Source organism: Odontesthes bonariensis, chromosome 11, assembly GCF_027942865.1.
Source record: "Odontesthes bonariensis isolate fOdoBon6 chromosome 11, fOdoBon6.hap1, whole genome shotgun sequence".
In the NCBI taxonomy this organism is placed as follows: domain Eukaryota; kingdom Metazoa; phylum Chordata; class Actinopteri; order Atheriniformes; family Atherinopsidae; genus Odontesthes; species Odontesthes bonariensis.
Window position 1 is genome coordinate 33969946 of NC_134516.1, and position 72089 is coordinate 34042034.

General features: G+C 44.9%; 1 long non-coding RNA gene and 6 other non-coding genes across 7 annotated transcripts; 2 read left to right on the forward strand and 5 right to left on the reverse strand.

Annotated features, from left to right (window-relative positions):
• The first annotated feature begins 29129 nt into the window (after positions 1-29129).
• trnat-agu (transfer RNA threonine (anticodon AGU)) lies at positions 29130-29203 on the forward strand. Its single transcript has one exon. It is a non-coding gene; the product is annotated as a tRNA-Thr (tRNA).
• Positions 29204-34080: 4877 nt separating this feature from the next.
• On the forward strand, positions 34081-35407 carry LOC142391442 (uncharacterized). The gene is made up of 3 exons (XR_012770567.1): positions 34081-34291; positions 34802-34948; positions 35163-35407. It is a non-coding gene; the product is annotated as an uncharacterized LOC142391442 (long non-coding RNA).
• A 3490-nt stretch (positions 35408-38897) lies between these two features.
• On the reverse strand, positions 38898-38971 carry trnai-aau (transfer RNA isoleucine (anticodon AAU)). Its single transcript has one exon. It is a non-coding gene; the product is annotated as a tRNA-Ile (tRNA).
• A 4308-nt stretch (positions 38972-43279) lies between these two features.
• trnat-ugu (transfer RNA threonine (anticodon UGU)) lies at positions 43280-43353 on the reverse strand. The gene has a single exon. It is a non-coding gene; the product is annotated as a tRNA-Thr (tRNA).
• Positions 43354-43610: 257 nt separating this feature from the next.
• On the reverse strand, positions 43611-43684 carry trnat-ugu (transfer RNA threonine (anticodon UGU)). Its single transcript has one exon. It is a non-coding gene; the product is annotated as a tRNA-Thr (tRNA).
• A 2721-nt stretch (positions 43685-46405) lies between these two features.
• Positions 46406-46479, reverse strand: trnat-agu (transfer RNA threonine (anticodon AGU)). The gene has a single exon. It is a non-coding gene; the product is annotated as a tRNA-Thr (tRNA).
• Positions 46480-46741: 262 nt separating this feature from the next.
• Positions 46742-46815, reverse strand: trnat-ugu (transfer RNA threonine (anticodon UGU)). Its single transcript has one exon. It is a non-coding gene; the product is annotated as a tRNA-Thr (tRNA).
• Between the last annotated feature and the right edge of the window lie 25274 nt (positions 46816-72089).

Genomic DNA, 72089 nt, shown 5'->3' on the forward strand with positions numbered 1-72089 from the left:
AGACCAAATGAATCTCTGGCCTTTTTAGAGATGAAATATGTGAGCATTTAAAGGGCTTCGCAAGTTCTTCAACTGAGCCAATGAAAAATCTATTGATAACTCACAGTAATCTCCAGATTGTCAGCTCGCTCATCATTTACCTGGAGCTGTAGATCACTAAGATGGGGAGTTAGATTGTTCCATATTAGCTTTTAATCACCATTTGCCCCATTTATGGCCTCAATATAGAATCTGCTTTCACCTTACAGGTCATCCTTAAGACTTTATCTCTATTTTTCATTCATTTTATCATTTCATTGTTCAACCAGGGCAGATTATTTCTATGTTGCTTGGATGTACCTTTTTTTTTGTGAATTGTTATAATATCATTGATTTCTTTAATAAAGTTATCTGAGCTAGCCTCAATGTCGTTATTTTCAAGAATATTAGACCTTCTAGATTTTGGATTTCCTCATTCAGGAATTGTTGCTGGCTTTTGGGTATGAAGTAGAACTGGTGACCTCTGGTGGATGCCATTAAATACTTCCTCTTAATTTTTTTCCTGAGTTGATGTCCCAGTTGATATTAAAATCAGCGAGTAGGATGATTTCCTTTTTTGAGTTGCAGTGATTTAAGATTGTCTGAAGATGATCATAAAACACATCCGTTGCTGAGGTGGATCCACACAAATCACAGTAAAAGACATTGCAGAGCAGAGTGATGCATTTAGACCAATACACTCAGCGTTAACGTCTTTAGGCCACCTTATTAGTTCATGTTGAAACTTCTCTCTGACATAGATTAATACTCCCCCACCTTGCCCTGCTTCTCTAGCCTTTCTAAAAACATTATATCCTGGAATGCTGGTAGCTGCTGTAGATGATGATGAATGTGTCAACCAACTTTCAGATATTCCAAGTATATCAATATTAGAGTCACTTAATAAATGTTCCATTTGCTGAGTTTGTGTTTTTCCTGGTTAAAAACAGCAAAGTGTTTCCTGGTTTCATCTCCTCTCTCTGAGCTGCAGATCCAGATGTGCTCAGACTCAACATGTGCTGCAGGCTGAATGATCTGCTGGAAGAAAATCAGTGGGCAGATTGTTGTGGTGGGACGTTTTCTGGCTCTCATGGGCGGATTATACTTCTGCGTGTATCGTCTTGACGCGTTGCTTTGCTCTGGTCGCGAACCACTTTTCATGTTATGGTTCTGCAACCTCGACCTGGAATTTCTAGTGACGCATAGCAGTTTCCCGCCAGAACGCTAGTGGGAGCCCATTCGAGAACTCGCGAGAACTTCGTTGGGGGGAGTGTATATATTCCGCTGATACGCTGATCCTGGTCAAAACAACAATGGCGCGTCTGCAAAGTCCTATGGAAATAGAGATGGAGTTGCTCAACATTGAAGAAGAAAGGATTCTGCTAATGGAGTTGGCGAAAAGACGAAGGAGGAAGCGTAGGTGGTCTGTACGCCCGTTGAACCAGACCAGGGAAGAGACTGGGGAGTTTACTACACTTGTTAAACCCCTGCGACAAGACGAGGAGATGCACTTCAGGTATTTCAGAATGTCTCCTGAGCGAGTCGACGACATTGTTCGTCGTCTACAACCTTTTATCCACCACCAACACACACACCATATGCCTATTGGAATTGAACAAAGACTGTCAGTGACGCTGCGAGTACTAGCTTCAGGTGCTAGTCAACAGACTGTTGCACACAGCTACAAGCTGGCTTCTTGCACTGTATCTGGCATAGTCTCGGAAGTGTGCAAAGCATTGTGGTTGGCGTTGCAGCCGGAGTTTCTTCCCCACCCGACCACAAGCACCTGGGAAACAAATGCTGCAGATTTTTGGAGGCTATGGAACTTTCCAAACTGCGTGGGAAGCGTCGATGGGAAGCACGTAACCATCAAGGCACCGCCACATGCAGGAAGTGCGTTTTTTAACTACAAAGGTGCGCACTCCATTGTTTTGATGGCGTTGTGCGATGCCAGGTATCGCTTCACGATGGTGGATGTCGGAGCTTACGGCCGTGAAAGCGATGGTGGAGTTTTCAGAGAGAGCAAGTGTGGTTCCGAGCTCCTCGACAATAAGATGAACCTCCCTCCACCAGCTGACCTTCCCGGCACTGCGGTCACGATACCCCACGTTATCGTCGGGGATGCTGCTTTCCCCCTGCACTGCAATCTCATGCGCCCATTTCCAGGTATGTACTCGTTCTATTTTATTTGCAGTCTAGACATATGTGATGAAATGCAGTACTACATTATGTTATGGAATATTGATCTCGTATGTTAAAGTGTTGCTATTGGTCCACATTGCCATACACTGAGGACAGAGTAATTTGTCATATGAGTTATGAAACTGTATTAATACAACCCCCTCCCGCTTCTTCCTTTATCTCTTCAACAACACAGGACAAAACATGCCCCCAGAGAAGCAGATCTTTAATTACCGGCTGTCTAGGGCTAGGCGGGTGATCGAGAACACCTTTGGCATCATGGCTGCAAGGTGGCGAATTCTCGGAAGGCCAATGGAGTTCCTGCCTGACAAAGTTGTGGATGTGGTGAAGGCTTGTACGGCTCTGCACAATTACCTCACATACACAAACGAGCTGGAGAGCGAAGAGTTCCAGTACATTACACCAAACTTTGCTGATGTGGACAGAGCTGGATCTTTGAGGCCTGGGGAATGGCGAAGAATTGTGGAAGGGGACACAGGCCTGGGCCCTGTCGATCCAGCACAAATGAACAGAGCCCGCTCCACCAGAGCTGCCATGGCTGTAAGAAATGACCTAATGCATTTTTTTGAGAGCGAACGAGGGGCAGTACCATGGCAGGATGACATTGTGTCTCGTGGCAACCTTCAACAGTGATTATATTAATGTCTTGGTAATGTCATGCCACCATTACCTGTTCGTGTAACACATGGTATATATTCACCATTCAGTGATGTCTGATGCCTATTGATTAGTCACTGGACCTTCCTATTTTTTGTGTTTCATTTGACATCTTGAATTTGATGCTTTATATTACACCTGGTGTTTTAACCAGATACCAAAGAAATAAATGTCCGACCATATCTCTGAAGTTTCGTTTTTTATTTCCCAAAAGGTGCAACATACAAAAGTGTGAACTTTAGATGGTGTAAGAGCAGCTTTTTTTTAAAGTGGGTATGGTGAAAGTGGCGATATGCAATAAACATTTTGAACATTGTGCAATAGTAATACAAAAAATTGTGCAAATCAGTCAGTAAAAAGTATAAATATAAAACAGGTAAAAAAAAATTCTATTTACATAAATACAATTGTATAACAAAAAAAGAATATACACACACACGCACACACAAGTGTTGACTGAACAGTGATTGAATATTCAGTCTTTCTTGAGCCTTAAAATATTCAGTCTTGAGCCTTCCGCCTGTCCTTGATGGCTTTAAGCACATTGATTGCTGAGACAAAGGCCTCCTCCCTGTCATCTTCATGCAGTCGCGTCACCATTTCCGAGACCATCAGCCCAAACCCAATGCAGTCATTTGGACCTGACTGCCTCCTCTCCAACTCCTGCCGGCGCTCATCTAACTGTTCCAGCCGCTTGACAGTGTCTCCGTAGGACAGGCACTTACGCTTGCCACCACGTGCGGCAGACGTTCGTGGTGGGGGCGAGGCCCTGGGCTGCAGTGCTGGAGATGGTGAGGCCGGTGGCACTGGCATGGCTTGAGCCGCACATGGCAACGGTGACGAGGGCACTGGCTGGGTTGGTTCGGCGACGGGCAGAGATGGCGAGGGTATGGCAGAGGTTGTTGAAGTGCAGGGCAGAGGTGGCGAGGGCATCGGCTGGGCTGGACTGTCTGGGCCATGGGCGGAGATGGGCGAAGCAGAGGAATCTGACTGAACACAAAACAAAAAGCACATAGTTGGTCATTGTCCATGCGGATAAAGAATCCACACATTCACCTTTTGTCTTGTGCACCGTTGTTACTTCTCATCCAGTACTGCATAAATTATTGATGCATTATCTTGTACACTATGTTTTTGTTTTGGGTTTTCAAAACATAAGGCGCTTTAATGTAAAACATATGGTAGCACGTAACTGAAGCTGGCAAACCACAGGGCAGATAGCTGGCCATTGTCCATGCAGATAACGCCACGTGAGAGTGCTCTCTCTCTCCCTCACACACAGCACACAATCGGGTTCTTATTTCACATTATCATTATCGTCTTGTCCAGTATTTTATGTTTTCTACGCGTTTATGTTGTCTTGTACACACAAACTGTAAACACTCTACGCCAACACTACACTGTCGCTTGCTAGCTCAAGCATGCTAGCTTGCTGCCAGGTACAGAACAAAGACCGAACGATTGCTCACCTCGAAGTTGGACTCTGTCGCACGATGTTTTATGTGTGGCTCCAACCACGACATGAATAAATAGAAGCTAGAGACCTTCTTTCCACCTGGATCCCCACTCCTGGACGCCATTTCTCTACGGATCCTAACGTAGCGGTCCCTCAGTACCTTCCACCTCTTACAACACACCGTCGGATCGAGCTCGAGCGCCCGGCCGATATCCCTCCAGGAGTTGGTGGAGACTTTGTTGTCCTTATACAGCTTGTGAGAGGCATTGTAAAGATGGTGATATTTTCTCACTTCCTCAATAATTCTCTCGTCGCTGTTGTCCATTTTTAAAAATGGCGCGCCCAACACCAAGAGAGAATGACAAAAACACAGACAACCGGAAAGACACACCGAGGACCAATCACAGCCGCTTTGGTGGTCTGTTGGTGGTCTGCGTGCGTCCGACGTGTAGTCAGGATTTTTCTGAGGTGCACGACAACGCGCGCAGAGCCTCTGCGAGCGTCAAAATCTTGACCACTCCCCCACGCAGAGGCTCTGCGTCCGAGCGTCAGACGCTTTGCGCCTGAAGCATAAATCAGGCTTCAGTCTGCAGATTTTAGAGGTTCAAGAGCTAATCTTCATTATTTGTGTTTAAAGTCTCTGGGTTACATGAATTGAACCTGGTGGTGGAAATATTCTGGGTCTTTAATGGTTAGATGACAGGTTTGTAGAGTTGTTCTAACAAAGAGAAAAAAAGGTTGAGTTAAAACGGACTGTGTTTCCCTGATGGCTGTTGAGCTGAATGGCTGCAGACCTCTGAGTTGTAAGCTGGAACAGAGGGTTAGTGTAAAGAATGTCATGTATTACCACCGCTGTTACTTTTATTCCTTTAAACCAGTGGTCATCAACCTTTTTCAGCCCAACCTCTACATGGTGTTTAAGTGAACACCTTGGACAAGACTCTGGTTCCTTCCATCATTTAGAAATATTGTAGCTCAAGTTCCTTTTCAGAGTTTCATCATGACAAAAATAATTAGTAAAAGAGCAAAAAGCAAGAGTTTACTGCTTAAAAAGCTGAACGTGTGCAGAACACATCAGAGCACAGTGCTGATAGCTGAGGGCACTTGAGGGACCCTCAGCGTTCACGCTTGATCTGAGATATTGAGACCTGAGTGGCTCGGTCTGTCCAGGTCCAGTTAGAATATGTTGGTTAGCGTAGGTTAGCTTAGAGAAATCTTTTGTGTGAACTTAAAAAGGATCTAAGTCTTCTTCCTCTCTGTCATTGCAGAAACGTAGAGCCCAAGAGGGATCCAGATGGCACTGCTGTAAGGACTGTGGGAAAGTTATCAAACGATCTCGTCTGAGGTATCATCAGAGGCTTCATACTGGAGAGAAGCCATACAGCTGTGGTCAGTGTGGGGCAGCTTTCACTGCATTATATCATCTAAAGGCACACCAACGTATTCACTCAGGAGTGAAACCTTTCATCTGTGGTCAGTGTGGGGCAGCTTTCACAAGATTATCTAATCTAAAGAGACACCAACGTAGTCACACAGCAGAGAAACCTTTCAGCTGTGATCAGTGTGGGGCAGCTTTCACTCAATTAGATCATCTAAAGGCACACCAACGTATTCACTCAGGAGAGAAACCTTTCATCTGTGGTCAGTGTGGGGCAGCTTTCACTAGATTATCTCATCTAAAGACACACCAACGTAGTCACACAGCAGAGAAACCTTTCAGCTGTGATCAGTGTGGGGCAGCTTTCACTCAATTAGATCATCTAAAGACACACCAACGTATTCACACAGGAGAGAAACCTTTCATCTGTGGTCAGTGTGGGGCAGCTTTCACTAGATTATGTAATCTAAAGGAACACCAACGTATTCACTCTGGAGTGAAACCTTTCATCTGTGGTCAGTGTGGGGCAGCTTTCACTCTATTATCTTATCTAAAGAAACACCAACGGATTCACTCAGGAGAGAAACCTTTCATCTGTGGTCAGTGTGGGGCAGCTTTCACTACATTATCTTATCAAAAGGAACACCAACGTATTCACACAGGAGAGAAACCATACAGCTGTGGTCAGTGTGGGGCAGCTTTCACTAGATTATCTAATCTAAAGAGACACCAACGTAGTCACACTGCAGAGAAATAATTGGCTTAAATCAACATAAATTTTTAATGCCGATAAGCAAACATTCACCTGGCAGCAGCAACAGGAACTTCCAATCAGAAGCCTTGCCTTTGTTCAGATTAAAAATCTTCTTTTGTGATTACCATCTTCTCTTGTCAGGACTTTAGTTCTGAATGTTCTGTGGGGAGCAAATGTTTGAAGAACCATTGAAAGTGCTTTATAATTTGTTGGGATTGCTTTAACTGGGGACGGATCTCCTGACCTTCAAGACAAACATGACATCAATTGTGAGTTGATGGACAGAACAAAATGCAGTCTGTTTGAAAGTAGAAACATGTTTATTCTGTTATACTGAACATATTTGTTTTTTTTTTAAGTTAAGATCCACAAAGTAGCTTAGCACCAGCTGTGGGTATTTCTGTAAACATCTGAAGAAGCAATATATCATTTCAGTTTGATGTGAAGTCGAGCTTTACACTCGTCTGTATTTCATTGTTCTGCATTTCATTAAAGGTCAGATGTTAACTTTACATGCTTTTCATGTTCTTGCTACACAGATATTTTTGAAGAAAATGTGTGTTTGGTTACGAGGGAAAGTTGACCCTTATCATCTTCCCCAAAGACCCAGAAATCTTTAACGCAGTCTGAAAAAGGTTTGGAGTTGTTCCCTGTACTTCCCAGACAGCTGTATGATGCTCATGGCTGAAGCTGAAAGTTAAGGCTGTTCCAACACTAAAAGGGCACGAGGCTCAACTTCAAGCTGTGAAACTCTTTCAAATGTCTGTTGTGTTGGAATCAGATGTGTGAACGCATTTTAGTCCAAACGTCATGGCTGCACTGAGGGAAAAGGCAGCTAAGCAGGATAACGGTACTTTGAATTGAACCGTTTAACACGAGAAAACTGAATTGATCGTTTTGTTGCTTCTACAACTGCTCAGTTACTCACACAATCAGGTACTGAGCAGATTTACCAAACAGACATTCTGCTGTAATCTCAGATGCTCTCAGTCGCGCTGCTCACGTTGTTTTAGTCCACAACTCTTCTTCTTCTTCTTCTTCTTCTGCCCCAACGGCTACACAACTTACCCAGAACACCCGGTGGCAGAGTGTGCACACGACACCTTTATACTTTATTGGATTGTATCTACAAACTCAAACACTGATCATTTAAACCTGCTTCAGGCTGTTTTTGTTCCCTTTAGTTTTAAGCTGACTGTGTTTGGCGTACCCTGAGCATTTCAGTGGAAAATGTTCAGCACAGACTTGGAGTTGTATTGTGTTCTTGTGGTAACTACGTCCCCACAGCTATTATGTCCTTAAGAGTTTCTTAGAAAGCTCTTTCTGCCGCTCACAGTGGGAGAATCTCACTGACAAATCCCACTTTGGCCTAAAGATGTGATCAGTGGGGACCTTTGTGTGTTAGCGACTGGCGCTACGGTCCTGGCTGAACAGGAAGTAGCCACCAGAAATGCAAGAGAGTCGCTGTTGCGACTGAAAGTTACGCAGGACTGTCTTCCTGTATGCAGATGGTCATCAGTGAAGTCACCTCCCCCGAATGAACCCCGTCATGTTGTGTATATGTGGCGAAACATGGCGAGCCAGCCGGGGGGCTGTTAGCGTGAGAGAGACAGTCCCTCAGTCAGAGACGAACCTCAGAAGTTAAACCCAGTTTGTAACTGAGCTGACTCGCAGTGGAAGTCACACGTTAGATCTGGTTCTCAGGGAGTGTTTCCTGCTGAGATCCAGCCGTGTCTGATCAGTGCTGCAGTTTCTTGTTTTGCATTATTCTCTCCTCTTACTCAGACTACACCTGAAATTAATCAAAAGCAGGAAGCAGCATGAAGAATTGTCACATCAGCCAATTCAAAGAAGTAATAACAAGTGCTTCAAAAAGGCAAATGAATGAAGGGACGGGAAACTGAGGAAAATACCCTCAGTCCCCAGAAGTCTTTCTGGGGTTCCTGCTCCCAAATCACACTGAGCGCTGCTTCTGTGCTTCAGTGTTTTTCAGTAGTTTGTGTTTACTTTTTCCACCTCCGTAATGATCTGTAAAACTGAAGGTTGTTGAAGAACACATTGTTGGATCCAAACAATAGTGTAATGTTCCAATCTGACCTCTTGGTGGCAGTGTCGTCTCACTGGGGATTTCTCATTGATTCTTTTAAAAGCAGGAATCAACGTCAGATATTCATGATCTGAAGGGGATGAACTCCTGTGCTTCTGCAAAATACCCGAGTTTCCTCCAGTGCCTCCATGAAGTTTGTGTTTTTTGCCATATATATTTATATTTACACTAATTTATAGATTTAATCTGCTGTAACTCCCGGTTAAATGGAGGTTTTCCTCTTTCTTTAACTGCAGAATTCCACCGTAATATAATTCTAGTTAAAAAAATAAAGTAATAAACTCATATGTCAGCTTTAGTTATTTATAAATGTAGATTGATGTTACGTATTGGATGGAAGCTTTTGGCTCCGGATGAAATGTTTTGGGTTCAGGTGGAACCGAACCAGGTCAGCACCAATGTTCCCTCTAAGCTGCGCGCCTGCGCAATCGCGCACTGCTCGCACATTCTCAGCGCACAAGAAAATCTATGCAGCGCATAAAATAAAATTCACCATAAACGTACTAATTAATATCTAATACCAGGCGTAATGTTTTTCTGTACCATTTTTCAATGTAACGCAATGAGTGACAGGTGTTCACCCAATGATACGAGTTTACTTACGCTATGCAGCCAATCAGAGCATTGATAGTGCTTGCATTATGTGCCCTGCCCATACGCGCCGTGCAGGTTAGCTAGCTAACTACAGTGTGTCGGAGTAAGAGAGACGCAACCCCGCAGTGCCAGCGACACATCCACTCACCAAGCCAAAGTAAAAAAGAAATGCGGTTCTTTTAGGATGGAATGGCTGTCTGAGTATGTGCAAACAGAAGAACAAGCGGTGAAACTGGCTGACATTTTTTTCTTTTTCGAGAGAGAAAAACATGCAGGCTGCAAGCATGACTCATCCCATGGCCAAAGCATGACTCTCATAACATACTACACATCTCATGAACAACAATATTTTTGTCTTTTTCTTTTTGAAGTGGGCCAAATCACTTGTATTAAAAGTAAACTAATGAAAATTGCTGCTGGGATTTGATTCTTTTAATAAGCCATGTAACTTGCTATGATCCAAGGTTTTGAACAGACCTGTGTGATCCAGGTGTGTGGCCACAGCGTGCACATCTGATGTTGCTCACAGTGGTCCTCAGTGTGCTCAGGGAGCTTGTGTGTTTGCCCAGACACATGAAAAATTAGAGGGAACATTGGTCAGCACCATTATTCCAGAATTCTTTGCATCTTCTTCAGATTTTCTCTGTGAAAACAGAGACTTCTCTGGCCGGCTACTGATAGCCAATATGCATATGCTACAGTACATGCTTTAAAAAAAAAAAATAGAGGAATGGTAACATCTATAGGAAAATCCGTGACACATGCAGAACTATTAACAATGCTAAAACACAAAAAATTAACAGTATGCAAGTGCGCTGTGCATACATTTCGCACAGATTTTGTCTCAAAAGGAAATGCATTCGCTGATGAAACGGCTAAAGCAGCAGCAGGGTACACTGAAATAATAAATGTAACTCCAGGAGTATCACTCCAAGTAGAAGTTTTGAGAGATATATAACAGCAGAGCCACAGTCAGAAATAGAGCGCTGGATAAAAAAGGGAGCTACACTGAAAAAGGACGTCTATATATGACGAGAGAGAAAAAAAATTAAAATAAATAAATAAATAAATATACAAACAAAAAACCTATCCTAGAGAAAGATCTATACAGATGGGCTGCAATATTGAGCCATGGCGTAACGCATGTCTCAAAAGGAGGGACGGTGGTATAGGTACACCAACATTATACTACTTATGGATTTAATACTTATAAAAAAAAAAAAAAATTGTAGAGTGTGTTTGACATGCGCTAAGCATAAGCCTCAGGGGAATCTAAGGCCAGGCTAAAGGTGCTTTTCAAAACCTAAATACCCCTTCCAAGTGATTCATATGGATTTTATTGAATTAAATAGAAGTTAGAGAAAAAGGTTTGTTTAGTCATCATAGACGCATGTTCAAAATGGATAGAATTCTTTTCAACGAAGAATCCAGATGCACTAACAGGAATTCCTGAAAGAATATATAGTGATAAATGGAACTTATTTTGTGAACCAAATTATGAATAGGATTGGACAAATGTTCCACATTAACGTAAACACCACTGCGCGTACCATCCACAAAGTGCAGGATTATTAGAAAGGATGAATAGAACAATTAAAAACAGACTAAATAAATGTATGGAGGAAACAGGTAGATCATGGACATAGTGTTTGGACCCAGTGAAAATGCTTATAAACATAACTAGTTCCTCAGGACTGACACCTTGTGAAACTCTGTTTGGCAGGCCATATAGAATTCCTAATTTTTAGAATACATGGGAATTAAATGATGAGAGTAATCTAGCTGATAAAATGAGAACGCTAGAATTTAAGACAATAAAAAAACTGATTACCAAGGCTTTGCTCACCACCCCCACAGCAGTTAAAATAGCTGAAAGAAACACATGGTTACACTTGTCTCATTGTAAAAATGTCATTGAGAGTAAGGATTGGTAGATGGCAGGTCTCTGTTTGAACTCAAGACACACAGGGAAAGTCCAGACTTCAAAGGGGATGATATGAATTAGCATATCATCGTCTCAATGTCTGGTGAAGATTGACCACAGCCCTGTGACAGTCCTTAGGAGTTAAACAGAGATTTTCTAATTTACTACAACCTTAGACCGGTGAAAGCATTTGGGAGTGGTTATTGAGGAGACATCTGCCATAATTGAGAGAGCAAAGGCCTGTTTATACAAAGACTCCTTTTTGGAGAGAAGGGGAGACAGATTGGTCCCTGTCTTATCTGGACCAATAAATCGAAGTTGACAACTTACCCTCATTCCTCACAGAAGACTGAGATTGAGTGCTATCTAGATTTCAATCACAACCAAATCCTAAAACTGTATTCAGTAAGCATGTGGTTAAAGTGGAGTGTATTAATTGTGGGAAAATCTAGAATGTACAGTAAACAAGACTCAGATGTACTTGACAATTCCTTTGGTCTATTTACCTCTAAGTAGGATCTCGGTGATAACTTTTCAACTCAGCCACTTATAAGTTCCAGAGGTGAAGGTGGAGTGCTTACAAGACTACTGACTATGCTGGACATTACAGGTTAATCATAAAAATGCAACAGAAAACCGATGAGATTATCTTAATTGTTAACTTGACTAAAATCACCCTTTACCCCCAAGTTATACACAGAGGACAGATTAATAATAATAATAATAATAATAATTTTATTTATACAGCACATTTTCATACATAGAATGCAGCTCAAAGTGCTCTAACAATAAAAGAATTAAAAAAACAAATTAAAAGCAACAAAGAATAGAGCACAGTGACACAAGAAATAAGGTTAAAAAAAAAAAGAAAAAAAAAAAAAGGTAATGAAAATTAAAATCAAACTTATTAAAATAAATATTTAAAAACCAATACAGAGATTAAACAAATTTCACACAAATTGACTAAAAAACAGCGGGGAACAGAAAAAAAGAGTGTTGATAGACGAATGACGGCAGCTAAGGGAATGCAAGTGTAAAAAGATGTGTTTTGAGCTGTTTCTTAAAAGTGTCCACAGAGGGGGCTGTTCTAATATGCAAGGGGAGGGAATTCCATTTTTTGGGTGCGTAAAACTCAAATGCGGCTTCACCAATCTTTTTTGGTGGGGGAGGTGGAATTTTCAGGAGTTTGGAGTCAGCTGACCTGAGGGAACGGGTAGGGGTGTAAAAGGACAGTATGTCAGAGATGTATGGAGGGGCGAGACCGTTTAGGGCCTTGAACACTGTTAAAAGAACTTTAAAATCGATTCTGTAAGGTATAGGCAGCCAATGTAAGGCTGCCAGGACAGGGGTAATATGCTCTCTCTTCCTGGTCCTTGTAAGCAATCGTGCCGCACTATTCTGTAAGAGTTGTAGCTTATCAAGTATTTTTTTTGGGAGACCAGTGAAGAGTGCATTACAGTAATCGATTCTGCTGGTCACAAAGGCGTGCAAAAGTTTTTCAGCATCTTGAATGGAGACATATACACGCACCTTGGCAATGTTTCTAAGATGGAAATAGGCAGATCTGATAATGTTGTTAATATGGGGACGGAAGCTCAGGTCGGGGTCAAAGATCACGCCAAGGCTGGTAACAGTGTCTTTAGCGTGCACTTTTAAGTCACCAAGGCAATGGTGAAGTGCTTGGCGTTTATCCGGGGGGCCGATCAGTAAAACTTCTGTTTTTTCCTCATTTAGCTTTAAGAGGTTACTGTTCATCCACTTGGTGATGGCGCAGAGGCAGGTGGATATAGCAGAGATGGTGGTGGAATGGTTTGGCTCGATGGCGATATATAATTGGGTGTCGTCCGCATAACTGTGGAAATCAATGTTGTGCTCCCTGATGACACTGCCCAGGGGTAGCATGTATAGGGAGAAGAGGAGAGGGCCTAGGCAGCTTCCCTGAGCAACACCAAAGGGCACATCGTATTTGCTGGACACATGATCTCCGATGCTGACTAAAAAAGTTCTGTCTGTGATGTACGATTTGAACCAGTTTAAGGCATGGCCGGACAGTCCCACCCATGATTCAAGGCGGTGTAAAAGTAGACTATGGTCTAATGTGTCGAATGCGGCACTAAGGTCCAGGAGAATCAGGGCTGACACCTTGTTTGCAGCAGTGTTGCGTCTGAGGTCACTGGTTATTTTGGTCAGAGCTGTTTCAGTGCTGTGGTTTGCTCTGAACCCAGATTGGAATTTTTCCAGAATGTCATTTTCGGAAAGGAATGCGTTTAATTGTTTAAAAACTGCTTTTTCTAGGATTTTGCTGAGGAAGGGAAGGTTGGAGATGGGTCTGTAATTGTTGAGGATGCTTTGGTCCAGGTTTGCTTTTTTCAAGAGTGGTTTGACTATAGCTGTTTTGAACGAGTTGGGAAAAATGCCAGTGAGAATGGAGCTGTTAATAATATCAAGTATGTATGGTGAGAGACAGCTAAAAATGTTTTTCAGGAAAAAAGTGGGAATAGGGTCGAGGCTGCAGGTTGACTGTTTGCTGTCCTTGATTAATTTATAGAGATCGTCCTCGGTGATCGGGCTAAAATATGGGAGGCTGGGCGGCTTTCGGAGAGGGTCTGGTGAGATGTCGTTGGGGACAGAGTCCCCAATCCCTTCCCGGATGTCGACTATCTTCTTAATAAAAAATGCTGCAAATTCCTCGCATTTTTCAGTTGACGCTGTGGTGAGGAGATCGTTTGTTGGAGTGGGTTTTAGGAGGTGGTCAATGGTGGAAAATAGAACTCTGGCGTTATTTTTATTGTCCGTTATGATTCGGGAAAAATAAGCTTTTCTTTCCAGGCGTACAGCATTGTTATAGATGGAGATCTTTTCTCTGAGGGACACTCTGTGAACTTCTAACTTGGTTTTCCTCCAGAGTCGTTCAGTAGCTCTGCATTGTCTCTTTAAAGCTCGAAGTGAATCATTTATCCATGGTGAAATTTTAGCTCTAGTCCTCGTTTTTGTTTTAATTGGTGCTACTTCGTCTATAAAATTCCTTAAACTTGTGTTAAAACTATCGACCATTTCATTGGGTGTATGGTGGCCATTTAAAATATCAGTGGACTTAATGAGGTCACTGATTTTTTGCTCCGCAAGCGCGTTGAGACAGCGTTTGCGAATAACGCAGTTATTAGCGGTGGCTGTTGACAGGGAGAACTCGAATAGCACACAATAGTGGTCAGAGATTCCGACGTCCGTGACAGAGATGTTTGCAACGCTAGATGCGTGTGAAATGAGTAGGTCAAGCGTATTTCCTTTGAGGTGGGTTGGGTCGGATACGTTCTGGACTAACCCGAAATCGTCTAAAATGGATAAAAACTCTTTGGCGAACGTGTCACCTGCCTTATTTACATGGACATTAAAATCTCCAGCAATAATAACTCTGTCATGGTTTGTGACTACCTCAGATAGGAAAGTGGAAAAATCGGAAAGGAAAGACTGAGAAGGTTTGGGTGGGCAGTAGAGGGCAACAATAATTAGTCTGTGGTCTGTATTGACTTTCAATGCCAGGTATTCAAAAGAGGGGAAAGCGCCTAGATTTATCTGGCTGCATGTGAACTTGTCATCGAAGAGAATGGCCACGCCACCTCCTTTTTTTTTTTGTCTTGTGGCATAATGGAAATTGTAGTTGGGGGGGCAAGTCTCGATGAGAGTCACTGATCCGTTATCATTCAGCCATGTTTCGGTGAGGAACATAAAATTAATGTTACCATCCGAAATGAGCTGATTTACGGCAAAGCTCTTGTTAGTCAGAGAGCGTACGTTTAGTAGCGCAGCTTTCACAGTCAGAGTGGCTGTGGAGTTGGGAGAGTTTGTGCGTACAGGAGTCCGGAGGTTTTGTAGGCTGGGTCGTTGTATGATGGCTCCAGGGATCGTAGGGGGTCTGTTGCTAATTCTAGTCGGGATTGGGTAACAGAGGGGTGTGTGCCGAGAGGGGGGGCATGGGGACGGTGAAGTGACAGTGGAGGGCAGGTCAGGTGGGTTTGGGGGGCAGTTGACTAGTCAGTCTGAAAAAGGGGGGATTTGTGAGAGGTGATTTGTGAGATTTGTTATCAATTTCATATCTCCTGCTCTATTGGGGTGTAAACCATCAGCTTTGAGGAGGTGGGGGTTTCCCCAGAAGCTGTCGAATTGGTTCACATATTCCCTGGAGGTTGCCGTGCAAAAGTTCTGTAGCCATTTGTGTAAACTATATAACCTGCTGAAGCGCTCACAGCCGCGCCTCTGTGTTGGTATTGGTCCGGACAAGATGCAATATTTCCCCAAGTTCTCAACAACAGAAAATAGGCTTTCGAAATCCTGTTGTAGTTTAATTGATGTTTTGTCCATGACGTCACAGGCACCCGCATGGATGATTACTGTGCGAACGGAAGGGTGTTGTGCAAGCAAGCGTGGGATCTGTCCGATACAATCCTGGACCTTTTTTCCAGATGTACTGTAGGTAATTGCACCAGGTAGTGCAACAAACCTCATGATAGAGTCTCCGATGCACAGAATCTCCGGAGCCCAGCTTTCCGAGTTGCTCAGCCCCAACGTGCGCCCAAGTGGGCGTCGCTGCAGGCTAGCTGGCTGGCTAGCTGGCTGGCTAGCACCATTTATGGTAGGTGACGGCTTGAAGCTAGTTGGAGTGCTAGCGTTTGTTGCCGCTGCGAACAGACTTCCCGAGGGCCGCGAGGGCGACTGCAGTGCGGCTGGAGAACCGTCGAACCCAGCAGTAGCGTCCGCGGCTGGTCTTGCGGGTCTCAGAGATCCCGGTGTCCTCACTGCAGCGGCGCAAGGAGCCGCAGAGGACACGGGCCTGGGTGCTGAGGTGACGGTAGCCGCAGCAGCAGAGCGCAGAGGCTTGGGATCGGAGGGCCTCTCCGGGGGCCGTGGTTTCATGGCTGGGGCAGGCGACGGGGAGACAACTGCAGCATCGGAGGACGACAAAGACGGCGTGGACATGGATGTCGGGGGCATCTCATCACCTGGAGGGATATCGATGATCACAGTGGTCGGTGACTTCACAGCGAGCTCCTCATCGAGTTCCTCACCGGCAGGGAGAGTCGGGTGTTGGAGCCGTGAGCGTTTGCTCCGCGGGGTGCTGTAACCGGGGGGGCCTGGAGGAGATGTGAGACGAGCAGGACTGGAGGAGCAACAGGAGGGCCGCTTCCTTGATCTCCTCTGCTCTTCGCGGTAATCCGCGCCGAGGTTCTGAGTCTCATCTTGCAGATCGGCAAGCGGACTGAAGCGGTTCTGTAGCTGTAGGCTTACGGTGGTGCAGGTCCCGCTCGGATGATCTGGACTACCAGCAGTGGCGTCGGATGTTGTGGATCTCTCTCTATGTGATGGCCGAGGAGTCCCTGGGTCTTGGAGCTGGAGGAGTAGAGCGTTCAGCTCTGACTGGCGACGACGCAAGTCGCCGACAAGCGTTTCGATGCTGAGTAGTTCGGATTTGATGCTGTCTATTGCAATGGATGTAGGACCTGTGGTCGAGACTCCAGAATTGGTGAGTTCAAAAACTTTTTCAATCCTGATTTCGCTTATTGCCGGTAAAGCATTGGAAAACTCTGCTTGGCTATCCGCCACACACTCACTGCGTTTGACAGGTCTACCGGACATGACGAATCTTGTAGACACTCAGATTGTCCTGTGTGAGCTTGACTGCACCGGTGGGGGCCTCCAGCTCTTCAGGGAAGCATGGATGGGGGCTGGTGTGTCTGCATGGTGCTGGGGGAGGTCTCTGATGAGAGAGGTTCAGAAGGTTTGGGATAAAGTAGTGGCTGTTTTTTAATGACAGATTGCGGCTAATAAAACACAAACAGATTGGCCCTCATTTATCAAGCCGTCGTAGAAAGCATCGTATATATGAGCGGAGAACTCATCGTACGCAGTGAGATTTACAGAACATGCGTACCACACCAATCCCATCGTAAGACCGAGCGGCTGTTGATAAATCCGGCGGCTGAAATCCATTGTAATTATCCCAATCACGCCTTCTACAAAAGGGGGTTGAGAAGCCGCAGAATGTAGAATTAGCGACATGGAAGGACGAAAGGCGACAAAGAAACGCAACTACAACGAGGCCGAACTCGACACTCTCACAGCCCAGGTGGAGAAACACCGCCTGGTGCTATTTGGAAGCATGAAAGCTGGCATAAAGAGCACCCAAAAAACGCGCACTTGGAGGGAGATCGCCGTGGCTGTCAACAGCGTTGGCGAGGTAAATCGCACACCGGACGAGGTATGTAATATTTTCCCCTACTGTGATGGTCAATAAAATGTGATAAACTCCAGATTAAATTAAATCTAAAATTGAACGATGTTTTACTTTTTCTCCAATAAGATCAGGAAGAAGTGGCCCGACATGAAATTGGCCACATAAAAGGTTGCAGCTCTGCGACGCAGCATGTCACAAACGGGGGGGGGGGAGAGCTCCGATCCAGGTTTGAATTTGAGTGCCTTGGAGGAGAGGGTGGCTGGCCTGATCGGAGCTACGTCCTGATCGGAGCTACGTCCTCATCGGGCGTGCCAGGGGGACTTGATACTGATGCGCCCATGCTAGAGCTCGAGAATGGTAAGAATGACTGCACACCCAAGACGTTTAAATAAAACAGTTGCTTTAATTTTCAACACAAATGAGGTTCCTAATCAAACTAATATTTTTCATTCACAGATGAATCCGAAGTGGCATCCGGGCAACCTGACCCGCGCGACGAATACGCGGCCCCGTCAACATCCGAAGCCTCTGCCTCTGCCCCCCGGTCTGCAGCGTCACACCGGCCAGCCGTGTTGACCACAGAGGTCCTAGAAAGGCAAACGGAGGTCGTGAAGTGGATGATGGCTTTAACACACACCATGCAATCCATCGACTGGACATTGAAAGACATAAATGAAACACTGAAGTCCTAGAATAAATGCTGAAAGTAATCGTTGTTCTCCTTTCTTTTTTCCTTGGATAACAGAATGCTTACCAAATGTCAGAATCGCTGAATAAGTTCCTCTCTCGTCCTGAGCGCTCTTGGCTGTGCAGGCTGGTGGTAGGGATCTCTGGGTACGGGGTCCTCTGGACCCCTCTTGAAATCTTAAAATATCTTGAAATGGCACATTTTTTTGGGCAATGTTATGGAGAACCCCGCATGCAATGATAATATTGCAAACCTTTTCGGGCGTATATAGAAGGGTTCCCCCCGCAGCCGAGAGACAGATCCACCTGCCCTTTAGGAGCCCTATACACCTCTCCACAGTGGCACGCGTGCGCGTATGCGCAGTGTTAAAGCGCCTCTCCTGTTCGGTGTGAGGGTGCGCCAGAGGGGTAATCAGGTACTCGGTCAATGGATAACCTTTATCGCCTAGGCAAATTACATGGAAGTTTTAGTTTGCAGAGATGGGCAATGTAAAGGTAGACATAACAAAACCTCAGTTTCCTTCCAACATAGGTAACTTCACTGAGTAAGTGAGCTACAGTTAGAGCGATGCACCTGATTCTCCTGATGTAGGATTTGAGGGGTGTCCTTTTTGGTTTTATCTTTTCAGTAACGTCGAGCCACCGCGCAGTGCGCCTCCCTCCAACTGAGTGCCGACGATGCTGTTTTGGAAGATGAAGGAATCATGTGTGCCCCCAGGCCACCGGGCTACAAGGTTTAGAATGGACAGTTTCGCGTCGCAAATTGTCTGCACATTGATGGAGTGAAAGTGTTTGCGATTGATGTATGCGTAATCATCAACGGATGGTGGCTTCAGACGCACATGGGTACAATCAATCGCTCCAATCACGTTTGGAAACTCAGCAATCTCATAAAATACCATTTTAATCACCGTTTGCTGAGCATCATTGTATGGGAACTGGATGTACCTGCCAGACAGGGAATTTATAGCCTTTAACACGCCTGGCATGGTTCGGCTGATGGATGGCTGAGTAATGCCAGATCTGTCCCCTATCTCCCTCTGAAACGACCCGGTGGCCAGGAATGCCAGGATGGACAGCACCTGTACAGGCACAGGAATGGCATTGGACCGCCGGGTGTCTCGTCTTACCTGTGGCTCTAGGATGCCACAGAGCTCAATATGGAGATGCCTAGGGAGACGAAAACGGCTCATAAGCCACTCATCATTTTCCCGAAATAAATCCTGCTGGTCCCGGAACACTCTCGCGCCTGATGCGCGCGATCAGGTCCTCTAACAAAGCCAGATCTGCCATCGTTTCGCCATTACCGCGCCGCTAGAATCAGCTCTTAAATAGGCGGTTGAATAATGAGCCATCACTCTTCCAATTACGGAGTTGTACACACCTGAGAACACTAATGGAATGGATGTCTTTTAATTCAGTTTTGCCACACAAGAACCTGTTCACTTCCTGACGAAGGCTTCATGCCGAAATGCGTCGAAGTGTTTTAATCATGTTTTGCCCATGAAATAAAGGCATTTTAACTACTAAGAAGATGAGTGCCTTGGTATTCTACAACTTTTGGAATTAACTAAGCCTGTCACCAAAGAGCACCATCTCTACTAAGTACTAGTTCCAGGTACTCCAATTGGACTTGATTCTACGGAGTTGTACTTGTTTAATTTTTTAATTTATTTAATTTGCGTTTATGTTTATATTTATGTTGAAGTCAAATAAAACATGGGCCGTCTTTGAAGTGATAAGTCTGTAATTTTAACCAAGGGATTTGTTGCGACTCATGAGGCACGCACTAGTGACGCTGCTGTTTATGTATGCTATTGCAGTCACCGTAAGTCAAAATGGAAAAGTGCGTACACGCCCTCAGACCTGTCGTGGCGATTTCATCTTTCCTGCGCTCACGATGGATTTGATAAATGCCAAGCTCTGCGCAGAAAAGAACATACACACGACTTACGCATGTTTTTCGTCTTACGCAAGTTTGATAAATGAGGGACAGTGTGTGGTATGTTTGGGTCTTAGACCCATTCTCGAAGTTTGTCTCTGGTCTGATTTCACCTGAATGTTTACTAGAAGTAATGAATAAAACTAGGCTTAGCAACACCAGTTGCACTAATTGACACCGTTTTTCCATGAGCTTTTCCAGATAAAAAGAAAACTTTGTTTTCTAAAAGATAGCTAAAGGAAATTTTACCTGTATAAATATGACAGCAGGAAAGAATCAATTAGGTAGAATGTCCACAAATTGGTGTCAAACTAGAATAACTATTAATGTTACATTTAAACCTCTAAATGTCCCGTGGCGACATTTGGTGATGGTGTGGTGATAACAAGTTTTTTGACAGACTTCCAAATAATGGGATGGTGTGTATAAATGTTACTTTACTATTACCTGTTTCAATTTATCCTATTTCAGCTGCAGACCTAGTTCTTAGGTTGAAAACTGTCTTACTTGAATTTTGGAGAGCTAAACAAGAAATGCTTGTTCCTGATCTGACTTATATAGACGCTATAGGGGTTCCTAGAGGAGTCCCAGATGAATACAAACTGGTTGATCAGGTGGCAGCAGGATTTTGAGTCATCTCTGTTGGTGGTGTAATAAAGGTTAAGACAGAATAAATTACATCCATTACAACGTGCAGAGTTAGGTAATATGACACAACATGGGTTTCAAGAAATTGCTGAGCAATTGGCTGCATCTTCCCTTATGGCTTTCAGAAGACCATATGGCTCTGGACATGTTGCTGGCTGAACAGGGAGGTTTGTGTGTGATATTTGACGAGCAATGTTGCACATTTATTCAATTCAATTCAATTCAATTCATTTTTATTTATATAGCGCCAAATACAACAAATGTCATCTCAAGGCACTTAGATAGTAAGTCCAATTCAAGCCAATTGGAATTCAATTAATTAATAATAATCATAATTCATAAAATAATCCAATTCGTTCATATAGAGCCAATTCAAAAACAATTTCCTAGCTAAGAAAACCAACAGATTGCACTGAAAACTTTTTGTTTTTCGGTCCAATCTCCCGGCCTGAGCGGCGTGCCTGAGGCGACTGTGGAGAGAAACGACTCCCTTTTAACAGGAAGAAACCTCTGGCAGAACCAGACTCAGGAAGGGTGGCCATCCGCCTCGACCAGCTGGGGTTTGAGAAGACAGAAAAGGGGGAGGGGGGGGGGGAAGGGGGGGGCACTGTAACACCATTCAAAGGATATCTGTTGGAACAGGGAAACACGAGTTAATGACCACAATAATATCACATATACATAAAGAGAGTAAAGTGAGGAAAGGTGTGTCAGATGAGGCCCCCCAGCAGTCTAGGCCTATAGCAGCTTAACTATGGGATGTTTCAGGATCACATGAGCCATCCCTATTCAAGGTAAACACAAGAAACTTGTGCTAACGAAAAAATAAATAATAAAATAAAGTAAAGGACCAGACTCAGTGAGTAATTCCCTATACTCCCTATATAGATCTGCTCCTCACACCACAACAACCATCTTTTTACAGCCACAAGCTACCTCAGCCTCTCACCAACTGCACACCAGTCACAGCGGGGTGGGGATGCAAACCCTGGTTCGGGTAGGGGGAGAAATAAAAGAGGTAAGAGAAGCGGGAATGGGATTCAAACCCTGGTTCGGGTAGGGGGTAATGAAAGTATAGAGGGTGCCAGAGGTGGAGGCAGAACAAGACACACTAGCAGACATACTATCAGATTCAACAGACCTAACTATAAGCTTTATAAAAAAGGAAAGTTTTAAGCCTGGTCTTAAAAGTGGAAAGGGTGTCTGCTTCCCAGACATTTACTGGCAGCTTATTCCACAAGAGAGGGGCCTGATAACTGAAGGCTCTGCCTCCCATTCTACTTTTAGAAACTCTGGGAACCTCAAGTAAACCTGCAGTTTGGGAACGAAGTGCTCTGTTAGGAAAATATCTTACAATGAGATCTTTAAGATATGATGGAGCTCGGTCATTAAGAGTTTTATATGTAAGGAGAAGAATCTTAAATTCTATTCTGAATTTAACAGGGAGCCAATGAAGAGAAGCTAAAACTGGAGAAATATGATCTCTCCTGTTAGTTCTCGTCAAAACTCTGGCTGCAGCATTTTGGATCAACTGAAGGCTTTTCAGAGAATATGTAGGACAGCCCAATAATAAAGAATTACAGTAGTCCAATCTTGAAGTAACAAATGCATGAATTAGTTTTTCTGCATCACTCTGAGACAAGATGTTCCTGATTTTAACAATATTACGAAGGTGAAAGAAGGCAGTCCTAGAAACCTGTTTTATATGCGAGTCAAATGATAAGTTCTGGTCAAAAATAACTCCAAGGTTCCTCACTGTAGAACTAGAAGCCAAGGAAATACCATCTAGAGTAACTATATAGCTAGACAATTTCTCCCTGAAACGCTCAGGTCCAAAGATAACGACTTCAGTTTTGTCTGAATTTAGCAGCAGACAGTTCTGAGTCATCCAGGTCTTTATGTCTTTAAGACATGCTTGTAGTCTGACCAACCTATTGGTTTCATCTGGTTTTATAGATAAGTACAGCTGAGTATCATCAGCATAGCAATGGAAATTTATACCATGCTGTCTAATAATGTTACCTAATGGAAGCATGTATAAAGTAAAAAGAATCGGTCCAAGCACAGAACCCTGGGGAACTCCATGACTTACTCTGGTGTGTGAGGAAGATTCTTCATTTACAAGAACAAACTGAAATCTATCAGATAAATATGATTTAAACCAGCCTAATGCAGTTCCTTTAATCCCAATAACATGTTCAAGTCTGTGTAATAAGATACTGTGATCGACCGTATCAAATGCAGCACTGAGATCCAACAGGACAAGCACAGACACAAGTCCGCTATCAGAGGCTAAGAGGAGATCATTGGTAACTTTCAGCAGTGCTGTTTCTGTGCTATGATGCACTCTGAATCCTGACTGAAACTCTTCAAACAGATTATTTCTGTGTAAGTGATCACAAAGCTGAGCTGCAACTATTTTTTCAAGAACTTTAGACATAAAAGGGAGATTGGATATAGGTCTATAATGAGCCAACACTTCTGAATCAAGAGTAGGTTTTTTAAGTAAAGGTTTAATTACAGCAACCTTAAAAGTCTGAGGTACATATCCTGTCAACAAAGACAGATTGATCAAATCCAATATGGAAGTGTCAATTAATGGGAAAACCTCCTTGAACAGTCTGGTTGGGATTGGGTCTAAAACACAAGTTGATGGTTTAGAAGAGACTATTGCTGTTGTTAGTTCAGAGAGATCAACTGGGCAGAAGCCGTCTAAATATAAATTATTCCCAATAATACGGCAAAGGATGGTATCTATTGCTGTTTTTGCAGCAATTCTGACCTTGTGTGGATGTTGTTGTATTCCCTGTCTTAATAACAACTGTTATTTTACCCTCGGAGCAGCAGCTGACTCAAATGTGCCTTCTCCTTGATTACCAGACTGATGATGATGAAGAACGAGAAGGGAAATCATTCCTTCTCCTTGATTTGTATTCTGATCCACACAGGGCTGGACTGGGGAAATTTTTCAGGCCGGGCATTTTTAACCAAGACCAGGCCACCACCAGGTATTGAAGGGGAAAAAATTAAGTGCGCTGTGACAGCATGTTTTTTTTTTAAAAATATACCGTTATCCACATATTGCGTTAGGTTTTAAATCTTTATATTATATTTCGTTAAAAAAAAAAGCGCAGGCCAGTAAGTCATCAGGCCAGCGGGCAAATGCCCGGTATGCCTTACTATCAGTCCAGCGGTGGATCCACATGACTATGAGTAATCACTTTTCTCTCTGTGTAAGCAGGTATGCGCTCATAAACATGCTCCTGTAGCTGAAAATCTCGCAAGAAGAGGTTGCGTTGTTGAAATGACAATTTGAGTTGTAAATGTATGTTGTGTTGGTTATCCCATATATACTCTGTCTTTTGTATTAAGTAAAAGTTGTAAGCAGGTCGTAAATTCCATTGTTAGGAATGCGGCCTGAAACATGACACCCCCTTTCCTCTGTTGAGAGCTGTTGTACACACCCATTTCTGAATAAAATTGAGGCCTGAGGGGCAGTTTTAGTGTGTGATAAGCTGTGAAAAGCGTCGTCCTCATCAGCTCTCATCATGAGTTAAAAATCCTAAACGTCTCTCTTTATAAATTTGTAGGTATATGAACCTGACAAAAGCCCAGTCTGGAAATATTTCAGATTTTGGTTTGATGGAAAAATTTTGGAGCCTCGAGACAAAGTTGTATACGAGCTACAGTTAGCTTATCATTCGACCACCAGCAACATGACGTTAATTCTTGAAAATGTTCACCCAAATGGACTTAACATAACATGAAACAAATTGTTAAATGTTTAAACTACCTATACAAGTAGTTAAGTCAGTTTGTCCTGTTATTGACAAAGCTGCCGTTGCCTGGCAGTTTGGCTGATTGAAAGCCCGCAGATGCGCGTGTGTCATTGACTATGCGCCAATACAGATGTTATTTCAGAAGGAATATGCAATCATTGACAGCCCTAGTATATGGATACCCAGAGACAAATAGAAATCATTTTCATTATCCACTGGCTAGCCGTTACTTTAGCATTCCGTCTGCAGGGTTTGTGGGAAAAACCCAGACATCATATGACAAGACTGCCGAAGACAGCACTGGCTGTGGCTTAACTGCAGAATAATATTTAAGGAGTATCCAGCCAAGTATTTCAAGCACAATGTTTGTTAGGAAAGCCTTCCGGTTGGCTACTGTGCCCTCGGCAATCTGTGCCTGGAGTTGCGTGGTGGCACAAAGCTTTCCCAATTTCAAGCATGCACTGCATAGAAGGGGTTGTGGCTGCCATGTACAGGTGTAGAGAAATGGCTGTAAAGGATGCTGTTGCCAATCGCTATAGTCAATTGAGCAAAGGGTTCAACTATTTAACACCTTCATAGCAATTCCTCTCAAGATGCAGAGCTTTGAGAAGCCATGTTTGAAACAAAAAGCAGAACGTCCGAGTCAAATATGACAGGGGATGCCTGCCATTTGCCTTGAACCCAGATGGTGTACACAGGCCATTGTTTCCCTTAGTCAATCATTCTGAACTAGATCATTTGACAAGATTTTATTCAAAGACTAAAAAGAATCTTGTGCGATTCAGCTTTCCAATCTGAAACAGAACCAGGTTAGTTAGAGCATTGCAATTAAGACATCATTTGCAGGTACCGCTCTACACATACCCTCTGCACATCCTGTTCAGCTCTAGCAGGCACTTGGGAAGAACTTTTTCTGCTGCCCAGAACCATGGCTGTCAGTAATATGCTCCTTCAAGTAGTGGACATCCTGAAAGTAGTCTTTGCCCTTCTCATGCTGCTGGCTGAAGGTGCTGTAGGTTCCAGAAGGGTACAAGCCATACAAAAGCCTGTAGTCAAAGTTAGGAGATCCACCCACACTGAAACGTGGCACCAGTACGGTTGCGGATCCCGGCCCAGACCCTTGGCGATCATCAGGGTAGCCGAATTCCTCCGTCTGCTGCTGGTAATTCCCGAGTTCAGCTTCCTTGGTGACACTGGAGGTCTCCCCTGACTGGAGGACAGGGCCAGGTGGTGACAGAGGGGCTGCAGGGAGAATGTCAGTGAGGCTGAGGGCTTGGGCTGACGCATCCTCAAAGACTGAGGGAGCAATAGCCCACTGGGTTTCTGTATGGAGACATTTCACAATTAGTCCTTTTCACAGCAGACGTTTTGATAGCACAGAGTCTTAACATATTCTTAACTAAGCAAGATTTGCTAGTGGCTACATGAAAACGCATAGACACCTTTAGGCTTCCAAACGTATTTTGGGCCATCTACACTCCAAGCAGAAGATTTACCTTGTGGTCCAGATTGGGCAGCTCCAGGTTGCAGAGTGCTGGACCCGTCTGAACAGCCTGTGGGACACCAGAAGCTTGCACAGCCATTTGCACGGCCACAACGGAGCCAGAGCTGCTGAATCTTGGGTCTGCCTGAAGAGCACCTTGGACAAGGCCAGGAGCTTGGACAAAACCGGGAGCTTGGACAACCAGCTGCGTTGGCACAAATGAGCCATAGCCACTGAATCTTGGGTCTGCCTGAAGAACAGGTTGACTTAGACCAGAGGCTTGCACAGGTGTCACCATATAAACGTCACTGGAAGCAGTGTTGGGCACGGTCACCGGGCGGCCAGCGGCTGCTCCCTGGTAAGAGCCAAAATTACCTGCAGCTCTTGTGCCGCTGCTGCTCTGGCCTGCTGATTTTGAACCTGGGTGCATGAGAACAAGTTTAGCAGAAGCTAATTCAAGCAAGCATGTAATGTTTTACCACAACAGATGATAGCACACCTTTAGTGGGAAAACCCCATGTAGCAGCAGTCAACACGGCAAAGAGGGAAACCCTGAAATTATGTACAACAAAGAGGAAGAATGCAACATTAACTAATGTTTCCAATCAAACAAACAAACAAACAAAAACTGTAAAAGACAGCTTGTGCTTATACCCCAGGAAGAACCCAGCAGCTGTCATGGTGAAAACAAGCTATGAGAGGAAACAGCAAGGGTGAAGGTTTATAAATAATGCCACAGACCAGCCCAGACCAATCAAAGCTTAACGTGCTAACAACAAGGTTTCAAGGTTTGCAACAAGATGTTGCAGATCTTTTACAAGTCTGTTGTTGAGAGCGTCATTTCCTCTTGCGTCATCTGTTGGGGCAGCAGCATCAGAACCAGGGACCTAAAAAGACTCAAAAACCTGATAAAGAAGGCTGGTTCTGTTCTGGGGACGGCTGTGGAACCTCTGGAGACAATAATGCAAAGAAGAATTTTGTATAAAATCAAGAGAATTATGGACAACCCTGAACATCCTCTCAATGAGACTGTTATCAGAAAACAGAGTCTCTTCAGTCAAAGGCTTCTTCAGTTTGGATGCAAAACGGACCGCTACAGGAAATCTTTCCTGCCCACAGCCATCAGCATCTATAATAACTCTTTGATTTAATTGAGCTACATCAACATTTAATTTCCCTCTGGGATAAATAAAGTATTTTTGAATTTGAATTGAATTGAATTGAACAGACAGCTGCTTGTGAGGGACTATCAGGAAAGGTGGACGCTGGAGGCTCATCTGGTTGGTCTGGTATCAGCCTCATTGTCTCCTCTCGCCTCCACCCTCCTGTCTGTGCTAAAGGCACTTAGTCACTGCCAAATATTTTACTGTCGTAAAATAGCTCTACCCAAATTGTCGTAATTCTCAGATTTTCTATTTCAGTTAAACGTAGAAGCTGGAAATAACATCCTAGATGTTGAGTTTTCACACATTTAACAAGTTAACTGAGGCCTGTAGAGTCTGAGATGTAGCTCTTATTGGTCCTTTAAAGGAGACATGTTTTGCCCTTTTTGGTACAATTTCCCAAGCTCCTGGTCTTATTGGCCAAGTTTTTCCCCCAAAAGTGTATTTTATTTCCTAAAAATTATGCTTTTCTAACTTTAACCCAGTACTTTTAATGTTTTACACCTTTCGACCAAGTAGTGTTAGAAAAAAAGGTGAAAAACGAATGAAGGAAACAACGGTCTCACAGCAGTTCAAAGACTGGTGTCAAACACAAGTCCTGTGTTTAGGAGATGGTTGACTATCCTCTGCATCCTTTTAATCTCCTGACTTGGTCAGTATTACTTGTTGATAATCCAGCGGTGCAGGATGATGTTTCCTGTTAGTTTTGGCAGAACTGGTGCTCAGCTGCTGGCACAGAGGAATAACTGGCCCAGCAAAGAGCCTCCAACAAATAACCAACCGGATGATCCAGAACTTCCTGCAGCTAAACAAAGATAAAACAGAGGTCATTGTCACCTGTTAAAAATCTGAGCTCAGCTTCAGGCTGTGATGTTAAAAACCACAAACCAAGCAGGAATCTGGGTGTTATTATGGACTCAGAGCTGAACTTCAGCAGCCAGATCAGGTCAGTTAGGAATTAAGCCGACCATCACCTGGAGAATATTTCCAGGATTAAAGAACTTCCTTCCCTGGTTACCTGTCAGATTTTATTACTCATTTTAAAAGCTTTGAATAGTTGGACGGTTGCCTCTGTCTATGATCTGTGAACTCCTTACTCCCCTGATTGCTGCTCACACGGCCCACTGTTTAATATAACTTACCTGTTCTTTAGATGGAAATGAATCCCTGCATACTCCTAAAAATCACTGTATTTTGAGGCTTATTCTTCAAATTAAAACCCCCCTTTCATAATTACTCGGGACTTTTTGTAAAATGCAAATAAACCCAGAAAGATATGATCTTAGAACTATTAAAAAGTTCTATCTAATTAGAAATAGTGCCAGTTTGGCGCTATCTGTTGGTTTCCTTAGCGAGGAAATAGTTTTTGAATAGCTCTGAATGAATGAATTGGATTAATTCTGAATTGAATTAATTGGATTATAATTACAATGAATTGAACTCCAATTGGCCTGAAATGGACTTTATTACTGAAGTGCCCTGAGATGACGTTTGTTGTAATTGTAATAGTTTATTTTGGCAACATTTTAAACAAACTGACATAATTCTGTCTTGGAAAACACTGCTGGTGGAAAACATGATATTGGCTGCTGAAAAACTGGCAGAAGTGGACCTTCCAACGTGACAGTGACAGGAAGTAATCAGCTGAAGTCGTCCGGAGATTAACAGAGAACACAAATCGACATTCTGGAATCCGGACTTCACTTCCATCCAGAATCTGTGGTTGGAACCACAGACCAGAAGAGACAGAACAGAAGCCTTCACAAAGTTGTGATGTCATCACTGTGGTGACATCACAATCAATGTAGTCTCTGATCTTGTTTGACATCACAAAGTTTATACAGGCCAGACATTTTCACTGCTTTTTCACAGTTGGTCAGGAGTTTATCTGAAGAAACACGTCCAGTTTTTGAAGCACATTTGAAAGTCACAGCAAACGGTTTTCACATCGCCTAAAAAACACTTAATTACTATCTTAACTAATCATTTTAACAAGCACTTAGAAACAACGCTTACTTGCTAACTTGAATAGTCATTTTGATTTGAAGTACTTAAGAACAACAAGCAAAATGTTTGCTTTATTCTTTCATCAGTTTTATGAACCATGTGGAGCTGTGGCTTAGTTGACCAAAGTGCCTGTCTAGTAAACAGGAGATCCTGGGTTCAAATCCCAGCAGTGCCTGTGGACCTTCAGAGCAAGCTATTACTTAGCATATAAAAGAGCTTAGTATCAGCTTTCTACTAAATCCTTTTCAATTAATTTTTATTTATATAGCGCCAAATACAACAAATGTCATCTCAAGGCACTTAGATAGTAAGTCCAATTCAAGCCAATTGGAATTCAATTAATTAATAATAATCATAATTCATAAAATAATCCAATTCGTTCATATAGAGCCAATTCAAAAACAATTTCCTAGCTAAAAAAAACAACAGATTGCACTGAAAACTTTTTGTTTTTCGGTCCAATCTCCCGGCCTGAGCGTGCCTGAGGCGCCTGTGGAGAGAAACGACTCCCTTTTAACAGGAAGAAACCTCTGGCAGAACCAGACTCAGGAAGGGTGGCCATCCGCCTCGACCAGCTGGGGTTTGAGAAGACAGAAAGGGGGGGGGGGGAAGGGGGCCGCGGCTGCGGCAGCACTGTAACACCATTCAAAGGATATCTGTTGGAACAGGGGAACACGAGTTAATGACCACAATATTATCACATATACATAAAGAGAGTAAAGTGAGGAAAGGTGTGACAGATGAGGCCCCCCAGCAGTCTAGGCCTATAGCAGCTTAACTATGGGATGTTTCAGGATTACCCGAGCCATCCCTATTCAAGGTCATCCCTATACTGGCAGCAGTGGCCTAGTGGTTAGGGAGGTGGACTTAAGATCAGAGGGTTGCAAGTTCAAGTCCCGCCATTACCCCTCCCTACACCTCTATTCATGGCTGAAGTGCCCTTGAGCAAGGCACCTAACCCCACATTGCACCAATACCCTGTATCTAAATAGATGTAAGTCGCTTTGGATAAAAAGCGTCAGCTAAGTGTAATGTAAAAGGACTTATATGGAAATAAAAAAGGTAAACACAAGAAACTTGTGTTAATGAAAAAATAAATAAAGGACCAGACTCAGTGAGTAATTCCCTTTACTCCCTATATAGATCTGCTCCTCACACCACAACAACCATCTTTTTACAGCCACAAGCTACCTCAGCCTCTCACCAACTGCACACCAGTCACAGCGGGGTGGGGATGCAAACCCTGGTTCGGGTAGGGGGAGAAATAAAAGAGGTAAGATAAGCGGGAATGGGATTCTAACCCTGGTTCGGGTAGGGGGTAATGAAAGTATAGAAGGTGCCAGAGGTGGAGGCAGGACAAGACACACTAGCAGATTCAGCAGACAAACTCACCTAAACAGTCCTATAATCACTAAAAATACCAGTAAAAACAAAGCCATAGAACTCACTCTCACCAACTGCACACCAGTCACAGCGGGGTGGAGATGCAAACCCTGGTTCGGGTAGGGGGAGAAATAAAAGAGGTAAGATAGGCGGGAATGGGATTCAAACCCTGGTTTGGGTAGGGGGTAATGAAAGTATAGAGGGTGCCAGAGGTGGAGGCAGAACAAGACACACTAGCAGACACACTATCAGATTCAAGAAGGCAGTCCTAGAAACCTGTTTTATATGCGAGTCAAATGATAAGTTCTGGTCAAAAATAACTCCAAGGTTCCTCACTGTAGAACTAGAAGCCAAGGAAATACCATCTAGAGTAACTATATAGCTAGACAATTTCTCCCTGAAACGCTCAGGTCCAAAGATAACGACTTCAGTTTTGTCTGAATTTAGAAGCAGACAGTTCTGAGTCATCCAGGTCTTTATGTCTTTAAAACATGCTTGTAGTCTGACCAACCTATTTGGTTCATCTGGTTTTATAGATAAGTACAGCTGAGTATCATCAGCATAGCAATGGAAATTTATGCCATGCTGTCTAATAATGTTACCTAATGGAAGCATGTATAAAGTGAAAGGAATCGGTCCAAGCACAGAACCCTAGGGAACTCCATGACTTACTCTGGTGTGTGAGGAAGATTCTTCATTTACAAGAACAAACTGAAATCTATCAGATAAATATGACTTAAACCAGCCTAATGCAGTTCCTTTAATCCCAATAACATGTTCAAGTCTGTGTAATAAAATACTGTGATCGACCGTATCAAATGCAGCACTGAGATCCAACAGGACAAGCACAGACACAAGTCCGCTATCAGAGACTAAGAGGAGATCATTGGTAACTTTCAGCAGTGCAGTTTCTGTGCTATGATGCACTCTGAATCCTGACTGAAACTCTTCAAACAGATTATTTCTGTGTAAGTGATCACAAAGCTGAGCTACAACTATTTTTTCAAGAACTTTAGACATAAAAGGGAGATTCGATATAGGTCTATAATGAGCCAACACTTCTGAATCAAGAGTAGGTTTTTTAAGAAAGGTTTAATTACAGCAACCTTAAACGTCTGAGGTACATATCCTGTCAACAAAGACAGATTGATCAAATCCAATATGGAAGTGTCAATTAATGGGAAAACCTCCTTGAACAGTCTGGTTGTGATTGGGTCTAAAACACAAGTTGATGGTTTAGAAGAGACCATTGCTGTTGTTAGTTCAGAGAGATCAACTGGGCAGAAGCCATCTAAATACAAATCAGGTTCTAAAGATACTTCTAAAGCTGCTGTACTTGATGATACATCACTGATAATAGTGGGAAGGACTCCATCAATCTTCTCTCTGATAGAAACAATTTTATTAATAAAAAAGCTCAGGAAATCATCACTGCTGAGAGTTAAAGGAATAACTGGCTCAGCAGAGCTCGGACTCTTTGTCAGACTGGCTACAGTGCTGAAAAGAAACCTGGGATTGTTCTTATTCTCTTCTATCAATGATAAATGATAAGCAGTTCTAGCTTTACGAAGGGCTTTCTTATACATTATGAAACTATCTTTCCAGACTAACTGAGACTCTTCTAAATTAGAGGAACGCCACTGTCTCTCCAGCTTTCTTGCAGTCTGCTTTAAAGCACGCAGCTACCAAGGAGCCAACCTTTTCTGACTGATTACCTTCCTTTTCAGAGGGACAACATTGTCCACTATAATATAGTTTCAATGCTGTACGCATTGAAACTATAGTGCTGTCAACAAGAGAGTCAAGTGCTGCTGGAGTAAAGTTTAGGTAGTCGTCCTCTGTCATATCTGCACATGGCAGAGAAGAAATGGATGATGGAATTAATTCTTTAAATCTGGTTACAGCATCCTCTGATAGACATCTTCTATACGTAAATTTCTTCTCAGAAACTATATAGTCAAGTAATGTAAACTCAAAGGTTATCAGAAAATGGTCAGATAAGACAGGGTTATGAGGGAACACTGTTAACTGTTCACTCTCAATGCCATAAGTCAGAACAAGATCAAGGGTGTGATTAAGGCTGGTTCTGTTCTGGGGACGACTGTGGAATCTCTGGAGACAATAATGCAAAGAAGGATTTTGCATAAAATCAAAAGAATTATGGACAACCCTGAACATCCTCTCCATGAGACTGTTATCGGAAAACAGAGTCTCTTCAGTCAAAGGCTTCTTCAGTTTGGATGCAAAACGGACCGCTACAGGAAATCTTTCCTGCCCACAGCCATCAGCATCTATAATAACTCCTTGATTTAATTGAGCTACATCAACATTTAATTTCCCTCTGGGATAAATAAAGTATTTTTGAATTGAATTGAATTGAATTGAAGGCAGTGAGTCGGTCTGTGAACACTCTGAGAAAATCCAATAGAGTCCAATATAGAATTAAAGTTCATATTCAGGCTGTCATTTTCAACATCTACATGAATATTAAAGGTCCCATGGCATGAAAATTTCACTTTCAGAGGTTTTTGAGCCTTAAAATGAGTTTCTCTAGCCTCCTTTAGTCACCCCAGTGAGTAGAAATTGCGAAATGTATTCACTGAGCAGTACAGCATTTCCTCCGTGTTTTGAACAGAGCGCCTCGAATTGTCTCGTTGACTCAAGGCTCCTGGCATGACGTCATGCCAGGATAGAGCTCATCAAAATTTCCCACCCCCTCTCTCCGCCACGCCCTCTGTCTCCACCCACTGCTGGTAAACTACCTGTATCTTACCCGCCCAACTCATGTAGAGTAGACCGAGACTCGCCACGACTGAAGACAGTCACAGAAGATACAGCAATGGCTTCCAAACGACGTTACCATGCGAAATGTACTGTGCCAGGATGTGAAGATGAAGAGAAGAATATGTTTCCGCTTCCACCCTCTGTACCTTTGAAAACGGAATGGCTAATTTCATTTAGACGGACGGGTGCCCATGCATGTTCCAAAGAGCGTCAGTGTTTGCGCGACACATTTCAGAGGAATGATTTCACAACTTGGGACAGTACAGGGCAGGTTTTGCCCTACACCTGAAGTTGAAGCCTGGATCAGTGCCAAGCCTTGCCGGTCCATCAGCTACCCACACCGATCAAGTAAGTCATAATTATTTGCTAGCCGCTAGCACTTTATGGATGAGTCTGACAGCTAACTAGCCAACATTAGCTGTGGAGGTATTTATCCATGAAACCTAAACTGCGCTACAAAACCAATACTCTGTTAAACTGGTTAGATTTGGAAAATTGGTTGTAAAACAAGACATTTGTCTTTTGACCAAGTATCTTACGTATAGGGGACTACATACAGCATGAATACTTAGGTAAGCAAGTCTAGTTATGTTCTGCGGCTAGATACGTCTGTGACACGGAAAATGACGCCCGACGATAACAATTCATATTTTGTAAGCCTTTCTTTAGATTGGTGACTTTATATTTTGTGGGCATTTGTTACGGTTTGGTGACTTTTTTTTTTAACGTCGAGTCGTTTCTGCGTCTTTCGTGTGTGATATGCGATCGGGTGTTGTGGCTGGGTGAAGGATGTTTAGCAAACGTTTGCTGACTACCCTCGAACATACACCATTTTGTATCTTTCAATTCGAACACAATTTTGACTTCAAATCTGTCGGGACACGTCAGTTTATCACGAGTGTAATGCTCGGCTTTCGAACCATGAGATGTGTGCTCTCTGTCTGCATCAGGTTCACTCTTCACTGGCCAGCACATCAAGTGCTCACGTCCAGACATCCCGGACCAGGGATGCTGCCTGCCAGACTGACCCCATTGTCAATAGGACTGCAGCCACACCGAAGAATGTTGTCTTTCTCTATATTGGAATGCTTTGCAGGTGAGATGTTTTACCTTGTAGTTGTTGAAAGTTTTTGTTGTCTGAAATGTCATAATTGAGCCGGGTTTCTCCAGCACTATAAGGCACAAAACACCTAGACCAGGTCCCCTGAAAAGATTGTCTTGTGAATGTAATTTATATTTGATTTACCAAAAAATGTATACTTTTAGGGGGTTTTCAGATCATAGTTCCTATGAAACTTCACAATATATGAAAACTTTTTTCCAAAATGTTTTATACCTACTTTCAAAAATATTGTTTTATTTGTTACTACCATTAAAAGCAGCATTTAAATGTTTCAAATGCTATCTCAGCTGATATCACTTTCCTGATGCTTGAAATCAGATTTAAAAAAAAGTAATGAGAACAGCTTCTATAGCATTTTGGAAAAGAGCTTTTCATATGCTCTCCCATGATGATGCATGTGTCTCTACCAGCTAACCCCCACCACCATGACAAATGAAAATTCTGTGAGAAACACTGTTTACACATTGTTTCTTGTTCTTTCAGACTGTACTTGGCAGCGATCCACTTTAATGAAAATGCAAACCGACCACAGGCCCAGACAGCAGACGGTGTACCTCTCTTCAAAATCTCCTTTCCCAAATCCAAGAAGGGAGAGTGCAGTCAAACGTCAAAAGACTAAGCCAACCTTTGGTAAGACCTCAAAAGTTCAAGAATTCAAGTCCAACTACTTTTGCCTTTATCAAATTTACTGAGGTTAATTCCAACAAATAGGAATACAAAAAATGTGAGAAATAGAAATCTAAACAAACATAAATATATATAAATAGAACAAATATAAATATATAAATAAACATTGAAATGTACAAATGACTAACTGAAATATACAAATGTTGTGCGTGTACAGTGTGTATGAATGTTCTGTGTGAAAGGGTATGTGGATGTCCTGATGGACCTAATTTTTCACACGCGAGGCAGTCTAAACCCGGTGCAGTGTCCTTCATCATCGGGGTACTCGGCACGGATACGCAGGACCACACAGGCAGGTATGACCACTCTGATCCAGCGGCCCAAAAAGCCCCAGCACCACGCCACAAACTGCCTGTAGGCCAAATACCTGAAGCGCCTGGAAGAACAGATAGAAAAAATTACACTTGAAGAGAATGTTGTTGTTCTTCTGTTATTGCTATGTTGTACATATTTACATATTCCTATGGATTATTCTTGATTGTGTTTTAATGTCTTGTAAATAAATCTACAAACACTCTTCATACTGTCTGCATAGTTGAATTATCAGGCTCTGTTGGGTGGGTGTACTGTAAACTCTTATGTATGTGGCTATGAGTGATTATTTTACAACGCTTACCGATGGGTTCTTCTCAGGCGTAAACTGCCAAACAGGTAGATCCAAATGTTTACAGTGTTACCTGAGGGATCTCCATGCAGCATCTATTCTCCCTTTCTGTGGGCATTATCTCGCAAATTCCCCATTGACACCTATTATTTTGAAAAAAAGGCAGTGTAATAATATTCTGTTTTCAGGTAATGCCGGCAAATATAACAATGAAACATCTTTAGTGAGAAGTAAATGAGTTAACAGGTGAGCATGGAGAATAATTACATACTGGTCAGAATACTATCATGTTTTTTGCATGCCATAGGTTACTGTATAACTAAATGGGCAACGCACAGCTGGCTGTTCCCAGTGAAGACGGGCTACTAAAAAAGGTGTACACAGAAATATGTGGCATAAGTTTCATTCCGTGTAGTTACACTTTGGATCCAGCACTTGGTCAGGATATGATGAGGTATGTTTTTTTGTCTAGAAAACTTGGTTAGAAATCGCTCCCCTTATGTCAACACTGGGTGGAGAATCATTTGCATGTTGGCAATGTGTACTATGGGAAATACTTTGGCAGTGTTACTGTTGTACAATGCAAGGCGACATTGAGAAAGTTACTTGGTGTAGAGACTGGAGATGCCAGCAGCCATACCCACTAATGTTAGCACTGCAAATACGTGCCCACATTGCAAAATAAGTTGGGAACTTATACGTTTTGTAAGCCAAAATAATATTTTAGGTAGTCCTGATGTAGTGACTACAATTTCTGCTCTAATTAGGCTACCGTAGGCTAAGCCACTGCTAGTATCTGTGCACCTCAGTGGTTCGGACCGACCCAACTATAAACGTTTCCAGACATAACATTTCAAACTCACCATTCTGAGACGTTTTGCTGAAGCCGCTGCTGATCTGCAGTTTGTTGCTGAACTGCCTGCGCCTCGCTTCAGGGTCCAATTCCGGGTCGAAGGCGAAAGGTACGATGGTTTGCTCACCTGCCATTTCTATTTTTTTTTCCTACTAGCAGGCAGCTAACATGCGCGGAGCCAAAACAGAGAATCAGACACGCCCCCATTCAGCCATGACACACCCCTCGCGCTCCTCCTTGCTTCTCATTAGGAAAACAGGGCACTGGAGAGAGCGCTGAAATGCGGCTTTCTTCTAAGTGGCCAAATCTGCCTTTTTCGGGTGAATTTTGAGAACGCCTGGGGGTATAACATCCTGAAGCCTTCGAAAGCCCATTTAAAGCGCCACTACTATACCATGCCATGGGAACTTTAAAGTCACCCACTACAATGACTTTATCTGTACTCAGCACTAACTGGGATAAAAACTCTGAGAATTCAGACAGAAACTCAGAATAAGGGCCAGGTGGACGATACACAACAACAAACACAAGAGATTTCTGGGATTTCCACTTTGCGTGGGAAAAACTGAGAATCAGAGATTCAAAAGAGCTCAAACTAATCTTGGGTCTGGGACTGATGAGTAACCCTGATCTGAAAATAGCTGCCACTCCTCCTCCTCTGCCTGTGATTCGAGGAACGTGAACATTTAAACAGTCAGAGGGAGTTGATTCATTAATGCTAACATGATCCTCCTGCTGCAGCCAGGTTTCTGTAAGACAAAATATATCAATATGATGATCACAAATTAACTCATTCACTAACAGAGACTTCGAAAGGAGAGATCTGATATTCAGCAACCCACATTTAATAGTTTGATGTTTTTGTTCAGTTAAAGTTTTTGATTTAATCATTTCTTTTTGCACAAGAGGATTTGCTCCTTTTGTGTTAATCGATTGGGTGGGTAGCAGCAGGTGGGAAGCTGCAGAGAAGTGTATAAGACTACAACTCTGCATCCTGGTCTGAACCCTGGGTTGTCATGTTTTAGGGTGGCAAATAAATTCATCCATATTTCTAGAAATGAGAGCTGCTCCTTCCAAAGTGGGATGGATGCCGTCTCTCCTCATCAGACCAGGTTTTCTCCAGAAAGATTGCCAATTATCTATGTAGCCCACGTTGTTTGCTGGACACCATCTAGACAACCAGCGATTGTAGGACGACATGCGGCTAAACATGTCATCACTGCTCAGATTTGGCAGGGGTCCAGAGAAAACTACGGAGTCCGACATTGTTTTGGCAAAATTACACACCGATGCAACATTAATTTCAGTGACCTCCGATTGGCGTAGCCGGGTGTCATTAACGCCGACGTGAATAACTATTTTACCATATTTACGTTTATCCTTAGCCAGCAGTTTTAAATAGGATTCTATATCGCCTGCTCTGGCCCCTGGAATGCATTTGACTATGGCCGCTGGTGTCTCCAATGCCACGTTTCTGACTATAGAGCTGCCAATTACCAGGGCTTTTTCCTCAGCGGGTGTGTCGCTGAGTGGGGAAAATCTGTTTGAAGCATGGACAGGTCGATGGTGAACAACGGGCTTGACTTTAGAGCTATGCCTCTTCCTTACAGTCACCCAGCCACGTTGTAATCCTGGCTGCTCAGGTTCTGCTAGGGGGAGCCTAATTGAGCTAGCTACGCTAGGTGGCTCCACACTGGCAAAAGGGACCTGACTCGCTATCGAGCAGGTGAAAGCAGGAGAAGGAGGAAGAGAACCGGTAGCCACACCGTTAAAAAGTGAGAATTAAGATCTGTAGGAGTGTGTTAGAACAGAACGGTAAGCTATAGAGTTTAACTATGCAAAATTGTGTAAGTTATAGAATGAAATAAAGTGATTATCAGTACTCCAAGCGGAGCAAGAAATTCCACAGTGCACAAGCAAGGTAACAGGAAGTGATGCAACACGTCTTACCACAAAGCGTCACAGCGTCATCCCAATCAGGAGGATTGATTGAACACAATTTCACTGGTCCACTAAAAGGGGAACTCCGGGGCATTTGAAGCGCAATCCCATTGCTAGAGGTTGTCAAATACTGACAGTAGGACACAGACTGGTGCAAATCGGCGCTCCCTGTGCGGCGATGCGCTGTTTCCCCAGAGGTGTCCCTGACGAATACAAAGCCAGAAATCAGATAGCTGCTGGTTTGAGTCAATTTTCTTATGGCCTACTATTAACAAAAATGTGGACTGGATCAATTATCTTTTTTATAACCAACAGCGTTTTATTAAATACACTCATGATGCCATTGAAGGACTAGCTGAACAGCTAGGCCCCACACTTTGAGAAGCACTGATGAAAACCATGAGATGAAGTGCCTCCAATTACAGACTGTTTTGGAAGTCCAGCACTCCTGAAAACAGTTATGGCACCATGTTTACGTACATAATAACACCTTAAGGCAGTGCTGGGATTTGAACCCAGGATCTTCTGTTTATTAGACAGGTACTTTGACCAACTAAGCCACAGCGCCACATGGTTCATAAAACTGATGAAAGAATAAAGAGCAGCAACTGGATCCACCTCAGGAAGTGTTTTTTGTGATTCTGTACCTCAAGAATAGTTAAAGCCATGAGTAGAAGTGCCTCCAGTTGGTTCAAAACTTCATCATATTTTGCAGATATTGTTGGGTTTTCAACTCAGACCCTGGTGTTCATGAGGAAGTCACTTTCACCAGTTACAGCCAGATCTCATGAAGCGGTGTACTTATTACACGCCAAGTCATTTACTGTGTTTTTACAAGGCTTTTTTATGTTTTTGCATATTATTTTCCACTACATATTTCAAGGAAATTGCGTCCTGCCCTCAGCTTTTACTCTAACTCTGACTATTTCATGGTTTGTGCGTTCATTTTGATGTTATGTAGTGTGACAGAAGGAGAACCTCCACCGTACTGTACCCTAACCATTTGACGTGTTATGTGAACAGAGGAAAATTACACTCTGAAAGTCTAAAATAGGCATAAATGAGACTTTAAAAACTGTGTGCTATTTATACACACTTTCATTAAGTGGAGCAGTGAAAAGGATTTAGTAGAAAGCTGATAATAAGCTGTTTTATATGCTAAGTCATAGCTTGCTCTGAAGGCCTAAAGGCACTGCTGGGATTTGAACCCAGGATCTCCTGTTTACAAGACAGGCACTTTGACCAACGAAGCCACCAGCAGTGTTTCCCAAGACAGAATAATGTCAGTTTTTTTTTTAAATGTTGCCAAAATAAACTATTACAATTACAACAAATGTCATCTCAGGGCACTTCAGTAATAAAGTCCAATTCAGGCCAATTGGAGTTCAATTCATTGTAATTATAATCCAATCAATCAATTCATTTATACAGAGCAATTCAAAAACAATTTCCTCGCTAAGGAAACCAACAGATGGCACCGAACTTGCACTATTTCTAATTAGAACTTTTTAATAGTTCTAAGAACATGTCTTTCTGGTTTTTCCGAGTAATTATGAAAGTGGGGCTTTAATTTGAAGAAAAAGCCTCAAAATAAAGTGATTTATCTCCAGGTGATAGTCGGCTGACTTCCTAACTGAGCTGATCTGGCTGCTGAAGTTCAGCTCTGAGTCCATAATAACACCCAGATGCCTGCTTGGTTTGTGGCTTTTAACATCACAGCCTGAAGCTGAGCTCAGATTTTTAACAGCTGACAATGACCTCTGTTTTATCTTTGTTTAGCTGCAGGAAGTTCTGGATCATCCGGTTGGTTATTTGTTCGAGGCTCTTTGCTGGGCCAGTTATTCCTCTGTGCCAGCAGCTGAGCACCAGTTCTGCCAAAACTAACAGGAAACATCATCCTGCACCGCTGGATTATCAACAAGTAACACTGACCAAGTCAGGAGATTAAAAAGGATGCAGAGGATAGTCAGCCATCTCCTAAACACGGGACTTGTGTTTGACACCAGTCTCTGAACTGCTGTGAGACCGTTGTTTCCTTCATTCGTTTTTCACCTTTTTTTACAAAACTACTTGGTCGAAAGGTGTAAAACATTAAAAATACTGGGTTAAAGTTAGAAAAGCATCATGTTTAGGAAATAAAATACACTTTTGGGGGAAAAACTTGGCCAACAAGACCAGGAGCTCCTGACCTGTCTCACACATTTCAGTAAGACCTCGGGAAATTGTACCAAAAAGGGCAAAACATGTCTCCTTTAAAGGACCAATAAGAGCTACATCTCAGGCCTCAGTTAACTTGTTAAATGTGTGAGTGGGTCGGTGTGAAAACTCAACATCTAGGATGTTATTTCCAGCTTCTACGTTTAACTGAAATAGAAAATCTGAGAATTACGACAAATTGGGTAGAGCTATTTTACGACAGTAAAATATTTGGCAGTGACTAAGTGCCTTTAGCACAGACAGGAGGGTGGAGGCGAGAGGAGACAATGAGGCTGATACCAAACCAACCAGATGAGCCTCCAGCGTCCACCTGTCCTGATAGGCTCTCACAAGCAGCTGTCTGTTGTAGCACGTTAAGCTTTGATTGGTCTGGGCTGGTCTGTGGCATTATTTATAAACCTTCACCCTTGCTGTTTCCTCTCATAGCTTGTTTTCACCATGACAGCTGCTGGGTTCCTCCTGAGGTATAAGCACAAGCTGTCTTTTACAGTTTTTGATTGATTGATTGTAGTGTTTGCAAAATGAGGCTTTGTGAAGTTTTGAATCATTTTGAACCATTGTGTCAAAGTGGTTCACTACCGAAGCTTCATTCAATTCCCTTGGGTGACATCTACTGGCAGCAGCAATTGTTGCACCAAATAAAGCCCTGCGAATGTGATGCATCTCTTGTGTATATAATAACACTATAATAACACTTATGTGTCTTGTATATATGTGTTTTTAGTACCTCATTAAAGATTTACCCATGAAACAATAATTTAATAACAATGTGAACATTTTTGGTTTGTCATTCATATTGTCTTTGGGAGTGTGCTTGGTGTAATAAAGAGGGTTCTTGTGTTCCTTCACGTGTTTTTATTAAAAAAAGTAGTTTTTCCACCGTAGAAGGGCTCAAACGATTTATGTTTTTGGAAACAATTTCTCCAGCTTTGGAAAATACCCTTTCACAGGGAACAGAGGAGGCTGGTGTGACCAGGAACTGTTTGGCTAGGTGGTACAGATTTGGATATATAGTTTTGTGCTGTGCCCAATATTTAAGTGGATCTTCTGATCGGTCCAGAGCAGGAGCAGATAGGTATTGCTGCACCTCCACTATAGAATCTGCTGTTGCATTTTTCCATTTTTGTGCATCCTCTGCATCATTGTCCAGAAGCTTCCACAGGTTAATACCTGTGGGGGGGCACATTACAGATTACAGAATATATTTTCAATTACATCAATGTGGCATGAGATTGTGTCTTACCTTTGGAAGCTTCAGCAGGTGCTGGCTGTGGTGCTGCCGATGTAGACGGTTCTGATGTTGTTGCCTTCAATGCCGCACATTCCCCTTTCAGGCGTTTTACCGCCGTGTCACAGTTGTTGGGACTGTGAAATCCAAGTGTCTTAAATCAGGGATCCAGCAATGTAGCCATGGAGTTGAGACTTGTCATCTCTACACCAGAGAGCTTTTCAGTCATTATTCGGTTTAAATTATGTCCCAGCTGTTTGGCCATATCTATTGTAGCTCCACTTAGCAACTGATTTAGTGTGTGCTTTAACATGCGTATTAGTGGAGCTACTTTGGAGCCTGATACTCTTCGCTCTTGTGAGAGCTCCACAGTCGCTGCCTAAAATGGTGACAACATTTTAATGCACTGAGCTGTCGCATCATACTCATTGGCTGTTAAAGGAGCCAAATCCGTAGAAAGAGTAGCCAGAGCTGCTGCAACTGCTTCTCTCTGTTCATAAATCCACCGAAGCATTACAAAAGTGCTGTTCCACCGGGTTTCCACTTCCTGCATCAATTTCATCACAGGGCGGATCATTTGCACCTGCTGAAGGCGTTCCTCGGCTGTGGTGCTGCTTTTAAAATATGTTACAATCCTCCGGACCCTTGACCTGATGTCATCAAAACCAGGAGTTGCATCAATTGATTTTTTCACAATCAGGTTGAGGGCATGGGCTATGCAGACAGCATGCCTAACATTCAAGATCCTGGCAGTGGCTATCATATTTTGTGCTGCATCCGTCACCAAACATTTCACTTTTCCACCAATTCCCCACTCCTCCATCAGCTCCTGCACAACAGCTGCAATGTTTTCAGCTGTGTGGCTACTGGGGAAAGGATGGACTCCCAGCACAGTTGTGGACAGCTGCTCTTCAGCTGCAACAAAATGGCAGGGTACAGCCAGATATGCATCCATATTAATGGATGTCCACATATCTGCTGTGAGGCTGACACTGTCGGTAGTCAGCAACTCAGCCTTCGCCTTCTCCTTCTCCTTCTCCTTTTCCTCCACATACCTCTTCTCCACCACGGCCTTAACCATATTCCTACTTGGAATGGCGTATGTAGGATCCAGTTTTGCCACAAATGCCCTGAATCCAGGACCATCAACCACAGTGAAAGGCTGGGAGTCCTTCACAATGAAGTCCAAAAGAGCTTCATCCAGCTCTTGCTTCCTGGATCCTATAAAAAAAAAAAAAAAAACATAAATAAATAAAGAAACTTCAATTTAACTCAAACACATTTAATTGACATTCTTTCGGATTCTCCATGTATATCTATGTTGTGCTTACCTTGATTGGTGGCTCTAAGTACAGGCTGTTTTGGAAGCCCAACACAAAGCACTGCTGTAAACAGTTATGGCACCATGTTGACGTACGCAATAACACCTTAAGGCACTGCTGGGATTTGAACCCAGGATCTCCTGTTTACAAGACAGGCACTTTGACCAACTAAGCCACAGCGCCACATGGTTCATAAAACTGATGAAAGAATAAAGAGCAGGAACTGGATCCATTTCAGGAGCTCCAGAGACTCTCCCAAAACTAACTGGGACTTCTAAAAAACATTTTTATCAAGTCTGACCAAAGAACAGACTCATAATAACCATGATGCTCATTGAAATGTCCATCATTTGATGAAGACCAACAATGCAAAGCATTCAGTAGAACCCTGTTAACTACCAGTTTCTCATGCTAAGTCATAGCTAGCTCTGAAGGCCCACAGGCACTGCTGGGATTTGAACCCAGGATATCCTGTTTACAAGACAGGCACTTTGACCAACTAAGCCACAGCACCACGTGGTTCATAAAACTGATGAAAGAATAAAGCAAACATTTTTCTTGTTGTTTGTAAGTACTTAAAATCAAAATGACTATTCAAGTTAGTAAGTAAGCGTTGTTTCTAAGTGCTTGTTAAAATGATTATTTAAGATAGTAATAAAGTCTGTTTTAGGCGATGTGAAAACCGTTTGCTGTGACTTTCAAATATGCTTCAAAAACTGGACGTGTTTCTTCAGATAAACTCCTGACCAACTGTGAAAAAGCAGTGAAAATTTCTGGCCTGTATAAACTTTGTGATGTCAAACAAGATCAGAGATGACATCGATTGTGATGTCACTACAGTGATGACATCACAACTTTGTGAAGGCTTCTGTTCTGTCTCTTCTGGTCTGTGGTTCCAACCACAGATTCGGGATGGAAGTGAAGTCCGGATTCCAGAATGTTGATTTGTGTTCTCTGTTAATCTCTGGACGACTTCAGCTGATTACTTCCTGTCACTGTCACGTTGGAAGGTCCACTTCTGCCACTTTTTCAGCAGTTCATTTACCAGTTGATGTGATCAACGACACATCTGACCTTTGTTTTGTTTAATCAAATGGTCCAAGGAACTTGTGCTTCTTTCCAGGTTAACTTTTAGCAACCCTGAGTCAATAATGTTATCGTTGTCGGCAGGACTGGAACCTGCGCGGGGAGACCCCAATGGATTTCTAATCCATCGCCTCAACCTCTCGGCCGCGACAACGACATATATGTGTGTTCATGATTACTGTGTAGTCCCTCAAACAGGAGAGAGGGCGAGTAATTTAGCCGACGAGAACGAAGCTCTACATCGTCAGGTTAGGGAGTTACAGCAGCAATTAAAAGTCCTCAAACATCGTCAGCATTTTGGCATCGAGCGTCTGTTTTATACCAGGTTTGCGTCCTACAGGAGTTTCATGGCATTCTGGACATTAATCAAACCTGCCGTGACCCACAAGATGGTGCGCGTAACTAGCGCCAAGACAGCCTCTGCCAGCACCAGCACAGTCCATCACCCAGCAACGGTAAGTGATGATGTAACGTGACGTGATATTAAAAGGTGTAGGCCTTTTTTGTTAATATAGTTTTTATTGCTTTCACATAAAAAAAAACTAATTACACACGAAACAGCAATGCATAATGTAAAACGTTACTGAAAACAAACAAACGAACAAAACAAAAACACAAAAAAACTAAACAAAAGTTTTCTGATTTATGCATTGTAATACTAATGTCAATGTCAAGGTAACTAAACAGAGGCCTTTTTATATCTCAACAGAAACTGAGACCCATTGACGAGTTTCTTCTTTTCCTGATGTACCTGTCAGTGGGTTTTCCTCCCAGGGATCTTGCAGAGAGGTTCAGCATTCACCGCACTCCTGCAAGTCGCACCTCAGAAAATGTTTTTTATGATTCTGTACCTCAAGAATAGTTAAAGCCATGATTAGAAGTGCCTCCAATTGGTTCAAAATTTCATCATATTTTGCAGATATTGTTGGGTTTTCAACTCAGACCCTGGGTTTTCATGAGGAAGGCAATTTCACCAGTTAAAGCCAGATCTCATGAAGCGGTGTACTTATAACACGCCAAGTCATTTACTGTGTTTTTAAAAGGCTTTTTTATGCATTTGCGTATTATTTTCCGCTACATAGTTCAAGGAAATGACGCCCTGCCCTCAGCTTTTACTCTAACTCTGACTATTTCAAGGTTTTTACGTTCATTTTGATGTTATGTAGTGTGACAGGAGGAGAACTTCCACCGTACAGTACCCTAACCATTTGACGTGTTATGCGAACAGAGGAAAATTACCCTCGGAAAAGATAAAATAGGCATAAATGAGACTTTAAAAGCTGTGTGCTATTTATACGCATTTTCATTAAGTGGAGCAGTGAAAAGGATTTAGTAGAAAGCTGATAATAAGCTGTTTTTTATGCTATGTCATAGCTTGCTCTGAATGCCCACAGGCAATGCTGGGATTTCAACCCAGGACCTCCTGTTTACTAGACAGACACTTTGGCCGACTAAGCCACAGCACCACATGGTTCATAAACTGATGAAAGAATAAAGAGCAGGAACTGGATCCATTTCAGAAAATGAGCTCCAGAGACTCTCCCAAAACTAAATCTGACTTCTAAAAAACATTTTTATCGAGTCTGACCAAAAAACAGACTCATAATAACCATGATGCTCATTGAAAGGTCCATCATTTGATGAAGAAACTGATGAAAGAATAAAGAGCATGAACTGGATCCACCTCAGGAAGTGGTTTTTGTGATTTATTTCCAATATTCATGTGATCTCTGCATAAATTAGGGCTTGATGTTATTCAAATTATCTCTATATGTGAAAACATTGGATTAAGTCCCAGTTCAATCTTCAGTACCTCAAGAATTTAGAATTAAGTTAAAGCCATGAGATAAAGTGCCTCCAAGTTCAGACTGCTTTGGAAGTCCAGCACTGCGAAGCACTGCTGTAAACAGTTATGGCACCATGTTGACTTAAATAATAACACCTTAAGGCACTGCTGGGATTTGAACCCAGGACCTCCTGTTTACTAGACAGGCACTTTGACCTACTAAAAAATAGGCATAAATGACACTTTTAAAGCTTTGTGCAATTTAGACGCACTTTCATTAAGTGGACGAGTGAAAAGGATTTTGTAGAAAGCTGATACTAAGCTGTTTTACATGCTAATTCATAGCTTGCTCTGAAGGCCCACAGGCACTGCTGGGATTTGAATCCAGGATCTCCTGTTTACTAGACAGGCACTTTGACCAACTAAGCCACAGCACCACATGGTTCATAAAACTGATGAAAGAATAAAGAGCAGGAACTGGATCCATTTCAGGAAATGAGCTCCAGAGACTCTCCCAAAACTAACTGGGACTTCTAAAAAACATTTTTATCAAGTCTGACCAAAGAACAGACTCATAATAACAACAATGCTCATTGAAAGGTCCATCATTTGAAGAAGACCAACAATGCAAAGCATTCAGTAGAACCCTGTTAACTACCTGTTTCTCATGCTAAGTCATAGCTAGCTCAGAAGGCCTACAGGCACTGCTGGGATTTGAACCCAGGATCTCCTGTTTACAAGACAGGCACTTTGACCAACTAAGCCACAGCGCCACATGGTTCATAAAATTGATGAAAGAATAAAGCAAACATTTTTCTTGTTGTTTGTAAGTACTTAAAATCAAAATGACTATTCAAGTTAGTAAGTAAGCATTGCTTCTAAGTGCTTGTTAAAATGATTATTTAAGATAGTAATAAAGTCTGTTTTAGGCGATGTGAAAACCGTTTGCTGTGACTTTCAAATATGCTTCAAAAACTGGACGTGTTTCTTCAGATAAACTCCTGACCAACTGTGAAAAAGCAGTGAAAATTTCTGGCCTGTATAAACTTTGTGATGTCAAACAAGATCAGAGATGACATCGATTGTGATGTCACTACAGTGATGACATCACAACTTTGTGAAGGCTTCTGTTCTGTCTCTGCTGGTCTGTGGTTCCAACCACAGATTCAGGATGGAAGTGAAGTCCGGATTCCAGAATGTTGATTTGTGTTCTCTGTTAATCTCCGGACGACTTCAGCTGATTACTTCCTGTCACTGTCACGTTGGAAGGTCCACTTCTGCCAGTTTTTCAGCAGCTCATTTACCAGTTTACCAGATGATGTGATCAACGACACATCTGGCCTTTGTTTTGTTTAATCAAATGGTCCAAGGAACTTGTGTTTCTTTCTAGGTTAACTTTTAGCAACCCTGAGTCAATAATGTTATCTTTGTCGGCAGGACTGGAACTTGCGCGGGGAGACCCCAATGGATTTCTAATCTATCGCCTTAACCTCTCGGCCACAACAACGACATACACGTGTGTTCACCTTTGACATTCAACAGTTACAAATCATCATTTTCATGAAGGACTTCAACTCCTGAGACAGACTTAAGTTATGGCGCTCAAGAAAAAGCTTTTTTTTTGTTTGTTAGAAATGGTCAGTCTTCGAAATGGGTCAGAGGAAGGAGCTGTCTCTTCAGAGATCAATCTGTGCAGAAGTTCATGTAATCCACGACACGTCTGGCCTTTGTTTTGTTTAATCAAACGGTCCAAGGAACTAGTGCTTCTTTCCAAGTTAACTTTTAGCAACCGTGAGTCAGTAAAGTTATCGTTATCGGCAGGATAACGGCAGCGGTGTCATGTCTGTCCCCGCTACATGCAGACTTTCAATAGATAGATAGATAGATAGATATTATTGATCCCCAAGGGGAAATTCACCATGATTCATGGTATACGGCAGCGATGATTAATACATTTTTTTTTTCACTGGGCGGAAAAGATTAAGCCCGAGGACCGACCCGACCCGAGTCATCTGCTTATATTTTCGACCCGAACCCGGCCCGAACCCGCGGGTCCCGTCGGGTTTTCGGGCCGACCAGACCCGTTGAGAACTCTATCACAGACTGCCTTTCACAGTCTAATTCACTAATTTTAGGCCCCTGGATAGTCCTGATTAGGCCCAATAAACTATCACCACATTTGACTCGAATTTTGGCAAACCGACGACAGGTGCGTGACGTCACGCGTGCCAACTGCTGGAGTCACCGTGTCTGATACTAGTAGTTCTAGTAGCGAAGCCAGCAGTTTGCTAGACCTGGACAGTTTCTTCACGGCAAATTTCAAGCCTAATATTGTTGATGACAATGAAGAAGACAATGAAGAGCCTGAGGAAGAAACCGAGGAGGGATTGGGGCTAGAACCATACAGGTTCGAGCCAGCCATTGCCAGTGACAGTGGGTCGGAGTCTGAGTCCGAGAGCAGTGGGGACGATGATGGTGGTCATGGTGATTTTTTATTGCGAGTAGATGTACGAAGTGCTGTGGGTGCGTGTGTTGCCCTCAGCAGCTCACACCACCGGGGACAGAGGAAGCAGAGAGACCTGCGGTCGGAACTCTGTGTCTCCCTGTTCGCCTGCCTCCTCTCTGGTGAAATCAGCCGGAGCGCATCCCGCCGTGTTCAGCTCCCTGCGGTGCGGACACTCAGGGAGAATCCACCTGGCGGAGAGCGGACACACTCTCAAGCGTCTCTCAAGCGTCTCAAGCGTCCACGTCGGGGCTCTTGATGATCGCTCTGCCGGCTGATTTCCACGCTCCACCTGAGTGTCCGCACCGCAGGGAGCTGAACACGGCGGGATGCGCTCCGGCTGATTTCAGGGCAACCATCACGCGGTGTGTCCGCTCTCCGCCAGGGAGACACAGACACAAGTACCGACCGCAGGTCTCTCTGCTTCCTCTGTCCCCGGTGGTGTGAGCGGCTGGTGCTGAGGGCAACACACGCAACCCACAGCACTTCGTACATCTACTCGCAATTAAAAATCACCATGATCACCATCATCGTCCCCACTGCTCTCGGACTCGGACTCCGACCAGTCTTAATATTGCGTGAGAGTTGTAAGGCTTATACTTTCTATTTGCATCAATATGCAAAGTCCATTTAATATTAATCTTCTGCCCTCAGCTAGGAGCTTTAGCCTATGCAGCGAGCTAAAGATATGGCTTCAGTAACCACTCGTGGAGCATTTCTTAGTTTACTGATCCATTTTACTTGTAAAACTGTGACAAAAGAAACACAATAAACAACGTTCAGTTTCAGTGTAAAAACATACTGTAATGACCTCACGGAGGCTCTTAGACTGGCGGTTGCCGAACGGCTCTTTATTAAAGTTTACAGTCAGTACAAGCAGTGCAATTTGCCGAACACTCGCGACTCTCTCTGTCCTGCGCCGCAACCAACCCCAGGAGAACACCAAACCTGCACACGGACTGACCCACCCCCACTCCTCTCCCCCAATCACCAGCCCACACCTGAGTGGCATGACCTGCGGTACAGTGATTGACAGGGAGAGGAGGAAACAAGCCAGTCCGTGTGCTTATACCTTCATTCTGGGTCGTTACACTGCCCCCCCAAAACAAAGTTCCTCGCCCACGAGGAATAAACAACAATGTGCATACATAGGAACTCCATTTAGTTCAAAGACCACATGCAGGAGGAGACGACAAAAAAAAATACAACAGTAACAACAATATGCAGTTAGTAACAAAACAGTTCTCCATATAAATGCTTTTTTTTTTTTTTAACAAGCAACAGGGAGAAAAAAAAATTTCCAGTCCATAACAAAATCAAATTTGTCTCTAAACTAGGAAGGCCTGGGTAGACTACCGGCCTTTCCAGTGAGACCAGGGTCCATTCTTGCCCTCTAAGACTAAGAGGTCTCACTCCTATCTAGAATCCCGGCCAAAGGGGCCCACAAAGTCCCTGAGCCGAATTGGAACTCTCCTCTGTCTCTGCGGCCTAGCCCGGTTGGGCGCTGGAGACAAGCAGGCTGGTGTTGCTTCCGCTGGTAATGGGGATGGGGAAAGGGAAGATGGAGGGGAAGGTGGGGAAGCCTGCGGGGACGGAGCTGCTGATGTAGTCTGTGAAGGTGCGAGAGCGACCCCTTGGTAGGGGGCCAGTCTGTCCCTGTGGAGAACCACCTTTCTACCCTTGGCCGGCAACTGCACCCGGTAGACGACTTCTCCCACCCTCTCTAGCACTCTACAAGGGCCCACCCACTGGCTGTCAAGTTTAGGGCACCGACCTTTCTTGCGCTGAGGGCTGTAGACCCACACCAGCTCCCCAGCCAGAAAATGCCTCCCCTGAGTTCTTACGTCGTAATTACGCTTTTGCCTCAGACCAGCACTCAACTGTTGCTTCCGAGCAAAAGCATGCGCTGACTCAAGGCGGTCCTGGAGTTTCCGTGCATACTCCAGACCCGGGGGTGTGTCTTCAGAATCTGGCGGCCGACCAAACGCCATCATGGCTGGGGTGCGCAGCTCTCTCCCCAACATAAGAAGAGCAGGTGTGCAAGACGTGGTCTCTTGCACTGCAGACCGACACGCCATTAGCACCAGGGGCAAATGATCATCCCAATCTTTCTGGTGCTTCGATGTGAGGATAGCCAGCTGCTGACCCAAGGTGCGGTGGAATCTTTCTACCAACCCATCACTCTGTGGTCGCAAGGGGGTGGTGCGAGTCTTGTGAGCACCTAACCGCTCACACATCGAAGCAAACACCCGGGACTCAAAATTTCTGCCCTGGTCGGAGTGTATGATCTCCGGCACACCAAAATGGCTGAACATGCCTCCCAGCAGCGCATCCACAACTGTTTCTGCCTCTTGGTCAGGCAGCGGGTATGCCTCTGGCCACCGAGTGAAGTAGTCGATGGCTGAGAGAACATAGCGGTTACCCTTGGAAGAGCGCGGCAAAGGGCCCACAATGTCCACTGCCACTCTTTCCATCGGGCCACCCACTGAAAACTGCTGGAGGGCAGCGTGTGACCGGCCAGGGGGACCTTTGCGGGCCACGCAGGGGTCACACTGACGGCAGAAGTCCTCTACGTCCCTCCTACATCGCCCCCAGTAGAAGCACTGTCGGAGGCGACGGAGGGTTTTTGCAACCCCAAAATGCCCAGACCCCGCCGCTCCGTGCATGGCCCTAAGCACGTCTACACGCAGGCTTCTGGGGACCACCACTTGCCACCTATCCTCACCCGTTGCAGGCTCCTTCCAGGCCCTCTGCAGGATGCCCTGCTCCAGCCGCAGCGCATCAAATTTGGACCACAGTCCCTTGGTTGTGGCAGAGAATGCTGCCATGTCTTCCCACGTCGGCCGCCGCCGTGCCACAACCCACTGCAGAACAGGCTGCAGGTCTACATCCTGCTCCTGTTGCTGCTTCCACTCTGCCATGTCTACAGCCTGTAGCGCCCGACACATCAGCTCTCCCCGAGACTGCTCCAATGCCCCGGTTTCCTCCTTCAGGAGCTCCCTCTCTCTCGCCTCTGTCCTCTCACAAAACCGGCACCCGTCTGCTGCACATGGCCGGCGTGAGAGGGCATCCGCGTTAGAGTGACGCACCCCAGCCCTATGCTCCACCTTGAAGTTAAAGGCCTGGACCTCCTCTAGTCACCTGGCCACCTGCCCTTCCGTCTCTTTAAACGTCATGAGCCACTGCAGGGCGGAGTGGTCAGTCCTCACTGTGAACTCCAAACCACACAGGTAGTACTAGAAGTGCCTGATTGACAATACCACTGCCAACAACTCCCTGCGGGTGACACAATAACGCTTCTCATGCTTGTTGAATGCCCGGCTGAAATAAGCGACAACACGCTCACCTTCTGGCCCCACCTGTGACAACACTCCCCCAACACCCACACTGCTTGCATCTGTGTCTAGGATAAAAGGCAAAGCAGGATCAGCGGGAGCCAGCACCGGGGCTTCACACAAAGCACGCTGGAGACTACTGAACGCCTCCTGACATGAGTCAGTCCACAAAAAGTCTTTGTCTTTTTGTAGTAGCTGGAACAGGGGCGCAGCGGTGCCGGCAAAACCCCGAACAAATCTCCGGTAGTACGACGCCAGGCCTAAAAAACTCTTGAGCTGTTTCTGATTAGTGGGAGTGGGCCAATCGGTAACAGCCTGCACCTTCTCCTTCACGGTGCCGATACCCTCCCCCCCACTTTGTGTCCAAGAAAGTACACCTCCCGCTGCATGAAGTGGCACTTGTCTGGATGTAGTTTCAGGCCAGCTGCTCTAATTCGCGACAGTACCAGCCGCAAGGACCCCAGGGCAGCCTCAAAGGAATTGCCATGCACTAGGATGTCATCCAGATAGACCACACACTGCTGACGAGGCACCCCAGCTAGCACCCTGTCCATCAGCCTGGCAAAGGTGGCAGGAGCGTTACACAGTCCAAAGCAAAGGATCTTGAACTGCCATAAGCCCCGCCCAGTGCAGAACGCTGTTTTAGGTCTGACCTCAGGGGCGAGGGGCACCTGGTAATACCTGCTACGGAGGTCCAAGGATGAGAACCAGGAGGACCCTGAGACCAGATCCAGTGACTCGTCAATGCGAGGCAGGGGATAGGAGTCGTCCTTTGTTAAGCTTGGGGGACAAAGGGACAACTGGCCCCTCGTAAAAACTCACAGTCCCCCTTAACAAGTCTAATTGACAGCCTGTAGCCCGTAGAAAATCTAGACCGAGAATACACGGGTCCTGTACTGCAGCTATCCATGCTGTGTGACGTAACGATTTCCCCCCCACAGTCATAGACAACACGGCCCTGCCAGTCATAGGAGCCAGCTCACCTGTGACTGTGCGCAGACGTACCAAAGTGGGCTCGAGCCAGGTCCCCTCTGGAACCACATCAGGTCTCACCACAGTCACTGTCGATCCCGTATCCACTAGTGCTGCACAGGGCACCCCTTCAACTGTAACAGGAACATAAAAAGAGTCTCCAGCACCGGCACGTCCCACCGCCACGACCATCCCCCCATCTGAGTTGTCATCTGCTTCTGGGGAAAGCGGTGCCATGCTTCCCCGGCTGTGATGAAGGGCACCTCCAGGGGGTAGCGAGAGGGGTAGCTGCATTGGTACAGATGGGGCTGAAATCTGGGTCCGCATATCCCCGGCTATGCGGGCCCCGAGCCGTTTCCCGGCAACCTGCCTGAGCTGGGGCACTCTCTGACCAAATGTCCCGGCTGGCCACACCCCCAGCAGACCCTGGGTCCCGGGCGAAGTCTGCGTGTCGTCTGTAATGACACAGCTCTCAAAAGTTCAGTCACTTCACTCACCCAGGCCGGCTTCTCCTCCAACAGGTGGCTCCCTACTGCAGCCCTCACAGCAGGTGTGCTGTTATCTTGACAGGTCCCACCATCGCCAGCCACACCCCACACATTCTCTCTCTCCACCGCCATCTCCAAGGCCGACTGAAGGGTCTGCGGGTGTAGCAGTTGCACCTGAACACGCAGCTCTGCGGGTGCGAGGGCTCTGATGAACTGATCACGTGCAAGCTCGCTTTGTACACTCGGGGGCATGTGAGCATACGCCCGCCGTGTCAGGCTCTCCACGTCGTTGGCTAAAACCCGTAATGGCTCCCCAGGTTTTCTGACGCGGTTACTCAGTTCATTACGCAGGAGCTCTGGTTGTAAACACTGTCCAAAACGTCTCTGTAGAGCCCCCACCAAAGCCCCATAATCACGTCTGTCATTAGGGCTCAGCAGCAGAAGACAGGACAACGCATCATCGGTGAGGCTCAGAGCCAGCTGCAGGGCTTTCTTTTCTACAGACCACCCTTCAGACCCCGATGTCGGGGTCAGCCCGGCCGCGTTAGCCATTTCCACCGTGGCCTCCCTTACGCGGTCTCTCGCCTCCTGTGCAGCCCACGTGTAATCACTGACCGCCTCCGCCGATCTCCTCTTCTCCGCTCACCTCGTCTTTCACCCGCACTTTCCGCTTCACATCCATGCTTCGCCACTAGCTCCGGCTAACAGGCAAATCCGAGAGCAGTGTACAACCAGTCCGACAGAACGCCGTCTACCGTCCGAAAATCACTTCTGACACCAGTGTAATGACCTCACGGAGGCTCTTAGACTGGCGGTTGCCGAACGGCTCTTTATTAAAGTTTACAGTCAGTACAAGCAGTGCAATTTGCCGAACACTCGCGACTCTCTCTGTCCTGCGCCGCAACCAACCCCAGGAGAACACCAAACCTGCACACGGACTGACCCACCCCCACTCCTCTCCCCCAATCACCAGCCCACACCTGAGTGGCATGACCTGCGGTCCAGTGATTGACAGGGAGAGGAGAAAACAAGCCAGTCCGTGTGCTTATACCTTCATTCTGGGTCGTTACAATACATTCACACTTATTTCTGTGTATACAATAACCAACCTGAGGTCTTAACATTAGCAATACATCGTACTTTGAATAGCAACCACAATGGTAAATGCTAGCATTAGCTTTACTGAGTGAAGAGCGTACCGCCTTCAGTAACACAAACGCAACATGAAAGAGCTAGTAAACATTCCTAATTAAGCATATATGACTTAACTTACAGATTATGCCTTTGACAAGCGCAAAAGGTGAGGAAAACGGCAGACTCGACCGAGGAGCGACGTGTTTTGGGGACTCTGCTGCACTTTCTAGCTCCCACTTAGCGCACTTCTTGCTTCCAACATACGCCACCAGAGGGCAGTGTAGGATTAACAATAAACTCAAAATCACTGGATTCTCTTAAAGGCACAATAACCAGATTAGCTGTAGACTAGAATAGCTAGAATCTGTCACAAAATAAACCTCAAATGCATAATAAACAAATAAAACAAAACTGAGAGACAGAATACTCTCCGTCTGACATCAGCAGGATGTCATACTAACCCACACCCACTGTTTTCAAAGGATATGAGGAGTCTTTTAGGCGTGATTCCTCGGCACAAGCAGGATGACCTCACTGATAGGTCTCAAATACAGTCTCTGTTCACCGCTGCGGGTTATCTTGACCTGGATCTTCCTTACCCTTTCATCCTGGCTAGGAAAGGTCTTTGCAACAACACCAAGAGGCCAGTCGTTCCTGTGCTCTTGCCCCTCCTTGAGCAGGACGACATCTCCTACTTGTAGGTTGGGTTTAGGTGTTCTCCACTGTAGTCTACTGAGGAATTCCCTCTTCCATCTCCCCCAGAAGACATTGGCCAGATACTGTACACATCTCCATTGTGCTCTGAACAGGTCACGGTCATCAACGTGGCCTGGGATGACTGGAGGTGTGGCTGCTTTCTGCGTGAGCAGCATGGCAGGAGTGAGAATCTCAGGATGCTCAGGGTCAGTGAAAACTCCTGTAAGCGGCCTTGCATTAACAATAGCAGTTACTTCCGACATGAATGTCACCAGCACTTCATGTGTGAGCTTGGCCTTTCCATGCTGCAGCAGCATTGCATCTAGAATCCGCCGTCTGATGCCGATCATGCGCTCCCATGATCCAGCCATGTGGGAGGCGTGTGGGGGATTAAAGTGCCACTCGCAACCACTATTTCCAAGATAAGTGTTGATTTTGCGTTGTGACAGCCTCTTTTGTCAATTTGAAGTTCTCTGCAAGCACTCACAAAATTTGTACCACAGTCTGATCTGAGCAGCTTAGCAGCACCTCTGATGGCGAAGAAACGTCGCAGTGCATTAATGAATGACGAAGTGTCCATTGCTTCAATGTGGATGGCACGAGTACTCATGCATGTGAAGATTACCGCCCATCTCTTGGCTTCTGCCTGACCTGCACGTGTTTTCCTGACTGTGACGGGCCAAGGGCCAAAAACATCTAGGCCGACACATGTAAAAGGAGGGTCTGTGCACATTCTGTCTTCTGGCAGGTCTGACATGATTTGTTCTTGTTGTTTGCCTCTGAATCTGCGACATGTAACACAGTTAAAGACAACACTGCTGACGGCTCTTTTCCCGCCCACTACCCAGAAACCCGCAACTCTGATGGCACCTTCAGAGAAGTGTCTGCCCTGGTGTCGTACTTGTGAATGAAAGTGTCTGATTATGAGCTGAGTGACGTGGTGATCACTGGGGAGGAATATGGGGTGTGTTTCGTCTGCTGTGAGTTGAGCCTTTGTCAGCCGACCTCCAACACGGAGGACCATGTTAGTGTCCATGACTGGGTTCAGTTTGCTGAGTGGGCTTTGCTTGAGGACAGACTCACCGCGTTCCACGTGTCTGATGTCATTTGAATACACGTCACTTTGCACTGCACGAATGATGATGGCTTTGGCCTGCTGGAGCTGTTCTTCAGTGATGTTCTTGTCACACTTGTGCCATCCATGGTATCTGCTCCCAGTGGCAGCCTTAAAACATGCGACGATGTGGAGCAGCCTGGCGATGGTATTTAACAGACGACTCCAGCTGGAGAATCTTTCAAACCTTGCAGCTCCGAGCGTGCCTTTTGACAGGGATGTAGCACAGGATACAACCTCTGGACGCAGTTCAGTGTCATGTTCAGGATTAATGAGGTCAAAATCAAAAAATCAAATCAAATTTAATTTATATAGCCCTTTACAATCACCAACTGGTACTCAAAGTGCTTTACAACAGGATAAAAAACAACAATACGTAAAACAAAACATAAAACACGATGCAAAAATGGTAGAAGTGCTAAAAGTGCTAAAAGTGCTGCAGGGCATTAAAAGCCTTCCACAAGTGCAATAAAAATTAATTGAATAAAATTTGTATAAAATTAAGATAATTAGAGCGGAAAGAATGAGCATAGTGGCCCTAATCAGAGTTGGAACGCCAGTCTAAAAAGGTGGGTCTTAAGCTTCGATTTAAAAAGGCCGAGATCAGTGATGGTGCGGATATCAGGGGGCAGTTTGTTCCACAGTCTAGGAGCAGCAATGGCAAAGGAACGATCACCCCACTGCTTAGATCTCGACCTTGGGACCTCTAAAAGAAGCTGACCTGAAGAGCGCAGGGTTCAACCACAGTTGCGAAAAGTTAAAATGTCTGACAGATAAGAAGGTGCCAAGCCATTAGTGGCGTAAAAAACAAACAACAGGAGTTTAAAATCAATTCTGAATCGTACCGGAAGCCAATGAAGAGACGATAGCACAGGAGTAATGTGTTCGCGCCTAGAAGTGTCCGTTAAAAATCGGGCATCAGCGTTCTGCACAAGTTGAAGACGTGAGAGAGAGGTCTGACTGAGGCCAACATAGAGAGCATTACAGTAATCCAGTCTGGAGCTGATAAAAGCGTGGATTGCCTTTTCAAGGTCCTGCCGACTGAGGAAGGGCTTCACTTTGGCCAACAGGCGGAGCTGGAAGAAGCTTGTGCTGACGACTGAGCTGATCTGTTTGTTAAACTTCAGCCCACTAACAAATGTAACACCAAGATTTTTCACATGAGATTTAAAATGCGGGGCCAGAGAACCAGAATTTAAAGTAAAATCATTTAACATCACTGAAGTCCCAAATAAAATACATTCAGTCTTGTCATCATTCAGGAGTAAAAAGTTCTGTGCAAGCCACTGCTTTATGTCCGAGATGCAGTCCAGAAGCTTGGAGAAAGCAGTGTCATCATTTGTTCGCACTGGCAAGTATAACTGAAGGTCGTCGGCATAAAAGTGGAAGGACAGGTCGTGTTTTTCGATTATTGATCCCAGGGGTAGCAAATATAAAGAAAATAGAATAGGGCCGAGAATAGAACCCTGTGGTACCCCACAGGACAAGGGTGAGTCTGAGGAACAGAGGTCACCAATCATAACAGCAAAACTCCTGCCTGCCAGATATGACCTAAACCATTGGAGAGCGGTGCCACGGATGCCTACATACTGGTCAAGGCGGGATACAAGGACTGCATGGTCTACTGTATCAAAGGCAGCTGTGAGGGCACTTCCTGTGTTTGACCTTGGCTTGAGTCAGTAAGGAAGGGAGGCCCGCTGAGCCATGTAGAGTGGGAAAGATGCTCAGCAGGCAGTCCACGTGTCGCGTGGTCAGCTGGGTTTAAATGTGTGGGCACATAATGCCAGTGGTGGGCCTGAGTGGAGCGCCTGATGCGTTCTACACGATTATGTACATACACATAAAAGCGTCTCTTGTCATTGAAAATGTAGCCCAGCACTACTTTAGAATCTGTGTAGAAGTTTACTTCATCGAATGTAAAGTCGAGCTCTTCTTGGACCATGTCTGCTACTTCGACAGCCAGCACTGCGGCACACAGCTCTAACCTGGGAATGGTGATGTCTGGTTTTGGAGCTACCCTGGCTTTGCCGAGGATAAAGCCCCTGTCACTATGTCCATCAGCAGTGGTGAGTTTCAGGTAGGCGACAGCCCCGACTGCTTTTGTGGATGCATCACAAAACACATGCATTTCCTTTCTCTGTGCTTTGGACAGTGAGATGGATGTATACATACGGGAGATCTTGAGCTGACCCAGGTGCTTTAGGGAGTCTTTCCATTTCTGCCACTTGTCCTGTTGCTCCTTAGGCAGTGGAGTATCCCATTCACTGATGTCTTTGGAGATCTCTCTCAAGATGGAGCATCCTTCAATGCTGACTGGCACAGCGAACCCAAGCGGATCGTACAAACTGTTGATGGCTGATAACACGCCACGCTTGGTGAAGGGCTTATCATTGATCTCCACACGAAAGGAGAACTGGTCTGTAGACAAGTTCCAGCCCAGTCCGAGGCTGTGTTGCATGGGCGTGGCATGCTGTCCAAGCTCAAGTCCCTGCAGACCTGCGGCGAGAGAGGGGGAGAGGTCATTTACTCGGCGCTCTCTCATTTGTGAGACTCCGGTAACGTTATATCAAGATCCTCCATTGGTGCCAGATGCTCCCAAAAGGTGTACGGTGTTTCTGTGCAGAACGCAGAAGCCTCCGCCTGAATCTCTACAGGAAGAATGGTCGCTGGAGCCTTATGGAATGTGTGGAAAATGGGTGTATGTGTTCAGGTATGAAATAGGCGAGCTCTGTCTGTATCAGCTCGACGAAAATGATGAGACTCTGGGGCCTCTGACCAGCGTGGGTATGCTAACCTCCAAAGACTGGAGACTGTTGAAGCTAGCGACCCCTCGTCGTCGTCCTGGAGGATTTTGGGAAGAGGCACCAGTGAAGGTAGAACCAGGAGTAAGCCAGGGACCTCCTGCTAAACGCCCGAGAGTGGTGACTCCTCTAAATGACACAGAGATAGCCCAAACAAGGATGGCTTTCAGTGCGGTGTGGCAATCGAAAACAGCTGTCAGTGGTCGTTGGTTCTTTCGTGCAAGCTCCCGGGAATCTAGTGATAAGATAGACGGGGATCTTTTTGTTCTTGAGTGTTTTAACTCTCACTGTGGTGTGTTTAAAACGACGCTAGCACTACCTCACGCAGCATGGATGGAGAAGATGGATGAAATAGCGGAGCGGATTTCCTCGCTCTTCCGCAGCTGTCAGAACTGGGTTGAAATTCTGGCAGTCAAGAAAACACTGGCTGTATAGACATACCGCCAATCAAGTACTACCTCCTCCTCATCCTCCACCCCCTAGACATTAACCACACCCCCAACCTTTAGGTTTATAAAGAGACATTCCAGCACGGTCAGGAACTCAGCAACCAAGACCGAGAGCAGGATGAGTACTAATGTTCAGAAGACCACGTGCGGGGAGATCCCTGATTGCTGTTCGGTGGATACTTCTCCCTCGCTCTTGGTGCAACCAGGGAGTCCATCTGAGGCATCCGTATCACCGCAGTGTCGATCACCAGACTATGACCTGGAGCCGTACCACCCTCCGTCACGACCAATATCACCCGAGTACTTCCCATCCTCTTCTCCCGAGATTGAGTTCTCCCCCACGGCACCCGATGACAGCCTTGTAACGCTCTACCGGGTAGGATCTAGCATCAACACCATGGCCGTAATACCGGAGGAAGCTGAGTCTGACAACCTGGAGGACTCTCAGATTCCACCAGGCCAGGGTACATCGGCTGGCACTCAGGATGACCGAGGAGAGGAGGACGTGGATGAAGGAGAAGAGGGGGATGAGGGTGAGGATGAATTTAATGGATGGGTACACTCGGGATTTATCAAAGTTTCTAAAAACTGCAGTGTTACACCTGCTGCTATGGATGCACCGTGGACCATCCTAGTTTACGACAACATCAATGTTTGGATGTGATGAAGGAGGACTTATTCCATGTCCATTACTACAGACTGATGCGGAAACTTTATAATCATCGATTCGTTGCTTCTATTCAGCGTCTTTTGACTGCGCGTAGGATTCGTGAGGATGACGCGAGAGTCACGGCTGTGGCGGAAGCTTACTTGTATGAACTAACGGTGATGAAACAAATCAATACAGCTATTCGAGACATGTACGAACACCTGATTGGAGAGGATGCTGAGAAACTGCAACAACTTCAAACCATGACAAAGTTTTGGGAGGGTTGAAGAAGAGCGATGTAACATTTTTTCATTTTATAAGTGTTTATAATAATAATAATAATAATAAAATGAATTTTATTTTTAAAGAGGCGCCTTTCTGGACACTCAAGGTCACCTTACAAAGTGGATAAAAACATCAAAATAAAACACATCAATATTGAAAGAAGTAAGACACCAGAAATCAATAAAATTAATAAAACACAGAAAATCATTTACAACAAAAAAGGGGGCAGGGAAGACTAATGATGTAATCACGTACGATGTTGTTATAACATTTAACTTTTTTTCTACTTCTTAAATTACTGCCATTTATCCATTATTCATGAATATGTAAGTGTGTGTATCTGTGTATGTGTGTATATAATAAAGATAAGATTGAAATGTACATGCGTTTTATGTTTTTTCATCAGTACAAGTCTGAACCTGCATGAGATAAGATGACTGAAATGAGATTAATGAAAAAGGTTTACTACGCTCCTGGTCGACCAGGTAGTTTTGGGGGAGTAGAGAGTTTACGTAAAGCAGTGCAGGATGAAAGTGGTAGGAAAGTTATGTACGAAAAAGTTCAAGAGTTTTTATCAGGGCAAGACACCTACACCGAACCAGGGTTTGAATCCCATTCCCGCCTATCTTACCTCTTTTTATTCTACCCCTACCCGAACCAGGGTTTGAATCCCATTCCCGCTCATCTTACCTCTTTTATTTCTCCCCCTATCCGAACCAGGGTTTGCATCCCCACTCCGCTGTGACTGGTGTGCAGTTGGTGAGAGTGAGTTGTATGGCTTTGTTTTTGCTGGTATTTTTTAGTGATTATAGGACTGTTTAGGTGAGTTTGTCTGCTGAATCTGCTAGTGTGTCTTGTCCTGCCTCCACCTCTGGCACCTTCTATACTTTCATTACCCCCTACCCGAACCAGGGTTTGAATCCCATTCCCGCTCATCTTACCTCTTTTATTTCTCCCCCTATCCGAACCAGGGTTTGCATCCCCACTCCGCTGTGACTGGTGTGCAGTTGGTGAGAGGCTGAGGTAGCTTGTGGCTGTAAAAGATGGTTCTATATATGGATCTATATAGGGAGTATAGGGAATTACTCACTGAGTCTGGTCCTTTAGTTATTTATTTATTTTCGTTAGCACAAGTTTCTTGTGTTTACCTTGAATAGGGATGGCTCAGGTGATCCTGAAACATCCCATAGTTAAGCTGCTATAGGCCTAGACTGCTGGGGGGCCTCATCTGTCACACCTTTCCTCACTTTACTCTCTTTATGTATATGTGACATTATTGTGGTCATTAACTCGTGTTTCCCTGTTCCAACAGATATCCTTTGAATGGTGTTACAGTGCCCCCCCCCCCCCCCCCCCCCCCCCCCCCCCTTCTGTCTTCTCAAACCCCAGCTGGTCGAGGCGGATGGCCACCCTTCCTGAGTCTGGTTCTGCCAGAGGTTTCTTCCTGTTAAAAGGGAGTCGTTTCTCTCCACAGTCGCCTCAGGCACGCTCAGGCCGGGAGATTGGACCGAAAAACAAAAAGTTTTCAGTGCAATCTGTTGGTTTTCTTAGCTAGGAAATTGTTTTTGAATTGGCTCTATATGAACTTCTTGGAGTAAGACGTGTTGCATCACTTCCTGTTACCTTGCTTGTGCACTGTGGAATTTCTTGCTCCGCTTGGAGTACTGATAATCACTTTATTTACGATCTATAACTTACACAATTTTGCATAGTTAAGCTCTATAGCTTACCGTTCTGTTCTAACACACTCCTACAGATCTTTATTCTCACTTTTTAACGGTGTGTCTGGTTCTCTAGCGTAGCATGGCTACCGGTTCTCTTCCTCCTTCTCCTGCTTTCACCTGCTCCGTGTGTCAGATGTTTAGTTACTCCTCTGCCTCCTTTAGCGATAATGGTACATGTAACAAATGTAGTCTTTTTGTAGTTTTGGAGGCGAGGTTATCTGAATTGGAAGCTCGGCTCTGCACTGTTGAAAATCAACCGATAGCGAGCCAGGTCCCTTTTGCCAGTGTGGAGCCACCTAGCGTAGCTAGCTCAATTAGCCTCCCCCTAGCAGAACCTGAGCAGCCAGGATTACAACGTGGCTGGGTGACTGTCAGGAAGACGCATAGCTCTAAAGTCAAGCCCGTTGTTCACCATTGCTGTCCACGCTTCAAACAGATTTTCCCCACTCAGCGACACACCCGCTGAGGAAAAAACCCTGGTAATTGGCAGCTCCATAGTCAGAAACGTGGCTTTAGAGACACCAGCGGCCATAGTCAAATGCATTCCAGGGGCTTGAGCGGGCGACATAGAATCCTATTTAAAACTGCTGGCTAAGGATAAACGTAAATATGGTAAAATAGTTATTCACGTCGGCGTTAATGACACCCGGTTAAGCCAATCGGAGGTCACTAAAATTAATGTTGCATCGGTGTGTAATTTTGCCAAAACAATGTCGGACTCCGTAGTTTTCTCTGGACCCCTGCCAAATCTGAGCAGTGATGACATGTTTAGCCGCATGTCGTCCTACAATCGCTGGTTGTCTAGATGGTGTCCAGCAAATAACGTGGGCTACATAGATAATTGGCAATCTTTCTGGAGAAAACCTGGTCTGATGAGGAGAGACGGCATCCATCCCACTTTGGAAGGAGCAGCTCTCATTTCTAGAAATATGGATGAATTTATTTGCCACCCTAAAACATGACAACCCAGGGTTCAGACCAGGATGCAGAGTTGTAGTCTTACACACTTCTCTGCAGCTTCCCACCTGCTGCTACCCACCCAATCGATTAACACAAAAGGAGCAAATCCTTTTGTGCAAAAAGAAATGATTAAATCAAAAACTTTAACTGAACAAAAACATCAAAACTATTAAATGTGGGTTGCTGAATATCAGATCTCTCCTTTCAAAGTCTCTGTTAGTGAATGAGTTGATTTGTGATCATCATATTGATATATTTTGTCTTACAGAAACCTGGCTGCAGCAGGAGGATCATGTTAGCATTAATGAATCAACTCCCTCTGACTGTTTAAATGTTCACGTTCCTCGAACCACAGGCAGAGGAGGAGGAGTGGCAGCTATTTTCAGATCAGGGTTACTCATCAGTCCCAGACCCAAGATTAGTTTGAGCTCTTTTGAATCTCTGATTCTCAGTTTTTCCCTCCGCAAAGTGGAAATCCCAGAAACCTCTTGTGTTTGTTGTTGTGTATCGTCCACCTGGCCCTTATTCTGAGTTTCTGTCTGAATTCTCAGAGTTTTTATCCCAGTTAGTGCTGAGTACAGATAAAGTCATTGTAGTGGGTGACTTTAATATTCATGTAGATGTTGAAAATGACAGCCTGAATATGAACTTTAATTCTATATTGGACTCTATTGGATTTTCTCAGAGTGTTCACAGACCGACTCACTGCCTTAATCACACCCTTGATCTTGTGCTGACTTATGGCATTGAGAGTGAACAGTTAACAGCGTTCCCTCATAACCCTGTCTTATCTGACCATTTTCTGATAACCTTTGAGTTTACATTACTTGACTATACAGTTTCTGAGAAGAAATTTACGTATAGAAGGTGTCTATCAGAGGATGCTGTAACCAGATTTAAAGAATTAATTCAATTAAATTCATTTTTATTTATATAGCGCCAAATACAACAAATGTCATCTCAAGGGACTTAGATAGTAAGTCCAATTCAAGCCAATTGGAATTCAATTAATTAATAATAATCATAATTCATAAAATAATCCAATTTGTTCATATAGAGCCAATTCAAAAACAATTTCCTAGCTAAGAAAACCAACAGATTGCACTGAAAACTTTTTGTTTTTCGGTCCAATCTCCCGGCCTGAGCGTGCTTGAGGCGACTGTGGAGAGAAACGACTCCCTTTTAACAGGAAGAAACCTCTGGCAGAACCAGACTCAGGAAGGGTGGCCATCCGCCTCGACCAGCTGGGTTTGAGAAGACAGAAAGGGGGGGAGGGGGCCGCGGCGGCACTGTAACACCATTCAAAGGATATCTGTTGGAACAGGGAAACACGAGTATCCATCAATTCCATCATCCTTTTCTTCACTGCCATGTGCAGATATGACAGAGGACGACTACCTAAACTTTACTCCAGCAGCACTTGACTCTCTTGTTGACAGCACTATAGTTTCAATGCGTACAGCACTGGACAATGTTGCCCCTCTGAAAAGGAAGGTAATCAGTCAGAAGAGGTTGGCTCCTTGGTATAATTCACAGCTGCGTGCTTTAAAGCAGACTGCAAGAAAGCTGGAGAGACAGTGGCTTTCCTCTAATTTAGAAGAGTCTCAGTTAGTCTGGAAAGATAGTTTAACAATGTATAAGAAAGCCCTTCGTAAAGCTAGAACTGCTTATTATTCATCATTGATAGAAGAGAATAAGAATAATCCCAGGTTTCTTTTCAGCACTGTAGCCAGTCTGACTAAGAGTCCGAGCTCTGCTGAGCCAGTTATTCCTTTAACACTCAGCAGTGATGATTTCATGAGCTTCTTTATTAATAAAATTGTTTCTATCAGAGATAAGATTGATGGAGTCCTTCCCACTATTATCAGCGATGTATCATCAAGTGCAGCAGCTTTAGAAGTATCTTTAGAACCTGATTTGTATTTAGATGGCTTCTGCCCAGTTGATCTCTCTGAACTAACAACAGCAATGGTCTCTTCTAAACCATCAACTTGTGTTTTAGACCCAATCCCAACCAGACTGTTAAAGGAGGTTTTCCCATTAATTGACACTTCCATATTGGATTTGATCAATCTGTCTTTGTTGACAGGATATGTACCTCAGACTTTTAAGGTTGCTGTAATTAAACCTTTCTTAAAAAACCTACTCTTGATTCAGAAGTGTTGGCTCATTATAGACCTATATCCAATCTCCCTTTTATGTCTAAAGTTCTTGAAAAAATAGTTGCAGCTCAACTTTGTGATCACTTACACAGAAATAATCTGTTTGAAGAGTTTCAGTCAGGATTCAGAGTGCATCATAGCACAGAAACTGCACTGCTGAAAGTTACCAATGATCTCCTCTTAGCCTCTGATAGCAGACTTGTGTCTGTGCTTGTCCTGTTGGATCTCAGTGCTGCATTTGATACGGTCGATCACAGTATCTTATTACACAGACTTGAACATGTTATTGGGATTAAAGGCACTGCATTAGGCTGGTTTAAGTCATATTTATCTGATAGATTTCAGTTTGTTCTTGTAAATGAAGAATCTTCCTCACACACCAGAGTAAGTCATGGAGTTCCCCAGGGTTCTGTGCTTGGACCGATTCCTTTCACTTTATACATGCTTCCATTAGGTAACATTATTAGACAGCATGGCATAAATTTCCATTGCTATGCTGATGATACTCAGCTGTACTTATCTACAAAACCAGATGAACCCAATAGGTTGGTCAGACTACAAGCATGTCTTAAAGACATAAAGACCTGGATGACTCAGAACTGTCTGCTTCTAAATTCAGACAAAACTGAAGTCGTTATCTTTGGACCTGAGCGTTTCAGGGAGAAATTGTCTAGCTATATAGTTACTCTAGATGGTATTTCCTTGGCTTCTAGTTCTACAGTGAGGAACCTTGGAGTTATTTTTGACCAGAATTTATCATTTGACTCGCATATAAAACAGGTTTCTAGGACTGCCTTCTTTCACCTTCGTAATATTGTTAAAATCAGGAACATCTTGTCTCAGAGTGATGCAGAAAAACTAATTCATGCATTTGTTACTTCAAGATTGGACTACTGTAATTCTTTATTATTGGGCTGTCCCACATATTCTCTGAAAAGCCTTCAGTTGATCCAAAATGCTACAGCCAGAGTTTTGACGAGAACTAACAGGAGAGATCATATTTCTCCAGTTTTAGCTTCTCTTCATTGGCTCCCTGTTAAATTCAAAATAGAATTTAAGATTCTTCTCCTTACATATAAAGCTCTTAATGACCGAGCTCCATCATATCTTAAAGATCTCATTGTAAGATATTTTCCTAACAGAGCACTTCGTTCCCAAACTGCAGGTTTACTTGAGGTTCCCAGAGTTTCTAAAAGTAGAATGGGAGGCAGAGCCTTCAGTTATCAGGCCCCTCTATTGTGGAATAAGCTGCCAGTAAATGTCCGGGAAGCAGACACCCTTTCCACTTTTAAGACCAGGCTTAAAACTTTCCTTTTTTATAAAGCTTATAGTTAGGTCTGTTGAATCTGATAGTGTATCTGCTAGTCTGTCTTGTTCTGCCTCCACCTCTAGCACCCTCTATACTTTCATTACCCCCTACCCGAACCAGGGTTTGAATCCCCACCCCGCTGTGACTGGTGTGCAGTTGGTGAGAGGCTGAGGTAGCTTGTGGCTGTAAAAAGATGGTTGTTGTGGTGTGAGAAGCAGATCTATATAGGGAGTATTGGGAATTACTCACTGAGTCTGATCCTTTATTTTATTATTTATTTTTTCGTTAGCACAAGTTTCTTGTGTTTACCTTGAATAGGGATGGCTCAGGTAATCCTGAAACATCCCATAGTTAAGCTGCTACAGGCCTAGACTGCTGGGGGGTCTCATCTGTCACACCTTTCCACACTTTACTCTCTTTATGTATATGTGATATTATTGTGGTCATTAACCCGTGTTTCCCTGTTCCAACAGATATCCTTTGAATGGTGTTACAGTGCCGCCGCCGCTGCGGCCCTCCCCCCTTTCTGTCTTCTCAAACCCCAGCTGGTCGAGGCGGATGGCCACCCTTCCTGAGTCTGGTTCTGCCAGAGGTTTCTTCCTGTTAAAAGGGAGTCGTTTCTCTCCACAGTCGCCTCAGGCACGCTCAGGCCGGGAGATTGGACCAAAAAACAAAAAGTTTTCAGTGCAATCTGTTGGTTTTCTTGTATTTGAATTGGCTCTATATGAACAAATTGGATTATTTTATGAATTATGATTATTATTAATTAATTAATTGAATTCCAATTGGCTTGAATTGGACTTACTATCTAAGTGCCTTGAGATGACATTTGTTGTATTTGGCGCTATATAAATAAAAATGAATTGAATTGAATTAAAAGCATCTGTGATTGAGAGGTTTAACTGTACTTTAAAAACGAGGATGTGGAGATTTTTTTACTGCTAATAACACGCTCCGATACCTGGATGTCCTGCAGGATCTTGTGAAAAGTTACAATCATAGTTACCATTCAAGCATAAAAATGATGCCTATGTAGGTGACTTTAGAAAATACCCTTCAAGTGTTTAAAAACCTGTACGGTAGTACTTCAGGTCAACGACGCGCAGACTCCAGGATAAGATTTAAAATAGGCGATAGTGTAAGAATATCTAAACTGCGAGGTGTGTTTGATAAAAAATATGAACAAGGTTTTACAGACGAGGTGTTTACAGTGACTGATCAGATTGCCCGATCTCCACTTGTATACAAACTCAAAGATTTTGATGGAGAGCCTATTGAAGGTTCCTTTTATGCGGAGGAGCTCCAAAAAGTTCAATTGAATAAAGACCAGATGTACCAAGTGGAGGAGATATTTGTCACGCCCAGAGACTCATGTTTTTAGTTTTCATGTTTAGGTTATGTTTTTGTGTTCAGTTCATGTCCAGGTTTTGAGTTTTAGGTTTTGCCATTAGTTCATTCCCCTCACCTGTTCATTCCCCACCAGCTGCACCCACTCACTTAATCACTCACTCCCTATTTAGTTTCCTGCCTCCCCTTTCAGTTTTGCCGGATCTTTGTTACTGTTGATGTTGATGTTACTGTTACTGTTGCTGTTAGTTTCCACGCCATGTTTCCACGCCATATTCGTCAAAGCTAAGTATTTATTCCATGCCATGTCCTTGTTGTTTTGTTTTTGGTTATAGCTCAGTTTTTCTCCGGCTCTGCCGCGTTTTATGTTGATACTTTGTTTTGTTAAATAAATCTAATTTATTTTTTGAAAGTCCGCATCCGTGTCCTCCCCTTCTACAACCACAACCTGACAGAAAGATCCGGCCAACAATGGACGCGGCGGATTTTAAAACTGCAGTACGGCTGAGTGAGGACCTCTGTTCCTGCTGGGAGCAGGGCAGCTCCTCCTGGAGAAAATTAGATGTGGCCAATGATGTAATTGATTTCTTTTTGGACAAGAAAATTCTTCAGACCTGGCCTGTGGACCTGTCTCGCATCTGGGAGAGGGCGAGGACCATGCAGCGCATTGCAACAAAGGACATCTTTGGCATGGAGCCACACCAGGTAGCTGCACTTTACTCCTTCCCCCTCACCTTTTCAACACCTGAGTCCACAGGTCCAGTGTCCAGAGACCCAGCAGCCCCAGCCGTTCCCGAGCTGGCCCCGGCCCCAGCCGTTCCCGAGCTGGCCCCAGCCGTTCCCGAGCTGGCCCCGGCCCCAGCCGTTCCCGAGCTGGCCCCAGCCGTTCCCGAGCTGGCCCCGGCCGTTCCCGAGCTGGCCCCGGCCCCAGCCGTTCCCGAGCTGGCCCCGGCCCCAGCCGTTCCCGAGCTGGCCCCGGCCCCAGCCGTTCCCGAGCTGGCCCCGGCCCCAGCCGTTCCCGAGCTGGCCCCGGCCCCAGCCGTTCCCGAGCTGGCCCCGGCCCCAGCCGTTCCCGAGCTGTCTCCAGCCGTTCCCGAGCTGTCTCCAGCCGTTCCCGAGCTGTCTCCAGCCGTTCCCGAGCTGTCTCCAGCCGTTCCAGAGCTGTCTCCAGCCGTTCCCGAGCTGTCTCCAGCCGTTCCAGAGCTGTCTCCAGCCGTTCCAGAGCTGTCTCCCGCCGTTCCAGAGCTGTCTCCCAGCCGTTCCAGAGCTGTCTCCCAGCCGTTCCAGAGCTGGTCCCAGCCGTTCCAGAGCTGGTCCCAGCCGTTCCAGAGCTGGTCCCAGCCGTTCCAGAGCTGGTCCCAGCCGTTCCAGAGCTGGTCCCAGCCGTTCCAGAGCTGGTCCCAGCCGTTCCAGAGCTGGTCCCAGCCGTTCCAGAGCTGGTCCCAGCCATAGAGGCCTCCGGGCCTGACTCCGACCACGACCAAGAGGCCACAGGGCCTGACCACGAGGCTTTAGAGCCTGACCACGAGGCTTTAGAGCCTGACCACGAGGCTTTAGAGCCTGACCACGAGGCCTTAGAGCCTGACCACGACCAAGAGGCCATAGGGCCTGACCCTGACCAAGAGGCCATAGGGCCTGACCCTGACCAAGAGGCCATAGGGCCTGACCCTGACCAAGAGGCCATAGGGCCTGACCAAGAGGCCATAGGACCTGACCACGAGGCTTTAGGGCCTGACCATGACCAAGAGGCCATAGGGCCTGACCATGACCAAGAGGCCATAGGGCCTGACCATGACCAAGAGGCCACAGGGCCTGACCATGACCACGAGGCCTGACCACGAGACCACAGGGCCTGACCAAGAGGCTTTAGGGCCTGACCACGAGGCCACAGGGCCTGACCACGACCAAGAGGCCACAGGGCCTGACCATAAGGCGGCAGAGCCCGACATGGACTCACTAGTCCGAGCCCCTCCCTCCCACCCCCAGACTTTGGGGATGTCTGGGATCCATCCCTTAAAGGGGGGGCTCCCCCCCCGTCGGAGGTCCGTCCGACCGTGGGACGGTCCCCACCTCCTGCTGCCACGCCACGGGATGTCTGGCCGCCCGCCAGACCACCGCCTCCTGCTGCCACGCCACGGGATGTCTGGCCGCCCGCCAGACCACCGCCTCCTGCTGCCACGCCACGGGATGTCTGGCCGCCCGCCAGACCACCGCTTCCTGCTGCCACGCCACGGGATGTCTGGCCGCCCGCCAGACCACCGCTTCCTGCTGCCACGCCACGGGATGTCTGGCCGCCCGCCAGACCACCGCTTCCTGCTGCCACGTCATCGGGGGTCCGGGCGTCCGCCGGATCACCGCCTGCTGCCACGCCGACGGAAGTCTGGGCGTCCGCCAGACCACCGCCGTCTCCTGCCGCCACGCCGACGGAAGTCTGGGCGTCCGCCAGACCACCGCCGTCTCCTGCCGCCACGCCGACGAAGTCTGGGCGTCCGCCAGACCACCGCCTGTTCCGGCTACGCCGTCTGCGGTCTGGGCGTCCGCCAGACCACCGCCTGTTCCGGCTACGCCGTCTGCGGTCTGGGCGTCCGCCAGACCACCGCCTGTTCCGGCTACGCCGTCTGCGGTCTGGGCGTCCGCCAGACCACTGCCTCCTGCTGCCCGAAGCCGGTACCACGCCCGTTTCTGGTTCCCCGACCGGCTTCGAGCCCCTCCCTCCCACCCTTGGACTTTTGTGGGATGTCTGGGATCCACCCCTTGAGGGGGGGGCTCTGTCACGCCCAGAGACTCATGTTTTTAGTTTTCATGTTTAGGTTATGTTTTTGTGTTCAGTTCATGTCCAGGTTTTGAGTTTTAGGTTTTGCCATTAGTTCATTCCCCTCACCTGTTCATTCCCCACCAGCTGCACCCACTCACTTAATCACTCACTCCCTATTTAGTTTCCTGCCTCCCCTTTCAGTTTTGCCGGATCTTTGTTACTGTTGATGTTGATGTTGCTGTTAGTTTCCACGCCATGTTTCCACGCCATATTCGTCAAAGCTAAGTATTTATTCCATGTCCTTGTTGTTTTGTTTTTGGTTATAGCTCAGTTTTTCTCCGGCTCTGCCGCGTTTTATGTTGATACTTTGTTTTGTTAAATAAATCTAATTTATTTTTTGAAAGTCCGCATCCGTGTCCTCCCCTTCTACAACCACAACCTGATAATATTAAAACGACGCACTGTCAGATGTATAAAACAGGTCTTTGTCCGCTGGAAAAACTGGCCTGAGAAATTCAACAGCTGTGTCAGAGTCAGCGATCTTCGTGGCGTATAGAAAGAAGCCCTCTTTACTACCCACCAGTTACTTCTCATCATGAACCGAACGGAAGAGGACGAGGGGTTTTACATCACCCTGCCCTCTAACGCCAGTCTCGACGTCTTTAAGCATAATTCTAGCTCCAGTTTTCGTGTGGTTTTAGCACAACATATTGACTTGGAAGGTTCGTGGCAAGTGGCCTTGACAGAGATTTCCTAACCACATACATGGCACAATGTCCCAAAGACTCAGGCTTATTTTGAGTGGAAGAAGCTTGGAGTGGGAAAGATACATCGCCAGAATATAGGATGTGGATACTTTGAGTACCAGGCAGGTGCCCAGTATCATCTACGATTTCATCCACCATTGAGCTACATACTAGGCGTGGAGTCTGGTGAATGGATTGTGTTTGATAAAAGGAGAGCCGCTTATCCGATGGATTTTAGATCAGGTTTCTACCAGTTTTATTGCTACAGCGATGTGGTTGCTCCACAGATAGTCGGTGATGCTTATGCTCCCCTCTTACGTACGGTTAGAGTAGAGGGGCAGTTTGGCAATATAATCACGTATACTTTTAACCCTGTCAACTATCTTCCTGTAGCTAAGAGACATATTGAAAACATCCACATAGAGATTAAAACGGACCAAAACGTTCCGGTAAATTTTACTTACGGGAAAACCACTGTGAGATTACATTTCCGACCAGTGAAAACGCAGCACGTTATGAAATGATGGTCATTCACTCAGATATCAGTGAGAGAGTAAGACAATGAGCAAACATTAAGCCCGTAGGTGACGCCTGTGTTAAGAAAAAAGGATAACAAAA